Genomic DNA, 72089 nt, shown 5'->3' with positions numbered 1-72089 from the left:
TCTGGATCTTATCTCCGCCGAGAAACCAATTACACCAGAGGTCAAGGGCCTCTGCCCGCGCACACATGTGTGTTTGCCATGTTTGGGGTTACACAGGCGCAGATGCTGCGACTGTGAGTCTGCGTGAGCGTCATCCGAGGCCGCTGGTGCAAATCATGACATAAGAAACACACTAAATAACACACCGCCGCCCACAAAGCGCAGGTTTGAGGAGGAATGAGTCACCCAGAGAGCGGCAGGAGAGCTGTTTACATAAGTCTATCAAATGGCAGCCTCCACTGGAGTCTGCTATTACATAATGCTGAACACAGGAGCAGCGGCTTCAAACTGTAAATAACAGCTAAGCATGATGCACGGAGACAACAGGGGAGACAAACTGAGGGTTGGCAGCAGCTGAATGTTCATATTTTCCAGTTTCAGGAAACATCCATGTGGTCACGGCCCAAAGTCATCTACCAAAGCTGGTTAACACAGAGGATCATCTATCTGCCGAGGAGGCGGATATTTCCCTCAGGAGACGGAAGAGCTCATTTTTAAAAGGTGATAATATGCCAGTGTTTTGTTCACACCGTCAGAAACAATACAGTCCCTGATGGGTGTCACATGCTTCTCAGCCACGAACGCACCCGACACCTGAATCCCCTCCGGGGGGCTTTAATGCCGCAGCGTTAGCACATGAAAAAGCCCCCCAGAGAGGGTGCGTCTCCCCTCTTTTTGTCCCCCCTCAGACACTTTACCTTGAGGTACCAAGGTGCTCATCAGCTTTTGTTAATGTGAGTCACAAAGCCCTGCTGCCTCCCCCCCTTCTGGGAACGGGCGTGTGAAGGAGTGAGTAAACATTTCCATACACACATCATTTTAAAAAAAGAACTCCATTTCCTACTTTTTATGTATATATATATTTTTTTGGGGCGGTTTGTAGTCTTTCTTTTGCTTGTTTTAAACATCTGTTTACCACCAATATGAGTTCATTTCACACTTACAAATGTTGAAACACAGTCCTGAACTGTGGTCGCTGGTTCACCTGTGACTCCACCAGTGTCCCCTCCACCTCTTAATGAAAGTCTTGTCGTAGATACGTAACGTAAACGTGATACGACTTATTTTGTAGAAATGTCAGTATGGTATACAGCCAACGACACGTGGCTATATGAGTGGACGTACACGAGGCCAGCGTTTCATCGTGGGGGCTGGGCCGCGACAGGAGATTAACTTTGATGTTCTCATTTTCGAAGCGCCTTAAGAATGAAATTGTGTCTACTGGCGGAAAAAAGCTGAGGGTCAGAGGTCCGTCACAACCAGATCAGTTGAGGGAAAAAAACCATCCCTGTGAGGTTCTTTCTGTAGCTCCATTTTTCTTTATTGTGCTTGTTGTTTGAAGGAGGTCTGGTGTAACCGGGGGGAAGAAGCTGATTCGACACCTGCAGTTTAACCCCACAGGACATGTTTGCCTGCAGTTCCAGTAGATTACATACCGACGCTTGCACTTCTCCCCCTTTTTTTTTTTTTTTCTCATTTAACGTGCCAGCCAGAGTGTACTCGGCTGCCTGCTCGCATTAGGCCCAACATGCTCGGAGATTTATGAGGCAGATAACTGTAACCGCTGAGTAATTACAGAGGGACAGAATAATTCAGGGACGCACTCATCATCAATCACATGTGCCATTTAGATAAAACGCTAAGTTGCGGCGTGTGGTGGGATGTCCTATATGTGCAGGAGGAGGAGGAGGAGGGTGCTCATGAAAGATTTATGTCTCTATAGGCGGCGAAGGCTATATGGTGTGGATACAGATGTGCCAGCGGATAGACAAGGTCACAAGACAAACACCTGCTCGATGCTACCTGTAAGCTCAAAAATCAAAATCGCTGCCCTCGGCAACATCCATTATTGAGGGGATACACCGAAATCGCTGCATGTTTATGATATTCCATCATTTTCCTTCTCTGCTTACGTCCCGCAGGAGTTTTGTTTTTTGCGCCCGCTTGCCGCAGCATTGTCGGCGCGTGAAAAGAAAAACAAACGGCGAGGGAGCGCGCACGCTTCAATCTGCTCTCTGATTATGTACAGAGGGCGTTCATATTCCATCTCTCGTTTTATTCGTGAACCTCAGCAGTTTTTCAGCAGTCAGAGGAATTTGAGCTATATGGAAAATGGGTCCGAAAATAGATAAGGGGGGCGGGGGGTTGAACGATAAAGACATCAGCATACAAATAATGCACAAGCAGCATCACATTCTCACATGCGCTTGTCTGTGGAAAACAACTCTCTGCCGTGAAGCTTTCAGTCCTGTAGAATTATGTCTGTCCCGAAAGACACAAGTTCAGAAATACTAATGGGGGAGGAAACACTGAGCCGCTCGGGCCGAGCCGTCTGAGGGATTTGGAGACAAAAGAGGAGCTCGCTTAGTAACATCATCCAGTCCAAAACATTACTTATGTTAAACCAATCAGGTTGAAGGATTAAGGCGGTCAGTCTCCAAACACATACAACACGCTGCAAATAAATCATAATCGCTTAATCTCATATTCAATCTTAAAAGCTTATAGATTGTCTGAAAGCAGCAGAACAATTCAGCCGGCATAGTTTGGTTTGGTAGTCGGCGACTTGAAATCTCGAAACTGGAGGAAGGATCGCACGAGAAGCCTTTACTCATGCACGAGTTATTATATTTGTTTTAGGGAATCAGCTTATGTGTTGGAGGAGAACTTTAATAATCAAAATCTAACAAAAGAGCAAAGATAAAGTGAGCGTGAGCTGATTTTCTGTTTCAGGGAAGCTGGAGAACACTGGAGGGAGGGAGAAGGCTGATGAGGGAGACGCAGCGCAGGTGTGGAGGAGGAACTCAGGTAACACAGCCGGGCTGATGGTGTGATTGAACACAGGTGTGGAGGGAAAAATCAGGCTGGTGAGGAGCACAAGACAACAGAAGGGACAACACTGGAAAACTGCAAAAGACGACACAAAACTAACCAGAACAACGCATAACACACACACACAGTGGACCAAAATAACAGGACTATGAATGGGAAACGATGGGAGCCATTGTCACTGGCTTACTAGCCTGGCTAGCCAGCTAGTAAGCTAATGGCTAGCTCCACAGGTACAGCAGTTCACCAATTAGCCCTGCGAGTATTCAGTACATCAGGACCACTTATATCACATAACCTAAAAGAGTGAATGGCACTTTGTTTTGTGAGCCTTATTTTTCCTCTAGAATTTGAAAATATTCCCAACTACTGAAGAACTTGAGAATATTGTCAGCACTTCAGTCTTATTTGTGGCCGATTAAATAAGCCGAACACATCATCCTCTAACTGATATTGCTAACAATGGCTAACCTAACTGGAACAAGGTTTCTGACTTACAGGCTACTAGAAGGCAGGTATCATTATTCACCACATTCACAATCTTGGTTTAACATATTAGCATGCTAACATTTGCGACTTAGGGCTGAACACAACGTTTAACTGAAGCTGATGGGAGTTTGGAGCACTGGGTAATGAACATTTTGATGTGATGCTGACGTTAGTTGGAAGGTTAAAGGATTACAAAAGTTGTAACAATTCACCCTGAAGGACACATGAATATCTGGAGCAAATGTGACAGCAAACGATCCAAAAAATGTTGATAGATTTCACTGGAAAAAAATGTGTATTTGTCAGCTTGTATTCCTTCTTCTGTTGAAGCTTTGGTTAAAGATATCTTCCCATCTCACCACCATGCAATCTCTACACCAATAACAAGTATTTTCTTCTATCTCGGTGACAATTTTGGCACCGTGATGGTTCAATCCCTCAGTCAGGGGTTAAAACCTTCCATAATGGGGCCATCCATCCTCGTGCTGTTACTTCAGGGGTAAAAACTTCCGTCTCACACACACACACACACGCTCTTCACACCTGAGCCAGAATAAATGAGCAGCCCCCCTCCTCTCCGTCTCTCACTAATATGGATGAAGGAGCTACTTGGCGACTTGACGACCCTCATTTCCACACCAATGGAGAGCGTCCGATACAGCTGTAGCTGATGAAACACATTACCGGGAGACGCAACTCTGCCTCCACAGATGATACCACCCGCACAACAAAGGCTGTCAGCGATGAAAGGACAATGGAGGGAACACCTGTTTCAGCTGGATTGTGCATACAGATAACGACGCTCACACGTTGGATATTGTTCAGTCTGTAATACAACTCTGAGTCGTCTTCGGGAAGTTCAGGAATTATTGCATCTTAAATTTTCCCTATGCAGGCTGTTGGGAATTATAATTACAGCCCAGGTAAATAATCTACTGGGCGTCTATCAATGGCACCGCTGTAACGTTTCTATTTACATGTATTAATCACTTCTTTAGTGGCGGTGTGTCAGCAGATTGCGACGTGATGTGACTAATGAGACCCTCAACTACAATTTGTTTTACTTGTTAAACTCTGCTGGATGGTGGATTTCTTTGTGAAGGACCCCAGTTAGATTTTCCAGGACAGTTGTTAACGTAAGTTTAGCCATGGAGTTTGCTAACAACCCACTTTCCACTGGTTTTGGTCAGAAACCCCACTCAAACCCCCCACTAAGATCAGCCTTTTGTGTGCAATGGGAAGGCGTCAACCCGGCATTTACACCTTGGTCATTTGATTCTGCAGTACACTCTGGTTTTTATCACCTCAGCTGAGCTTTGATCTAAATGTAAGACCCAGGTCAACACGCTAAATTCTGACGCAGGAAGTGATGACACGCTATCAGCATCCGGTGGTGCCTCATAAATATGATAAGAATTTGGGGTGCAATCTATTTATGACATTTCATTACTAGACACAGTGTTGGAGGCGGAGCTCCGTTTATTCCTATGAAAGCTGCTCAGTGATGTTTTAAAGCCAAAACAGCTCAACTACCCAAATGGTGTTTTCCAGATGCTTCTTTCACAAAAGGGTGTGCTGTTGTTTTTTCTGTTCCGACTGTGTCTGGCGCATTTGTGACGTAAAACGTGACATCAGATAGAACAGCTTCAGATGGCTGCCCTCCCTGCGGAAAGTGGGAATGATGTCCATAAGTGTTTTTTAGTGGGTTGAACCTGCACCTAATTTAGGTGGAAAAGCGATAAAAAAATCAGTGAGACAAATACTGTTATTATCCTGTAAAAGCAATGCATTAAAACTGAATTTAAAAGTATGACACTACATTACTATTTTAACTTGTGTAACTTATGGGCCCAAGAGGTTGCAGATGTTACATGAGTGCACACTTTACGGAACGTAAATCCCCCTCATCGTCACACATGTGTTCGCAGGTACGTACAGTGTATGTTGTGTGAGTATCGCGCCAAGTCGCTCCACCGATGTGTCGAGCCCATATGGCGGGCAGGTTGGATCGCCCCGGAACAGTCCATTATGTGGTGATTTGGCAGCGCACACACCGTTACCTCCGCTACACCTTTCGCTCCCTTCACACTCCGGCACGGATGATGTGGCACCACGCGCTCGGTGCTGCTCCAGTGTTTGCTCATGAGCGTTTTTTTTCCCGACTGCAGTTTGCTCTCGTGTGTGTGTGTGTGTGTGTGTGTGTGTGTGTATGTATGATAGAGTGAGGTAACGAAGCGTCCAGTGTGTGGGAGTTTATCCTGCCAGGAGAGTGTGTGTCCTCGGAGCAGGCATATGGACACAGAGACGGCCGTCAGCCAGCCTGGCTCAGGTTGCTGCTACCTCTCCGTCACCTCCTGGACCAGAGCAGATGCCACGCCGGGCATGGATGGAGAGAAAGATAACACACACACATACACACACAAATACAGCAACACACACAGAAACAGGCGTGTACGCAGGAGACAAGACAGTGGCGAGAGTCAAACACACTTTTCATTTACGCACATTTACTGCTTTCTACTTGTTCTGTTTGGCAGAAACGTACGACTTTATGACCTCCTTTCTACTGCTGCATGCAATCAAGCCACAAGAAAAAGGTCAAATAGGTCGAGCAGATTTTGCGAGATAACTTTAAACCACAGCGTAGCACGAGACAACCTAAGCGCTACAGAGGAAAACAACATGAACACGAAAACCAGGTGGTTTTTGCTGTGGTGACGATTCTGTTTTCCTCAGAAATGAAACTCCTAAGAAGAGAGCACGAGTGAGTTCAGAGATGGTTCAGAGATAAACGTATTCTTACTTGGAATAACATACAATTAAAGGCGCAATATGAAAAAAAAACCTGTCAAGTTTGTCCTAGAAAAACTGCTAACTGCTGCTAATCGTAGCTGCTGGTAGCTTGTCAAGCTAAGTTAACCGTGAAGCTACCAGGCGTATCAGCTGATCTTGCCTGAACTGGGTGCTCAGAGCATCAGGGAAGTTTTTCTTTTTTTTTTTACTATCGAATTACCACCTGATACAGTGCAACGTTGCTAGCTGGTTAGCATGCTAAGCTCAATAGATGTCCAAGCAACATTAGATGTCTTCTACACAGATTCCTTCACATTTTGTTGATTATTTTAGTTGATTTTTGAAGGTTTTAAACTAAAATATGTACACATAGCACCTTTATTTAACTTAATTACTTTTATGTGTGGCGAACCCTGCCGCCTTTCTAGGTTGAAACAGTGTTCTGGGGACCTTATTTTTCCTCTGAGAACAGCTGCTTGTTTATTCAGTTCTGTAAAAGAGTTTGTATTAGTACCTCATTAATATTGTAAATGCTGAAATTCTGAGATTGAATTTCTTCTTGTTCCTCATTTTCGACTAGAATTCAGACAAATATCCTTAGTAAGACTTAAAATTTTCTTTTTTATGTTTAAGATAAACAAACTTTTTCAGGTGGGGATATTTGCATTTTTACAGCAGCAAAGTAGAGATAAAAACAATAAAAAAACAAGAGAAAAATAAAAGAATATTGCACACTGGATTTGCACAGCCGATTATATTAAACTTGAGCCAAATAGTGACATTAAACTTTACTGTAAAAATGTTCTTATGCTAGTGAAAGTAGGCAGCATTATTGTGTGTGAGGTCATTTAACACTAACGTTTGGATAATTCGACGTTTATTCGTTCTTACTGGCTTAACAGCCTTTTTAGGGTATGATATCGACGGATGCGGAGGTTCGCTTGTGTTTGCTGTCCACAAATCCTCGAATTTGCTCGTGCTCACGTACAGTAAGAGCTACAGAAGTGCAGCCCGGTTCTGCGGAGGTGAGGACAGGATCCTGCCGAGCAGGAACACACAAACACAAACACGCCGAAAAACACATTTCTGTCGAGCTCGCGCTACGAGACAGACGCACAGACCGAGCAGTGGAAGTGGGTCATCTCTCTGTGGGGCAGGAGAATAACAACAGGAATATATAAATATAACTCAGTCCTATCAGAACCACCCCACTGTCTGTCTGCCTGCCTGTCTGTCTGTCTGTAGTTACACAGCGAGGGGCTGGAAAACACATCGCTGTTTTTCAGGCCATGAACATCATGAAGTGGGTGAACTAGGGAAGCGCTGGCAAGTAAACATTTTGCCCTGTGTGTGTGTGTGTGTGTGTATGGATGGAGGGGTGGGGGAAGTGAAGAGGTCGAGCTGCTGTCTCGTCTTTTGTCCTTCTGGCTACGCCCGCTCGCATCACATCGCAGACCAAACACGCAGCCGCACACATGCGGCCGTATCCTCCCCCCCGCTTCTCGACCTAGCCGCCGGCCATCAACTGTCTGCATGCATTGCGCGCGCGGCCGTGACCTCATGCAGTCAATTCAAAACAGAAAAAAAAGAGGGTTAAAGACGGCGGCCACGTAGTAAACAAGCGGATCTGCATCACAAGCCTCACTTGTGCAGTTATTACGCCGAGCCCCCTCGTATATCGAATTGCATCCAATAAACTCCGAGATGCCTGATTGGTCCGCGGCCTGTTAATGGGATTCAGCTGACGATCAATCACGTGCGCACACAAACATCTCCTCTCTCTCTCTCCCCCTGCGGTCTGTCTTCCTCCACGCCGGTGTCCTCTTTGTGACGCAGCCCTTCCCTTTGTTGTTTGTACCGAGTGGATCTACATGCTGGGCGTCCTCCGGGGCCTTCAGAGGAGCACAGAGGTGTCCAGCGAGGCGCCTGGCTGCCCTTTAACGCCCTCGCAGGGCCGGACGCGGCTTGAAAGGCACCGAAGCGGGGCTGAGATGAAGCTGCTGCAGGGAGCGTCGACTCAGCGGGGATCTGTGGAGAGCGTTTTTTTTGTTTTATAAGCGAGTAATGTGCAGAGCTCTAAGAAACAGATTCACATTTAGAAACCTGAATGCACCCATGCATGTTTATACCATGAAATTTAAGTGTAGAGCTACAGGAGGTGCTTGAAAATGTCTATTTCTGTTGTGATAAATCAGACAATAAACCATTTTTTTCTCTCGTCAGTATCTGTGCTTCATTTATTGGCATTTTCTTCTTTTATATAGTCGTGACATAGTTGAGAGATTCCTCTTTCAAGACGGAGAAACTTGCAGCAGCAGTGTGACTACGACACAGACGGGGGAAGATTACAGGATACGTATGAGATTTGAAAGAGCAGATAGAGAAACGATAAAGTGATCAAGTGTCCTACTTTTTTGTGAAGTCGCTTCAAATATGTAAATTAGCTCCACGGTAGAGCTACTCAGTATTATGAGTGATGTGATGGAGCATTTTTTTTTCGACTGTGGAACTGCTGCTTTTACTCTAACTCTGCACTGTAAAACATACAGATCAATAAAACCATCAGCGTTTGATTCGGTTCCCTATAAAACTTTACTTTCACTACACCGGGCACGAAATCGTCCAGGAACAGGAAGGTTTACTGGCGATCCGGTCTGGTTTGCAGCCCGGCACTGTTTCCATCTGCCTTTACATTTCTATTAAAGATGAAATGATTGAATAAAACTCACATGTTATTTTGTGTTGTTGTTATTTGCGACTCCGGGGGGAAAACAGAAACGGTCCAGTTGACTTTGCAACAGCGGCGCCGACATTAATGCCACTATGAAACGCTCGGGGGAGGAGGAAAGTTGTCTGTTGAGCACTTTAAGCAAATGGTTTGAATACTTCTTCTGCCCACCGCTGTCGCTGCATGATTTTTTCCCATTAAAGTCTACTTATGTGAGCGGCCCTGAGGAACAACTGTAGAGAAAACAGTGGCTTCGACTGTGCAGACGCCGCTGTGGTCGTTACGAATCCGCTCCGATCCTTCATTTGTTTTTCTCAGATGAATTTAAATATTCCCCTCGCACAAGGAGGCCAGTCGGACCCACACACACACACGTTACAATCAATCAACACTGGCCAAAAAAAGTGTGTACCGCTGGAATGAATTGATCTCTTCAGCATTTTGGGTCCCCCCCCTCCACCCGTGGTAATTAAAAGGCTGTTTACTAGAGCCGCAGACAGAAGGGGCTGGCTGCTATGGTCGAGTGGACGTGCAAAGAGAGAAGAGGTGAGGAGCCGTCCAAAGCGCTGCCGGGGCCAAAAACACTCTGGACGGGCCGCCGTTAGCCCGGCAACCGCACTCGGCGGCGGTGCCAGCGCCACACACACACAAACAGACTCGCTCGCTCGCACACTCTCGCAGACACAGAGCTCGGCCTGGACCAGGCGGTGCCAGAATCACCCCCGGGGCGGAGGGTACATTAACTAATTGCTCAGCCCGGCTTACAGAGCACAACAGCATGAACGGAGGGAAGGAGCGGGGGACATAAAGATGGAGGAGGAGGACGAGACGGAGCGCGGCGTAATGAAGTGAAGAGAGTGATCACCGTGACGTGGAAAGAGAGGCAGAAAGACGGACAGACAGACAGACAGGAGCTTGTTTACATGGGCACGAGTCCAATTCAGCATTAGGACGAAGGCCAGCAGCGGCAGGACAATGAGGCAGGCTGCAAGGCTGTGTGTGTGTGTGTATGTATGTGTGTGTGTTATTCAGTTTTCCTGGCGTCTGGGACAATGGGCCTGTGGGGTATTGAAGGATATGTGGGGGGAGATTATAGGTCAGGCCAAAAAGAAGAAAGACACGGGATCATAGTAAGATGGGAGGAAAAAGAAAAAAAAAGAACAAGGAGCCAAATAAAAAGCAGCAGATGAGGGAGGCTGCGATTATCAACCCAAACAAACGCCAACACAGGTACACACACACACACACACACCAGAGAGACACACATCCAGACTCACAACACACACACACATAAAAACTACACTGGCTGTTGCTCGAGGCTTCTCCCTGGCTCGGCTTCAGACGTGCCCCTCTGTCTTTTTTGCCCACGCTGCCCCCCGAGAAAGTGTCCAAAACCGGCATTGGAAAACACCCCCGCCTCCCTCCTCCCCCCTCCTCCTCCCCCCTCTTCATCCTAACACACAAAGGGGACCCACAAAAACCAATCGGCCAAACAAGTGTATGTATTGTTGCCGGCGGTTAGGCAGAATGGCGAGGATTTGGCTACTTTGTGGGTTGCGAGGGCCCTTTGGAGAACTTCTGCCGGGTATCTATGGTGATGAGAAGGGAAAGAACACAACACTTTTTCTTTACGGGAGTGTGTGTTCGTGTGTGTGTGTGTGTGTGTGTAGGAGGGGAGGGTACTTTCCAAAGGCCCAGAAACGCAGGTGTTGGTATCCTCCCTCACAGTATTTCTTCGCTTTCTCTTTTGCTGCTGTTGTTGTTCTGCCGCTCTTTGTTCGCGTTCCCTCCCGACAGCCTGAACAACAAAAAAATAAAAAAGGCCCTTTGGTCAGGAGCCAAACGTTTGGGGGGGAAAAAAAACATCTCTCGCATCAACACGCGACTCGTCGGCAACATCCGAGCCCATGTCGGAGTCGGGCCACTGTTAAAACAGTTCGTATTAGTTAGACAGAGGTGAGAGAGTTTAGAAAACCAACAGTGCCTGCAGCACATCGGACAACACCCGGGAGCCAAAACTGTTACAGCGTTATTTATTTACAATTATTAATCAGAGTCCATGATAATAACTCAGGATCAGCAGGTAGAGGTGCATGATAACAGCTGGTTAATGTCTCCTCTTTCTCTGGACTCACACAAAGGGAGGGAGACTGGATCCAGGGCAGAAAAACTGCAAAAAACTACAAGAAGCAGCAGGCTGAGAAACTAAACGTCCCACTGTGGAGAGCGTCGTCCCCCGCGCCCACTCGCTGGTGAGGTTTGCAGTGATGACGTGCCAAAAAATATTTAGACGCTAAAAAGCATAAACCACAAGCCGTTTGTCCTCACGTTTCATGCACGAAGCTCGGAGCTCGCGGATTCAAAACGCCTGCAAGACAGACACACATGTTGGGTTTTGAGGAACTTCAGTGGGAAAATCAAAGAAGGACGGGATTGATCGGTGGTGACGAAACAAGGTGTGGTCCTATCAAACTGCTCCACATCTGGGATATCCGGCACAGATGACGCCTTGGTGGTGACATCCTTCGGGCTAAATGCTAACGCCGCCACACTGACAACGACAACACTGACATGCTGATGTTAGTCTGGTACAACCAGTTTCACATCAACAGCACTGATTAAACATATCAAACTATCTGCATAATGCACTGTAACAAACACAAAAGCACTGACTATAATATAAGCAAGTTAAATCCAGATGTTTCAGTTAACAGCTCTCATGAACAACGGGCAGCACCATCGGGATAATTTCACTTAGAGTCTCTGATCATTTCAGACGTCGACCTCTGAACACAATGAACTCGTCCCAAATTGGTCACTTTCCGACAGAACATCTGCTAGCTCTTCCATTTCAAGCGGTAAATACAGCCGGTAATGTTCCCCTTTGGCGATGGGTGATGCAACCGCCCCTCTCGCAGGTAAGCGGAGTTGCATTTCAGCCTCCGGTGGCGTCATCTCCATCTCCATCTCCATCCGTGCACCGATAATGACCCTTCAGTGCGTCTGGGGAACAGGTCGGTGCGCAGGAGGACAAAAGTGGACGGCGGCGGAGGCTGTTTTTTTTTTTTTTTTTCCTCTGGGCGGTAATTGCGCAGCACTTTTCCCCGAAAGCTCTCCCGCTGCGTGACGGCCCTGAGTGATGGCCTACTTTGGCCGTCTAAAAAGCTGCGTTTCTAACACCGAGTGTGTCCGTGCGTTTGTGTGTGTACGTCCACTTTTTCTGACTGACAAACGAGATGATTCAAGTTGTCACAGGCACGCAGAGCATTGTGAACGGCTTGTGTCTGCCCTGTGTGCGCGCAAGGGAGTGTGTGTGTGTGTGTGTGTGTGTGTGTGTGTGTGTGTGTATAATCCTCCTACACCGTGTCTTTGTGCGTGCATGTGCGTGTCCGTGGGGAGTGTATTGTGTACTTCCTCTGATTCTTTTCAGCCGATCTGTTTTCCTGCCATGGCTGGAGCTCAGGACAAGGTCTCTGACACACACACACACACACACACACACACACACACAAATCTTGCCTCTTAATCCTCTTTCAGCAGGCGAGGCCCACCTGTTCAGTCACATCTGCATTGACACCAATGAATGAGTCAGTGACGCATCAGAGAATCAGTGCGTACGTGTGAACGTGTCTGGCTGGCGCGCCGACTCGCTGATCTCCCGACCTCTTTACCTCTGACCGATCACCTTCATCCCAGCGTCTGATTGGCCCGCAGCACTGTTGTCACCTGGGTGACTCATGTTGGAAAGCAAGACCGAACTTTTCACCCCCCTCCCTCCGTCCTCCTACCTTTTGCTGGATAAACAACAAGAAAGGAACTTTCCATGGGCCTCTTGCTTCTCCTCCTTCTTCATCATCACCGTCCACGCCCCTCTGATGCCGCGTCTGCACTCCTTCTTAGAAAAGTCGGGGCCGTAATGACAGATAATCACCTGCGTGGAAGATAAATGCAGTGGCGGGAGGGAAATGGCAAGCGATGCACAAACGGATCGGTCAGTGATTATAGGTGATCTGTGATTACAAGTAATGGCTTCAGAAGAACACGCAGGTAGCAGGGAAGAGAAGGCTGAAAGAGGCTGCAGAATTATCGGATCAGTCGCTCAGTTTACATCGCACTGTGACGCTGTCAGTAAGTGTTGATTGCGGAGGAAGAATCGGGGGAAACTACGAACGTGAACGTATGCTCGGATGAGGTCACCGCGGCCTCTGTCGCTCTCACGGTGCGGTCGGTCTTCTTTTCTCCTCCTCCTCTGTTGTTATTCACCTTCTTTCATTCCAGGGAGTGCCGCCCGCCCGCCCCGCTGTCACCATTGATTTGTAGCTCTCCTACTGCACTATTAGCTGCAAGAAAAAAAGAAATCACAACCTTCCATAAAGGCTCCGAAACAGGCTCCACAACCTTTTTTCCCTGTGAGTCTCATCTCGCTGGGCTGCAAATTATTGACCCGAGCGCTGAAATAACAATTGATCTTTATTACGGTAATAATGACATTTTGTTTTGTCTTTTTTTCCTCGCACAACCTGCAATAAAGGTCTTCAATATTGGGCCCAGTACCCCGAAGTAAAGACAGATGTGAGGCGGGTGCTTCAGGTGTCAGCTGTATTTTCATTACCTTGTTATCTTGGCGGCCCACAGTATACAGCATGTGTGCTTTTACTTCGTATGTTTGGCTGGACTCATCATACGTGTATAGTTAATTGTCCAAAAATGACTTTTGATGATAAAAATACACGTATAGGCGTCTTTTGAAAGCACTCAACGACTCCTTACAAGAGCAAGTAAAAGGAAATAAAACAAACTAAAGATCTAAATTGTATTCTCCAAAACCACGTAGTGCACCTTTAAGTAAAGTCTGGAATGCAGGGTTACATTTTTCTTCTGCTCCAGTATTTCTACGCCGCACCATTGCTGCTTTTATTAAACCGAAAGATACGAGCGCCACTTGAGTGTGCTCCTGTTTTGGAGTGACATGCCGACAGAGTCTATTTGCAGCCATGACACAGTGACACAATACACCCACGACTGCAATGCTACGCTAACCGTCAGCTGTGTGAGTTAACGGCACTCATTTCTCCATTATGTTGCTGTAAAATCAAATACAACAACAACACAATACACAACAACAAAAAAAATTGATTAAAATGGTTTTGGTTCTATTTAACGTGGGGAACACATAGAATCTGACTATAAATATAGATCTAGTGAGAAATCGGTGATCAAACACCACCCCGAGCGTAGCACCATATATGGTCGCCCTTGTCTCGGCGTTGGCTCTATATCTGTGGCAGTAAACGATGAAAATAGACTAAACAGTAGCACTTGGGCGCACACACACACACACACACACACACACACACTTATACACACATGGGCACGTACGCACTGTCCCAACACCTGTTGCTGTGGGGAGGCCACTTCAGGGCACGCTGGGAAACCTTACTGCCGACCTGAAAAAAAAAAAAAACCCTTTGCCATTACATAAGATGGGACAGGATACAGATGTTGCATCACACCCCGTCAGTTACACACCCCCGAAAATGCCAGACGCACGCACACGCACACACACACACACACACACACACACACACACATAAACTGAGGTCATAGTAAACCAGGTGTTTGTCAGGTCATGTCACAGTGCCCTCATCTGCACACACATTTTCCATTACCAAGCAGCTGGTGTGAATACATTCTTCTTATTCACAGCCTGGAATTAAACATATGACAGTATACACTCTGCCCGCACTGTAACACTGTATGTGTATTTTGCAATATGTTGCGTGGAAGGTCGAGGCCAGTCTATAGGCGTCAGCAGGATATGACTGGACATGAGTCACGACCGACGCAGGGCACTTACACCACGGCAGGAGGTGAGATGGGAGAGCAGTCGCCATGACGATAAAGACAAGGAACAAACAGAGTCTGGATGATGCAGAAGTTACGTGTGTGCATGTAATGCAGTGCATACACAATCATGTTAACTCAGGCTCCACTTCCACTTTTTATGACACTTTCAATCGAATCTCATGACCGTCACAATCACCAGCTGGAGTGTGAGTAAAAGTCTTTCCAGCAGATGAGTTAAAAGCTCTGGAAAAAGCCAAAAAGTGAAGCTTAAATTAGGATTATTTTGCCAGTTGCTATTTCCAGTGTTAGGAGTGTCTCTAAACTAATCCAGAAACTTCTTATTTATTTAAATCATCAAATGTTACCTTTTATATACTTTTTTGACAGCTGATAAATTAATTGAAAAAGAAAGAAAATAAGAGAAAGAAACACAGAGAAAGGTTCAACTTTGGGCAAAAATGAAGCAATGCAGCTGTGGAAAGGGAAGTTTAGTGTTTCCCTGCAGCGGATGAGTGTTGGTGGAGGAGCGGAGGATCTTTTGTTGTACTTTCTGGGATCACTCATCCCGGGATTACAGGATTACACTGCTCACTAACAAAAACAAAGCTCTTCGGCACTCGCTGGTATGTGGACGAACTCATGATTGGCTCCACGTCTGTCGCCATTTTGTTTTGCTAGAGTGACGATATTGTGGCGCTGGGGAGGATACGATGTAGCATACAACCTTCATCATACCCTGCTGTACTCTGAATGGGGATTTAATTTTTAATCTGAGACTTGAAACTAGAGCTTGAGATCATTATCTCTTTAGGAAACTGTTCGCTGAGGTAATAAAACAAGTGAGAAGCGGGGTTGTTTTCTCATACGCTTACATACAATTGGACTTCTTTTTGCAACCAGTGCTGTCAAAGGATCTTTTCTCTGATTAGTCTCTTTATCTCACTCTCTACCCCGCTCATCTTTTTTCCTGAATAGCTGGTTGTTCCAGTGGCGGGTCAGAGGTCACACTCATAGATAAAGGGCCTCATCCTTTTCTCTGCTCCTGGATCAGCGCTCCGTTCATGCGGAATGGCGCAGCGAACACCCGCGGCTTCCTGTCTCGAAACCATCACACTGCGCATCTGACCTTTTCACAAATGTGGCACATATATATAGACATATATGCAAATCTCCCCTCTGGCAGACGTACAGTTCATGCTCGCACAAGTCGCAGAAACAGAAACTCCGTGAGACGAGACGAGTGAGCATTCACAAGCTGCTCTAAATTGTTGTGGGTGTGCTGGGAAGGGCTTTTTTGAAATCATTGCCATTCGCCATTGTCTTTCAGGGTTAGGTGTGCAGTGATTCTTACAAGTGTGTTCATCATTTTAATTGCCAGTCATTTTCACCAAGTCATTACCGATCATTAAGAGAAGTTCACAGCATCACAAACACGTGTACGATGCACTCTCCTGGAGAGTTTTTTTTTTCTGATGCTGGATTTTACTGCATTTTCAAGAACATCTCAAGGGGAAAACAGTCATTTGGCAAAGTGTTGATTATGTAACTCACAACAACATTATTCTTCTGGGTTTTAATAAGAAATGGGTGTGAATTCCTTTGTTTGTTTTTACATAACTAGTTTGTTGGCAACTCCCGTCCACATTTGTGCAGATGTCTAAATGAAAACGGTCTCTGAGAGAGGTGTTCAAAGCTGCCGAGGCCCCAAATGGAGAATAAGCCGGCGAAAGCCGACCTTCTCTTTGTGATCGAGGGGCCGTGAGAGATGGATGAGAGACGGATGGAAGGAGACAGAAGGCTCCGCGGGCCCTCCGACAGCTGAGGCTGTTTGCGGGAAACCCGAGAAACGGGAGATGGGATCGGCTTTCCAAACAAGGGGGTTTCGGCACAACAGGTGACAGCTATGCCCGTCCGTGCTAGCTATGTGATCTCGCTCCCCTCCGCAGCTGCATCGAGCGCTCTTCTTATCAGATGAGGGAACAATAAGGAAACGGAGGAGCAAACAGAAGGAGGAAAGAAACTTTAAGTTGTTTGGAGAACAGAAACAAAAAGTTCCTGCGGCAAAAAAAAAACAAAAACCCGAACATGCATAAATCTCATCGCACAAAAAAAGCCCTGTGCTATTTGAATCGACCCTGAGATGATAAAATGGAGCAAAACGAGCGGAAAGTTGCACAAAAGCAGGAATGTGGAGAAACTCGGGCACATGGGGAGAGATAAAGGGGCAGGCTGAAGTTGTGAGGAGGCCGGGGGGTGTTGTTGACATGCAGGGTGGGTGTCTATGCCTCATTGTCTGCCCCATCTGTCTGGCTTTATCTCTGCTTACCACCCCCTCCTTGCCTCGCCACCTCCTCCACCTCCGCCTCCACCACCTCCTCCTCCTCCTGTGTTTCCCTCCCCCCTCACACCCTCCATTGTACCACGGTCAGTCTCTCCCCCCACCCCGCAGGCTGGCAGATGACCAGGGGGCTTCCACCCTATCAGCAACTGGTGGCATTGTTCACATACGCACATATGCGCACAGTTGCCCGCCCGTCCAGAATACATACACCCGCGCAGACGGCGAGCATCTGCTGGCACGGGACGCATGAACTGTAAACACATTGATACGCATCAGATGGCCGAGATTGGCGTTTCGGGACAAGCGTGTCCTAAATCTGCACCGAAAAAAAATGTTGCGTGATTGATTAGCTGATGGATAGAAAAACAAATTACAGAGGATAATCAAACGACTAAATGTTTGATGGTTCGGGGCTTTTTTAAATTTTTAAGGATTTGAGAATCTGCACCCAATTTAATAAATGTGGAATTAATTTGAAGACGTCCCAGCGGGCTTCAGGGTTCTTTTGATGGTTTTATACTTTTAGATTTTCCATGTTATGGATTAAATTAAGCCTTGTAAGTATCAAGTCAAATGATCGTTCCTCACAGCACAAGGCTTACACAAAGATGAATTGAAAGCAAATGAGCGGAGATAAAATAAATAAATAAATGAATAAATAAGGAATAGCAAGGCAGACAAAGAGCATACAAGAGTAATAAAACAGTTTCTCATTCCAGGGAATGTGCTCATGTGCTCATCCAACAACCATTAAATAAGAAAGTCAATGTGATGTTAATACAAATTAGTACATCATATCGTGTTTGTCAAATCCATGCATACAGATATTGAGGTTTTACCAACATTTATCTTAGCAAACTGTGGTGAGGTTGTTTGTTCCCGTCTGCTCCCAGTTGTTATGCTAGCTAGGATAACTTAAACTGAGCTAAGCTAGTCTCATCTCTTCTCCACATTTGGGAAATATCATTATTTGTTTTTTTCCCCCCATTTGTTAGATAAGAAGATCAATATCACTGCTGTGTCAGCCTGTTAAATGTTAATGCTCAGATTAGCAGTTAGCCTAGCCTAGCATCAAGAAGAATAGGACGGCAGCTTTAAGAAAACTGAAATCATTGTCGTGTCAGTTCTTTAATTATACTGCTTAGCTTAGCAGTTAGCCTAGCCTAGCATAAAAGACTGAAAGTATGTAGGATGACAGCGTTAGCCTGGGTCTCCCTAAAGTTATAAGTCCACCTACTAGAACCTCTAAGGCTAACAGATTAGCATCTTCCATCTCATTTGTTCAATTTGTACATAGATAAAAACCTACCTGTTAGCAGACTGTCCCCAGATTATCTGTTTCCCTGTGCTCCCAGTCTTTATGCTAGCTAAGCTAAGCTAATCATGACACTCCTTGAGTGTCATACTTGTTGCGCTGATATGAAAGTGTATGGATCCTCTCATCTAGGCCTCTCAGCAAGTAAGTAAATGAGTATATTTCCTCAAATGTAAAACTACTAATAGCTACTGAGACATTTCTTTACAGTCGGAACATTTTCAAAGGGACTCAGCCGCAACTCCCCAAACATATCATCATGTAAGATATAAAAAACAATGTATAGCCTGCTTGTTATTGTCTGTCGACTGCCGCCTCCTCCCTTCCCTGTGGCTCACACACACACACCCTCAGTGCAGCATATAGGGATAACTCATAAACAAAGCTGTGGCACACAGAGGGAAGATAAACATTGTTTTGGATGACATCAAAGATGTCCTTGGTGAGGTGCAGGGATGCGGGAGAGGAAGGTTTAGTCTTCCTCTTTGAACAGGTTTTGTTGTTGGCAGGAGCCATGCGGGTCTTCCTTTGTTTGGCTCCCACACTGAATTCTGTGAAGTATAAAGAAGAAGAAAACTTGTAAAAACACCCTCGCTGTGGATACCTCGGCTGCAATCACTTGAGCAGGGCTCGCTCCATGCTGGCAAATTAAAGACGCCCTGGATAAGTGCAGACTGTGGTTCCCGGGAGAAAGTGATGTACGCAAACCAACACCAACACATCCAACGTGACACTTAGCACGTGTGCACAAACACTCTCTCTCTCTCTCTCTCGCTCACACAAGCTTATTGTGAAATATTAAACACTTGCAGACAAACATGCTCTGGGTCACGTCGGTTCCCTTTCCTGACAGACAGGCGCAAATGCTGGCAGATGCATCTGATCTTGTTCCCGAGACAATGAAGGTCATTCATCAGCCAGTTCTTTAGACACATTACTCATTGGGGGGGGGACTTTGACATGTTAAACATAACAATCAGTGTGTTCTCTCTACTTTAGTGTTGGACAAAGCAAATAGATGATTACATTTCAGATTGTAGTCTTTCAAAACAGTCGAAGTTCCCCTGCAAAGTTTCAGGCCTGTAGGAGTGCTGTTGAGCTGTCTTTGTAGGAGAAGGGTCAGCTCTTTGTTTATCCTGCGCGTGATTCGATGGTGTCACACTATTACACTGATCGACAGGTCAAAGTAACGAGGTAACATGCTGCAACGCACCAGCAAAAAGCAGGGAAGAAGAATACATTACATGACATTACTGGTCGAAATGCAAAAGAAAAATCCACAGGGCAGCGTTAAGGTGTCTACAAGAAGAAGACCATAAGTTGGCAAATGTGGATGTAAACAATGCAGGATTTAAAATATTTACAAGATCACATTTGCATTTTCATAAATAATAATGAATGCAAAAAAAGAAGCTTTAAATGTGAGATAAAAATGTGCACCACTGAGTGTGACAGGCAGAGATTTATTCTCCTGCAAAACTGAGATGCAGCAGATCAGCTACACCTCCAAACTGAGCGGTTACTGTGTTTTTCTTTTAAACAAAGTGAACCGTCAGTTAGCCAACTGCCTAATTGCTAAAAAAAAAAAAAAAACAGAAAGAAAGAAAAAACTCCTCTCTTCAGATTTTGACATGCATCATCTTGTCTATGCATTAAATTTGCATATTTTGCCAAGAATGTTGGCAGAACCGGCAGAAATGTGCAAATAAAGGCGCGCGCACATGAATGCAAATATCACAGGACGGCCAAAATCAAACAACAAAGCTGCAGAAGTCCGCAGTCACACTGGCGCTCGCATGTCGCCTGTGGTTTCACTGCCTCGAAGGCATGTCCTAACTCTTTATCTTGATTTCCTTTGTGTTTTTGCTTGAGTTTGTTTACATTGAGCTGTCCGTGGTGTCAAACTGAAACGTCTCTTTATGGTAACAGCCTGTCTTTCATTCACTTTGTCATCAGCCTCTGACCAGCAGCTATTAATAAATCCAGTATATAGACTGAAAGCTCAGATTTGTTTGGTCACGTGCAAAACACATGTAGGTCGTACAGAAGAAACGTGAATGTGTACAAGCACTTTGACCCAGTGTCAGACCGCGGACGATAGGGAATCAAAGACTTATGTTAATCTTAATAAATAGATATTACACTATAGCACACACACACATGCTCCTGTCACCAAGCACACACAAACAGCATCTGCGCGTCTGTTTGCACACACACACACACACACACACACACACACACACACACACACACACACATATATACCGCCTGACATCCAGTCTGCTAATACTTAAAAGACGCCGCAGCCTTTCCTCCCACCCACCCAATAATTTAATGGAATCAAGAAGTAGGCCAAGCGTATGCAGCCACTGTCAAAGGCTGCTTTCATGTTGCTGAATTGCCGCTGCAGTTTACATGGTGGATCTACACAGTGTAACATTTCCATTTTTTATCCTTATAGAGGAATGGAGGACGGAGACGAGCAGGAGGAGAGCAGCGACTGTGAGAGGAGAGTTTATATCGTCGCTCAGAGCGAAGAGGCGGATGATTGTTTTAATTGGATTATTTATAATTTTTTCAAAAATTGTTTAGAAATAGGGAGTCGATAGAAAAGATAAGACATTCATTTATTGAAATTCAATTTAACTGGATGACCTAACTATAAGCTAATTAGCTCCACCAAGGAGTTGGTTGTTGGATAATTGTTTGGTTGGTTGGTTTGTAGTTGTTTCTTTGTTTGGTTTTACATTGTTTGCTTGATTGTTTTCTTTGGTTGGTCGGTTGGTGCAGCTGAGCTGATGGTAATTCAGACACCAATGGTGAATTCAAGACTAGCAGAGGTATGCACTAGTTTTGTGATGAATCTAGCAGCTTGTCGCCTCCGTCGGCCCTCTCAGATGATCACAGCAGGCTGTGTTTGACATTTCCAAGAAGACCAAAACCTGTCGTCTACTTTTTTTCTGGGTCATTTCTGTGGACTTCTGTGTTTTGGCAGAGCGAGCTATGGCAGGACATCCGATGTGAACCGCAGCTGTTTTAGCCCTGCTGTGAATTTCAGTGCCGATACTTCGGTGCAGAAAATAGAAAGGACGGAGCGAAACAAGAACACAGAGGGAGAAACTTGTGCATTTTTGGAGCGGTCAGCACTTCTTTCACAGCGAGCGAAGTGGCTTTTCACAGAGACGCGGCACAGTTTGTTTTTTGGTTGCTGATGCACTCGGCGGTTCAAAAAAAAACAAAAAAAAACAACCCCAGCTGTGGTGGAGAGGCCGTCGAGGAGCCGAGCCGGCAACTTCACAGAGGTGGAGAGACACTGAGGGAGATTAAAAAAGAAGAAGCAAGGAGGACACGGATATGAAGGGTAGCAGATGTTTCCCTTATGAAAGTTATTAAGAGTTGAATCCTTCTACTCACACACTCTCGATCATGGGTGCGCTGTGATATAGGCCAGTGGAGCACACTCTGTACTGTGGTTACTCACATTACGCAAGTGTGCAATGTCTACATGTGTATGAAAACATACACTTTGTCCGTGTGTGCTCTGTGTCCGTGTGTGCTGGCGTGTGTGGAATTTATGCAGAAAGCCTTTATTGACAAGTCTGAGCGAAGAACAGCAAGATGGCCTCTCGCTGGATCGCCCTCCTCTACCATCCTCCTCTCCACCCCCCCGACACAAGTAGGCCAACAGAGAGCAAACGGCGGCGCAGGAATGCGTGGCACGGATCCAACCCATTCCAGCCGAGGCTGCTCTAAATCCTACTAGAACTGATCTGAATGCAGCCGGGGGGGGAGGGCTCGCATCTACCCCCACACCACACCCCAACAGCTGCAACGGGGGTGGCGGAGTATGCATGTATGAGTCCTCCTCAGCCTCAGCAGTAGCCACTGATGTATTGCCCGTAACTCTCTTTTTCAGGGTTGAAAGCTGGAAGAAACATTAGCGACGCAGGAATGTAGGTAACATCACAGAATTCCTCTTAATGTCGAGCCGCAGCTCCATTTATCAGACGTTATGAGTCCTGCTCTAATTCGTCTTCGCTGCTCTCTGCGTCTCCCCCTCTGTGATATAATTTTAATAAGTGAGATCAATAAGGCATAATGGACCCACCTCACTGGAGCACATCAGTAAAAGGAGTGGGTGTCTCCAATATCTCCCACTGTTAAAATGAATAAAGGCAGAAGTCCCCTGCCTGTGGCTCCGCCGCTGTTTCCCTTTATCATATTTTTTCCCCCCACACCGTCTTTCTCTTTGTCTGATTTGCAGCCAGCGTCCTCCAGCTGCTCCGTGTGTTTCCAGGTATGTCTGGAAAGCTCCATAACTTTGAGCGAGCAAACGCTGCAAACAGTTTTACGATCGCCGCTGAAGGTCCAACGCAGCAGGAGGAGATGATAATGATGTACGACTGTATACAGCAACATGAAATACACTTTTTTTTCTTCTATCAGCATCCCTCGACACCTTTAAACCTTCCCTCTATTAACCCACCCTCAGTGCACTTCTCCATGCTGCCACATATATATATATATATATATATATATATATATATATATATATATATATATATATATATATATATATATACATACATAAATTATTATATATATTTTCACACATGCAGGCCACATGGGACTCGGTCCCACCCTTTCTGGCATACACCGCACAATAATTTCCTACATATAGAGTCTATCATCATTCTTTCTGGGACGCTGAAATTGTGCTGCAGTATCATCCGTACATATCCTGAGCTGCATGGGTTGCTACTATGAGCTAGTATGGCTCCTGCACCTTTTCAATCTTCAATTTAAACCATCAACTGCTCTTAAAAGTATCAACAGTTTGTGAAAGGGTGAAAGTGTTGACACCTCTGTCTTGTGTTGAAGAGACATCTTCTGAAGTTAGCATGCTAACCAGCTAGCATGGGGCCTGACAACCTCTTTCTCCCAGCAGTCTGAAGCTTCTGTGCTAGCAGCACAGCTAATTGAGCTAACAAGCTAACAGTAGCTACACTCATGGGATGTATAAACAGAATGGAGTTAGCAGCAGTTAGCATTTACTGTGGTTACATGCTGCCCCTGTTTGTTGGGAGTATGAATTCTTACATATTGCAGCTTTAAATCAGATGTTATTTTTGAAACAGACAACCAAAATAATGTTTTGCTGTAGCATGCTGAAGGAAAACATAAAAGGTGTCCTGTTTCGTCTGTAAGTTGACTTGGCATGCTATTAAACCTGGCTCAGCCGATACAGAACCATCGTTTTTTAAGGATCACCGGTAACACTTGAGCACTCCATCATTTTAGAAAGGATAAAAAAGTGAGTTTCTTTCTGCACCTTTAGTATTTGTCTGTATTAGACTGGTGGAGACAAGATCATACTTGATAAATCCCTCTTGGCGAAGAGTGGAATCCTGGAGCATCCGGGTTGGCTAAAAAAAAAAAAAGTGCACGCACGCTGGAAAAAAGTCTCTGAAGCCCATCGCAGGGCTCAGGATGTACGCTCAGGGACACCATACGTAACCTTTGTTGTTTATCCAGTTCTAGGTTGTGTACCTTTCACGGTGTTATACAGGTAATGAGTAACATATTAGTCCCACAGGGAAATTAGTCTGCCACGGTTACTCATTAAGCCGCCCCATCTCACGTAGGTCACGACTGTTCTCGCATGTAGAAAAAATGTTTTGCTTGCTGCTTTATCGTCCATTTCTCACCACCACGGGAGCCCAAGAGCATCACCAGGAGACACAGACCAGCTCAGTGTGTGGCGGTTAAACTCGGCAATGCTTGGAAAAGAGAAAAGAAAAAAAAACAACAAACAAATTAGTTTGGGATGTTTGGTTGTGACTGTCGTCATTTCTGGAAACTGCTCTTGTTTTTCTGTGGCTGCTGGTAACGCGGTGGCTCGTCATTCAAAACCTCGCAAAGTTAAATAATCGATAACACGCAGCCGGTGTGTGAGTAAGCTCCATCGCTGACTGGAAACGCGAGCTAATAGATACGGCTGTTTTGACTCCTGCATGACCTGTTACTCGACTATCTCTTTGTTGTGCCAGAGCCGCGAGGCCGAAACGTGCGCGCCCTGCCAAAATGAGTGTGTACGTGCTCCTCCGTGCACGTACATGTAGATTTGTGTTCCCATTTTTAATCTGGGCACAGTTTGTTCTGTACATTTCTTCTTCTTTTTTTTTTTCACGCCTGTGTGTTTGTGCTCGCACTCGAGCGCTGCTGACTGTTACGTCTCTGCTGCGGGTGTTTTGAAGCCGCTTGACTGTGTGTGTGTGTGTGTGTGTGTTTTCGCACAGCTGTGTTCATAGCGGTGAAGAAGGGGGAGGCACGGATCTTCCTGTCAGCTGTTTTTCTTTTCGTGCGTTCTCAGTACATCTCCAGTCCGTTCTCAATCGAACTCTTGAATATTTCCTCTCTCTCTCTCTCTCTCTCTCTCTCTCTTCAGCTTTCTCGTATTTTTTTTTTTATCCCCCTTCGGTTTCTCGATCTCCCAATTTATTCCCGCGTCTTATCTCTAATTCGCTCCTAATTCCCGATCTCATCCTCTCCCCCCCAATTCCCTTCTTTTCGCTAAACCGCCCTTTATCTTCTCATTGTATCTCCTCGTCTGCTCGTCGTTGCCTCCTGCTCGTAAATTACATCCCCGCGTCAACACAAACAGGAAACAGCTGAGGTGCTGCGCTCTCTTGTCTTTTTTCCTGTCAGTTTCTCAGAAGACTAAACCCCAAAAAACAAAAACCACCAGCCAACCTCTGCACAGAGCCGCACGGTGGAACGAGTCAGGCATGGCAGGCCTGATCACGTGGCTCGAGGTTAGCAGGCTGCGTCGTGTTTACAAGCAGCGAGGGGCTTTAAATGAACACGTGCTTTCAGGGTGAAACGATGTAAAATTGCTTTTTCTGTCTCTCTTCTGCTGCTGAGCTGTGAAATGATTTTCGAGTGATTAAGCTGAAAACCCCTCATCATCTACATCAGAATAACAAGTGTTCAAAAATAAATCTCTGTAATGCTAACGGCAGCTTAGAGAGGAAGAATCTGAAGGATGTGAAGCTGGTGGGTTGTTTTTTTTTTTTTTTCGTAAAATGGCTGCTGTCCCAAGGCCTCTCGCTGGGGAATTGTCTCCTCGTCAGATGAAATGGCTACTGATGGCTCCGTGTGACTGATTGTGCATCTGTTGTCTCTATATGGGGTGGTGGGGGGGTTTCAAGCTACATGAAATTAGGGCGCATATGTACGCTATGTACACACTCACACCTCTGTGTGTGTGGCCGGACCTCCTGCAGTGGGCCTCTCGATGCACCCCAAGGCCAGGCTATATTTAGCCCGCTGGTTTTTCTCTCTCAGTCTCTCCCTCGGAGTGGTTGAGAGCCTTTGCTCGCCGGTTGGGAGAGGCCGACCGCAGGAATATGTTGCCTCCGTGTCTGACCGCCCCGACTTTCAGATAACCACATATGGGAGGACACAAACGGATGAAGACATCAGCGGTGGTTAGCCTGTTAGCTTATCATTAGGACGCGGGGCTTGTTGGTATCACTGCTGCTACAAACATGATGTGGGACAGACGCTGACGACATAAACATGGTTTTAGTCGGTTTTGAAGTAGGAAGAGCTGCTTGTTCCAGTAGATACTGTTTGTTAAGTTGTTTTTTTAAAGGTGCAATATGTATGTGAAATTTGTTCATCATGACGTCTATGTATTGTGTTGCAGAGATAACTACTAATGTTAGCATGCTGAGAAGCTAGCAAAAAAAATTGTTGTTTTGCATCTTTCAGTTAATTGTTTTGGTTTTAAGGCCCACAGCCTTACTGTTTTGGTCTAGGGCATTCTTGAATTTTGCTTCCAACCTCAGCATCCTTTTTATTTGTGAAAAATAAATCCAGTAAAATCCAGTTTATGCTGCACAGCTAACAGACAGTGTCACTGGCTAGCTAGCATTTAGCAACTAATCTACCCGATATTATTCTGAGAGGTAAATCCACACCAGAGCAGAGCGATTTTTTTTGTCTTGCATTTGTTTGGAAGCCAAAAACATAACTCAGAATGAATGCTTATGTTACTACACGTGTGCCTGATGACTTTAAGGACAACTGTTAGCAACACATTAGCCATAATGACCTAATGAGGTGATTATTTATCTCTACGCTGCGAACTGAATGCAAGAGTCCATTAACGTAAACTAACAACGGATTTCCAGCACAACACTGAAGTTCCATGAAGCCTTTTGAATTTATAATCCCACTACCAACCTAGCTTAGCAAACATGCTAAAGAGTCAGCTAACTGTAGCTAACTTTAGCTAGCTTGTTAGCTTAATCCTCTCTTTTTACTCAATGAAATGGAACAATTGTGACTGATTAGCGCTAGCTGGCTAGTGAGTTAATGTCTAGCTTTCAAGCTACAGAAATGGAGTCTGCTAAACATTAATAAACAGCTGGCCTCAAGCACAACACAGAGCCCTTTTAATAAACCTTGACTGATGCCACGGATTTAAGTTGTAAGTGTAACCTCAGTAATTTCAGCTCCACTTTTTGCAAACTGTTTTTTTTTTTTTTTTTTTTGCCAGTTTGGTGTGACAGATTGCTTTAAACGTGCACTTCACTTGAGCTTCAATGGACGAGAACACAGTCAGAAGTGCAAATCAGAGCTGCAGCAAAAGAAAAAAACAACTTTCTGATGCAATTTACCTCAAAACAGCTTTCCATAATTCTTGAATTCATCCAAAACTGAACAAGAATATGAAAGTGAACTTTCATCCGGTTCTGAACTACTGCCAGTGTGCGGCAAAGTATTAGGTTGGATGAAATGCTCATTGGGAGCTACAGCGACTTCTCTTTTTAGTAAGTTTTTCCGTACACAGATGTGTAGTCTTGAGTTTTAATTAAAGAACCAGATATTCTCAAAGGCATTTTGCTCATGGGTTCTGCTGACGGTTCAACCAAGAGTGGCTCCAACAATTGGTCACACGGAAACAACTCTTTCAGCATTGCACCTACGTAAATCGCTGCTTTTCCTCTCATTTATCTCCACTCTGACGCGCCAACGTTTGAGCCGTGAAAACACCACAGAGCTGTGCATACAAAGGCTCACTCTGTCACATGATTTCCCGCTGAGCCCCTTCACCTTACCCCCCAATAAGGCCTGGTGCCAGACTCTGGAACGAATTCCTCTGCAGTGGGAGTGTGAGCTGACAGGTGACACCGCCGGCCTGGAGAAGGAGGGATAAAGATAGATGGAGGGGCGAGGTGGTGGTGTGAAGGGGGGGTGGGGGTGAAGAAGTGATATGAGAACAATCTGGACAAAAAGAGAAGGCATTACCAGAGAGAGGGAGATAAGGGGGTGAGTAATGAGCTAATCTATTTTTGCATGAAGGAGTACAGGGCTGCTGAAGATAGACCTTGAAGAGATCAGATCACGCGCTGTTCTTTACTTCTTTCTCCCTGTTGCCATAAAAAGACACCTACACCCACATGAGACGGTGGATCCACCCAACTGTTAGCCTACAGAAAGACATACCAGTCCCTTAATAAAGGTCCTATCACACCAGAAATCACAGCGAGAGGCAAAGTAGGGACCACTCGCAGTTAACTGGTGACCTAGCAAATGTACCTGGCGGGCTAACATGCTAGCAAACTGCAAAAACATGCTAGTGCCAGTCAGTCACAGCTGCTCTCCAAGCTTCTGTTTACTTACCTCCCGAGACTGTACATTTAACTTTAAACCTTCCTAAAGGGGGAAAAGAAAGCCCTCTGAGGTAGGATGCAACCTGGCAGTTTGCTAACTGTTAGCAAGCATGTTGACCCTGTTGCTAACAGGCTTAAATTGATTCAGGAATGCCAACAGAGACATTTGTCTAAACCTGGAAGTGAAACGCACACAATGAAATCAAATGGGACTGTTAGCTAGGTAGTTGTTGAATGCTAAAGTTAGCTAATGAGTTACCAGATATGATATTCAACCCAGAGCAGGCAGAAATGCACTGTGAATGGTATAGATTTGGTTTATAGCTATTAGCCTAACACTAAGGCTATGTAGCGTAAAAAGCCCATTTGTTTGTGAGGTCAGTGCTGTCGAGACAAGGCCAAAATTGAACCTGACATTTTTGCTGTTGGTTAGTCTGAATATCAGGCAACCAACTGCCTCCATATAAATTTCATTTTCCACAAGTAGCTTATTGATTTACGCTGGCATTGTGTTTAGGCAGAACGTATGCAGAAAATACCATTTACAGATGCCTTTGATTGGATTACAGGAAGAAAGAAGAGTCACTATTTGACACCAGCACAAAAGCACTGCTTTCCACTGTTAAGCTGTCACACTATACTAACCTCTCCCCGTAAGACCCCCCCCTCATTCTGTCCGCCCAGCTTTAGTAACATTGCCGGCCAAAGCTGGAAGTCTTTGTCCTCACTGTCTCCTGTTTTTCGCTCATTGTCCCCGTATAGATGTTGGTGGGAAGGGCGTGTGCGGCAAGGGGCAAAGCAGATGTCAGTGCCGAGGATGGATAGTGCCCCGAGGGGAAGGGGGGGGCGGGGGTTGCTGGTACAGCCTATATACCCTGGAGACCCACGCAGGCAGGGCAGGGATCTGTTTCAAAGAGGAATCAACTTGTCCTTGGCTTCTGAATGACGCACTCGCTCTCCAAAGGGTGCACAAGGATACTAATCAAGTGGAAAACCAGTGGAAAAACACAGCTGTGGTTTCGCAGTCGCGCAGATCATAAAATATTTGCCCACGGACACACATTTGATAAGTTTGTTCCAGTTTGTCCTCACTCACTCACAGGGAAAGCATTCAGCTGTTGATTTTTCTTCTCTCTCTCTCTCTCTGCATTTGATGATGACAGTAAAGCAGCTAAACCAAAGTTTTATCTGTCCAGGGGACGGCTGGCAACGCTCTTCACCGCCGCAACCTGACTTTGTGAGGTAGTTACACCCTAAAAATACACACAAAGCCCTCAGTGTGAGGCACATTCAATTTTGCAAAAGAAGGGCTGTGTGACTTATGCAGCTGCGCCGTAGCTTTTGTCCTTTAAGCAGGGGAGCATAAACACACTCGCGCTCTGCAGGAGGTCCACGCTGTCATCTCGCTGGCGGTAAAGCGGGTCCCAGATGTCTGCCCCCCCCCCCACGCCCAGCCCAACGTTAGCAGACACACCAGCTCGCACTGTCACTCACCACGGCTTTGTTCTCAGACAGCAATGCATCGCCTGTGCGCGATATTCAGGCTCAGTGTACATTATTGTCGTCGCAGACTCGGGGGGGAAGAGTAAGATGACATGTTTTGCGCTTTGTCAAAACATGTGAGTGTACAACACCTACGGTAGAAATTCAGTCACTTGGTAACGACAGTAAATCGAGGTCAGTAACTTAGCTTTTCCACCGTATGGGTGCGGCTCCACGAAGTGAAGTTACGATGAATCCAAACAGAGCAAAGGACAGTTTGCTCCTTTGTTTGAAAGTCAGTATGGTACCATTTTATGTTTTCCGTCTGAATTCCCCATCTACTTGAGTTGTTGTCCAGAAATAATAATGACTGTTTTTTTTTTGTTTTTTGTGTGAACTTATCCTTTAAAGATGCAGCCTAGAACAAACTAAATCTCCTGTATGTTGTTTGGAAAAAGGAAAGGCCCGGTAGAGTTCAGTCCCTGCAGCAAAGAAGCATGTAGAATCAGGTTGAGCCGGTATCTGCGGGACTCATGACTTACACTGACCTGCCTTTGTTTATCATACCTCAACATTAACTATTACCCAACATAGCAACTATCACAGTATCAGTCTGCAGTCATGTTACTGAGTATTCTCTTATCGTTCAGTGGTAATCTGCCGCACCTTCCAGATTTGGCCACCTAATTGAACCATTGCTACATGTGACCTGTGTTGCTATGTGGGAGCGAGGGGGAGGGCAGAAAATATTACACCGCTGTTTCATCAGTGCTGGGTTGAAACTCCTGTGCAATTCTTGAGGCGACGATTCGATAGTGCTCTGACACTCGCTGCAGCGGAGTCTGAATAAAGGTGAAAAGCTGTTGACGTGCTGACATCTCATATCGAACAATTTACATGCGATTATAATGAAGATCCTGCGTATGTTGAGCCTTATTGTTAATGTGAAAATCACCTCACATCAGAACGTGTCCTCTTGTGCACACACTCTGCAATCTACTTCTTGTTTTGTTTTGTTTTTTTTGGGCAGATGAAAATGCGTGTCAAAACATCTTGCTCAAATGAGTCATTGCGAAACCGCTGTCCAGGGAGGGAGGGATTGCAAAATCCTGTTAAATCTGGATCATTTGTGCCTTGTGTTAGTGTTGGATGGTTTCCGTATTCGCTTCCCCCCCCCAGACCAGATGATATTTTCACTCAAAAGAAAACCACACTGGGCCGCATAGTCGAACACGCCCGGGGAATTTTTGACCTCCTTCCACCGAGATCAAGCAGGAACGGTTAAAGCACAAGAAAATGCCTGCGGTATTCACAGACTACAGTACCCACACTCCCCAGCTGCAGAGGCCTCATCGCAGGCTGTGTTTGGGAGAGGTGAACACCCGACTTGGACGCAGTCACCTTCCCTCTCGGTGCCCTCCTCACCCTCACCCCCCCCTCCACGCCCTCGGCTCCTGCTAAACCAGCTCATCTCGTTCCCTCCTTTGTCCGTGTGTCAAAACGAGCCCAATGTTTTTCTTTTTCCGCCTGCTGCTAAGCAACCCTGGGGGATTCAGAGTGCTGCAAAGGATTGCAGTCTTAATCCAAACTCCGGGTTTTGCAGAGTCAGCTGGTTCCGAGTGCAAGCGGTATTGTGCATATCGGTGCCCTGGCAGAGTTAGCACTTTTTTTTTTTTTTTTTTTTTTAAAGCGAATCCTTGCTAACGGTACCATCTGTCGCATCCTGTCATTAAAGAGGTGGAAGCGCAAGGCAGTTCCATTTGGTCCGAGAGAGCGGAATGCAGGGTTTTATTCCAAATGTCTGAAAACATCATGTGCATTTGGACTGGAAGTGATTGGATTTGCCAATCAGGGCAGTCAGCAGTCCTTTTAAGGAGAGGCTGCAACGGGCTTACGAAATGTTCCACAGTTACTCCCAAAAAAATATGGAGCTACATCAACATTAGTGACAGTCATCCAACACATCAGAGAAGCAGATTTTTATCAAATTATAGAAAACAGAGCTAGAGTCGGCCGTGTGGGGGGATAATGTGCTTATGGAATGTGTGACCTAAAATCTCTTTATGCATCAAGTGCAGTTTACCGTCCTGAGAGAGAGGGACGAATGTAAGCGAGGCAGGAGGATCGCTGACTTGATCTCTTCGCAAGTCCTTTTTGGCACAGATGGTTCTCGAAAAGGCTCGGAGGTCAAATTCCAGTCAGGGCCCCAGCGGAGCCACAGCAGAGTGTATATACAGCCTCCATGTTAAAAATACAGTGTCGGATCATCCGGCAGGTAAAACTACAAGTCAGAGGTCAAGATCGGAACGGGCTGTTTTTGATGACTGAACCTCTTTGTTTTCACGACCTAAATTAAATAAACACGATTTTACACTGTTTATACTTGGCGGACCCTGCCACCTTTCTCTCATCAAATAGTGTTCTGTGGATCTTATATTCCTTTAAGAACAGCTTGTTTATTCAGTTGAGGAAATAAATATTTGAGTCTGTATTATTACCCCATACTGACTTTCTTCTAAAAAAAAAACAAAACAACTACACAGTGCACCTTTAATCCGTGCCTTTGATGTAGCATCATGATAGCTGACACCAGAGTAAATAATGACACAGCTCGCCATGGATATGATGCCAAGATAGGAAATCTTTTATTACAGAGAAAAAAAACTTTTCTTCCAAAATATAGAAATCTGTACAACTTCCGCACAATCAATTTACATGAACTGTACAAATTTACAGCAGTTCATCACAACATACCCAAGGAAAAGAAACTGAACACGATAAAGATGTACTGACATGAGATCACAAGATAGACAGCTTTTCTTCTTGGGTAAGCTCGGATTTTTTTGTCTATTTTTTTTTTCTGGTTTTGTAGGTAAATAGAAAAAAAAGGAAAAAAATAACAGAAAAAAGTAAAAGAAAGAAAAAAACAAAAGGATACGTCTACACTTACAGATCATGGAAACTAAGTTTTTTTTTTTTTACCAAAACAACTTTGGTCCTTGCCAACACTCCCATCACAAATGGCTTCACTTACGAAAAAGCGTTATCCATGTTAAAAGATGAAATACAAAAAGGAATACATCTAAAAACACCTCTGGATAGCAATTATTGGCACTTCCCATGTGTAATGTTATGTACTCTACCATTTGTTGTACAGTTACAATACATTCTACAATATGTAAAAACACCTCAAATGTGAAAGTGGCAATAATTCAACTAATCAATGACAACTTTTGACGACAACAACAACAACAAAACTGCTGTTCCCTTCCTGCTTCATGTCTTAACATGCACAACTTTTCCACAAGGGTATTTATTGAATGTCCGAGGCCTGAGTTTGGCAATACATTCCAGGAGAGACTCCTCGCGTCTCAAAAACAAAATGTCACGACTTCAACTTGACATATTTAGTGCATTTTAATGTGCTATTTTACCTCCGACTTACTCAAAAGCACTCTCAATTCTGTAACCTATGTGCGCACAAGCTGAATGGATGCCATTTAAATAATCGACATTACTGAGAAACCATTTTGCGGGTGGTGGTAGTTCAGTTGAGAAGGTGTCGAAGAGGGATTTGGACTTTACTTTTTAAAATTTTTTGGGGAGCTCTAAAAACAAGGTCTGTTAAAAGTGGGTTAGATCACCAGACTAAAAAAAAAATCCTCTTAAAAAGAGGACGAAGAGGAGCAAAATGGGGATGGCAGAGTGGAAATATGAGAAAATCTACCAGTGTGACCATAAAATACATCGAGAGAAGAGTGAGACGAGACGATCCGCTCGTGACCGAAATATAGACCAATCTCGTGAAATCTCATGACATAAAAAAAAAAAAAGAAATGCTATAATGGAGCAGCGAGATTTTAAAACTGGTGTCCACCATGGAAACCAAAGCTCTGGGCTCCCGTCCCAGCGAGCTCCTCTCCATCTGGCCAACATGGAATCACTGCTTTTCACAGATTGCTGAAGGGAGTATCAGCAGAGAGCAGGGAAGGGGGGTTAGGGGGTTGCAGTGCGTCAAAGGCTATAGCTCTATTACCCATGATCCTCTCAGGCTTAGGGGAGCTTAAACACCCATAGGTCTGGTAGATGAGCAGTGAACCAGCCTGCCGTGACAGATTTGGCCAGCGGCTAAGGCCCGAGCGACGCCCAGAGCCGCCCCGGCATCTGCTCCCGGCTCGCCGCTCACTGCTCAGCCACAGCACCTGGAGTGGAGCTGGGGGTACGTCAGACAGCCATCACATCCTTTCATATGCATGTAAACAAAGTCGCCACTCAAACTCAGTAATCAGGTGCAGCGCGATCCAGTGAGATGAAAACAGAAAACAATGGCCTCGTACCCTCAATTCTTCATCTGTGATCCATGTTTCCACGTCTCTCACTAGCCCCCCCCTCCCCCAGTGCAGCTTGAGCACGCCAAGCGCGTGTGCTGGTTTTGTTTTTATTTTAAATCCATCACTGCTGAGGGAGCGTCCAGGGCTTCTGGTCAGGGATGGGGGATGTTGAATAAGTCCAGAGGTGGGGGGGCTGGAGGGATTTTAGCTGCCCTGGACAAAAAGAGTCCGGCCCTGGCCCCCCTCCTCTCTCACACCAGCTCCCCCCCAGTCCCTGCCTTCCTTACCCAGCTCCCCACGGTGATGGATGATGATATGTGTCACATTAAGTCTACCTGCATCAACAGGGGGTCAGCTAGCAGCATGCTGGCTTGGCTGAACAGGAGGTCTGAGCTGAGGGGTGATATGTGGCACTTGAGGCACTCTAACCCCCCCGAACCCCCGCAGAGGTAATGGGGGGAGGATTTGAAGCTGCCAGGCTGGAAAGGAGGACGCCTCCAGTGAGGGTCTGGGCAGCAGGTTTAACCAGGCAGGCTCACGCAAGCCTGATATTACATTTAAAATCACAAATGGCTCATAATTCATGACAAATGAGGTCTTCCGTAAGGCAATGCACCTCCAATGCACACATGAGGAGAAGTCTCTCCCTTCTGCAAGACCTCGGAAACAGCTAAATGAAAATAGAAAGGCTGACAAGGCCTGGTGTTGTTTGTGAATTCAAGTTAAAATTGATCTCTGAACAGTCAGCGCTCCAGACCTCCCTCTGGCCAAAGCCTCACACAGTCATCACTTAGTCCAGACCTTTCAGGCTAACTTTCCTCGATCAGCAACACAAATCACCGTCTGTGTGTCTGAGGGGGGAAACAGCTTAGCTCTGCATCCTGCCAGAGCGAAACAGTGCCAAATGAACGGATGACAGAACGTCTAACATACCACCAAGAAAATACTCTCCACCTAAAAATCAAAACAGCTCTGAAATGTTCAAATACAGTGTAAAAATAAGGGTTTTTGAAATCCAGAGTTGCACGCTCCTGATTCAATAGACGTTCAGTCTACCTCAACGTGGGAGCTACAGTATGAACAAAACGGCCAAAAATGAGGAGGGCAATAAAAACGGTGTGAAAAGGTGACATTCGAATGGATGGAATGCAGGCGATTTTCTCTACAAAACAAAAAAAAGAAAAGTACACATCCCACACAATCTAACGTCAAAGTGCATTCAATGTCAATTCTAACAGGGCCACATGACCAAAAAGTGGGTTACAGAGGCCCCCCCTTTATGCTACACTTTGAATTTTGGTGATGCAGGAGATGACGCAGTGGTGGAAGGGAAAGGGGGCAAAAAAACAAACAAAAAAAAACATGGGAACTTGATTGTGAATTTCAACATTCATTGACTGAGGGAAAGGTGAGAGGAGACAGGTCCCCAGCTTCCCTCCACCCCCGGAAAGCTACACATACATGGGTGATGGGAGGGCGACAGTGCAACAGGACACACTGGTATCCATAGGTAACAGGTGTCACAACACATTCCACTTGCACTTACATACAGGCCGAGAGCAGGTCGAGATGAGGGTTTTCTGAAGCTCGGTGCTGATGGTAGACGAGGGGGGAGCAGAAGTTAAGACTCAAAGCTCTTTTATTTTCCAGCTACAAGATAAAGAAAATTCCCTGTGGTCCAAAAAGGTGTTTTTTTTTTTTATAGAAAATAGAGATGCTGTCATTGGGCGTTTCTTTACCTCGAGCTCAGACTGCGAAAATGCTCGGTCTATACTTCAACTCCCCCATCAAAACCCAGGAAACAAAAACATATGAAAAGCTGAATAACCTCTGGATTTTGAAATTCGAGGGGTAGTTCCTGGTAAAAATTCCTTACAATTTAGGTGTTTTTGCGGTGTTGAACATGTACCCATAGTAACCACAAGTAAGAAAAGTGCAAAGTCCATGAGAGCCCCCTCAGAGATGGAGCTGATCACCATGTTGTTTACAGTCGAGGGGGGGAGGGGGTGGAGCCAGTCTCCACAGCGGTTCCTGGTTGGTTGGTTTAGCTGCCCCAACAGTTCCATTTCCACAAAGCCTCTCCTCGAAAATGGAGTGCCCAGCTCATCCAATGACACAACAGAACAGATGATAATGGGGAGAGAGGGTAAAAAATATCAAACCTACAAGGTTTCCATCACCTGGACGATAGGCCACATCCTCTGCTTTTTTTCTCTTTTGCTTTTTTCTTCTTTCACTATTTCATTTCATAACCTTAGCTTTAAAAAGGCTCACCCTGACCTGGTCACATGATCTGACCAGCCATGGCGTGACCCTGAACAAAAAAAAAGTAGGCCGGGGGTGACGGTGTGCCTTTTTAACTGGACACAGTCATCATATTGTAGGCTTTGGAGGGACTGGTTCTGCCCAGCACCATCAGTTCCTCCTTGCAGCTGATGTGACTGTCCACCATGGGGCTCATTGGCCCGCTGTTTCCTGAGGGGGAGCCGGCCATGGCGCCGGCCGGCGTTCCTGGGGGGCAGGGCTGCGACTCATACAGGACGCAGATGGAGCCGTCCTCGCCGATGCGGTAGGACACCTCAAAGGGGTCCACCCACAGCGTGAGCTCGCTGGGCAGCAGCAGGTAGAGTTGCTGGATGGTCAGGCCGATGCGCTGGCCCGCCTGCCCCACCAGTGGGTCCATCTTGTGGTTGATGCGGATGCAGCGGTATCCTGAACCCTTGCAGGGTCTGTCTGGGAACCAGTGGTGCTTATATTGCTCTGCATAGACAAAAAGGAGGGGGTGGAGGGAGAGTTTAGCTTTGGAGTGATGTGGGCAAAAATCATATCATGAGACAAACAGAAAGACATCACTGAGAGCTGAGTAACACTGGACTACAGATGTTTGAACGAAGGTTGAACCCGACCCTTAGATGTGTCCACGTGACTTCATAAACAAACTGTTAAATGTCAAGATGGGATCATCATAAAAAGTAATAAAAACCCATGGTGTTTATTAAAGGTTTAATATGCCAGATCCTTGTTTACTGTATTGTCTTTTAATAAAATCGATCTGCAGGCGAAGATTAATCTAATCTAATCTACACTTGGTTTGTCTCGTAAAGTTAAGGGTAAATCATTAATCATTAAGGTAATCATTAAGAGGACGAGATCTTAATCGCATGTGCTGCTTTTTTGTCATGAGGATACTTAAAAGGTGCACTGTGTAGTTTTGGACAAGATGAGATATTCATTGGCTGTTTTCTTTTAATGCCTACATTAAATATACAAGTTCTGTTTTCATCACTGAATAAACAAAACAAATTCAAACGTTGCATTTTGGCGGACCCAGCCAAATTCTAGGGACTTTTTTTCACCTGAAAACACCTACTTCATTCAGTAAGAAATTATTATTTCTGAGATTATTTCTTAAGTGGTAATAAAACGAGATGGGTTTTGACAAAGAACAAATAATGACAAAAACATGCTTTAGACGAAACACTGTATGAGCCTTTTATGTATTTTTTTTATTGACAGTCTGTTCTTGTGGAAGTCTTACAATAGCTAAATAAGCCTGTACCTTTAAAAAAAAAAATCACTATTGTACCTTTTTGGTGTAAAGTACAGGGCGTAGTTGTGTGCAGAGGGAATAAGAAAGGAAAGAAAAACATCACCACCTGTTACAGCCCTGATAAGCGGCCATAAACAGGCGGCCAGCGGCACCCTGGGCTTACGTGACAAAAAGAGGCCCATTGAATTGCACAATCCCTCCCCTCGACGCCGTCAGTGTCACAAAGTCTCCCATGACTGGCTGGACAAAAACACACAGAAAGTGTCGAAGTCCCAGCCAGCCATCTGGGACACCGGGCTCCGCCTCCTCTTAAAGGGAGAGGATCCTATTTTTCTCGTCCGTGTCGAAGTTACTAAAACGCAGTGAAACTGGTGATTCAGAGTGACGCTACTCGCTCAACGCTTCAGGCATTTTTCGCGGTTGAGATGAGAGGAAAATTGACTCCTGGCTGCCCGATGTTTTTTGGGTGTATGAGGAAGTAAAATGTGGTTCATTCTTTCCAGGATAATTCACTCCTGGAATAGTAAAAGGCCTTTTACTTTTACATTCAAAATCTGTTTGGCTCTGTTCATTTGCTCTGACATGGTTCATCCATATTGAATTACCATTCATGCTAATTTAATTGTGGCCAGTGAAAAACAGGGTAAGTGAAGTGGGCCAGCATTCAGGCTGGGGCCCGGAGGCCACCTGTATGCATCCACAGGATAATAACCCCCCCCCACCCCATATCTTATCACTAATGGAGGGGCTGGCAGTCGCGCAAGAACACAAGGGGCTGGATGATCTTTCAGCCTCGGACGGAGCCACAAAGGCAACCACCAACAAACCCTGGAGCAGCTGGGAAAGGATCAGCTCAGCATGGCCTATTCTTAAAAACGAGGGCGCACGGGAGGAAGAAGAGGGGGGAGGAAATGGCAAACGGAAAAGTAAAGCAGACGAGTGTGTGCTTAGCCTTAAGAGTTTAACGAAACTGGGTTGTTGTTCAGTGCAGTTGACCTTTAACACCACGGTTACATGGGTGTTTTTCCACTACACGCCATTTTCTGCAGCAGTAAATCTGCTGCTCCGGAAGAATCTAAGACCCCGTTCAGTACAACTACACAACTATCGCGACTGTCAATCAGATCGCCCTCCACTTCCCTCGCTCTCGGCACAAACAAGAGGAGTGGGGCTTTTCAGGAGGCAGACACAATAGTGAGCGACTGTGGCGTTTCCAGGCACAAACGAGCTCTGGGTTGGCCTGGATGAGAGCAGGAAGCCCCCACTGGGTACCCACCTTCATCTCCACACAAAAATTAAACAACATTTTGCTTTTGAAACTATATCAGAATTAACTATAGATTTGTTGACGACAGCAACTCCATAAACCAAGTCTTGCATATGGCCGATTGGCCCTCATAATTTGCATTAAATTTGATTTCATGTTTATGTTCTCTAAATACACGGTGGGTTAGGCTTTGTTTGACTGGACTTCCCCTTCGTTTCCTCCCCAGCTACCCTGCGCTGCCTCCTACGCCTTTAATGTCTTCCTATAGGCGCCCACCAAAACATCCCCTCCCCCACACACACACAGGCCTCGCAGCCATTCAGCTCCAACTTTTGTCTGTTTACAAACATGGCCTCGATGGTTTTTGGGGACCGTTGGTGTGAAGATTTTTCTCTTGGGGAATCTTTTTCAGCGTGCTAATGCTGGTTAGCTGCTTTGTTCTGCTGGACATTCAACATGTTACCTAAATGATCTGCTAAACTAAAGACACGCTTTTACATGAGTGAGCTCCTTATGTTGGAAATCTAGGTCATCTGCTGCCCAGGCGATGGAGGGAGGCAGATGTATGGCAGCTTTAGAGGCCTGAGATTGGAATGTGTTTACAGCAGAGAGCGAGACACAATCCCCCGGGCACAGCAAAAAACACTGTATGTTTTAAATAAGTAATATGTGGAAATTCATGACTTCAACATTAATGAGACAGACGTGTTTACTGTCGCCATAACTGGAAAAACAAGCTCTCTCGGAGAAAAGGTGGCAGGGTCCGCCACATATAAACAAAAGACAGAAATTGTGTTGTCCTCTACGTTAGGTCATTTCCTTAATCATGATGGAACAAAGGCTTGTGTTTATTCAGTTTGTTTAGGTGGCTGTAAAAATTAAAAATCAATTATCTTTCTCATTTGATTAATATTCTGTCCCCTAAACTACACAGCAAAATGAATCTAATAGAGCAAATCTGTTTCGCATGACCCATTTAAAATCTGTGGGAAATGTGGCAAAATATGCGTTTACCTTCTTAGCTACATGTAACAAGCTCAATAATTTGGCACATTCAATCGAACATTTTCAAATAGAAAAAACACATTTGTTACATTTGTGGCGCAAGTGCTTAAGGTTGCTCTAAAACTCGCACATCTCTTCATTATCGGCCCGTTCGGCCGTGATGCATTACGTAATTGAGCTCACTGGGGGCTGTTTTGCTCACTTCTCCGAGAGCTTCATCGACCGAGGGCGCACTTCCTTGTTCGAGCCAAGCGTCCCTCTCCACCCCCTCCCCCCTTCCTCGTCCTCAACTAAACAAAAGTAGCTCACCTAGCCGTCTAATTCGCCCCTTTTCGCCGAAATATATCGAATTTTATCACTTTAATCGACCGCGGATCGCCTTTTCTAACCGCTCGTCGTGTTTATACGTTGACGTTTTCTCCCCCTCCTCCCTCGCGGAGGTGCGCGAACAGTGGTGCGCGTCGGTATCGCTGATAGTGATAGTTGGGAGAACAAAGAAAGGCTTCTTCTGACCCGTTCAAAGGCCGATTAAAACCCGAATTTCGACATTTTGCGCCGAAATAAACACCAAACCCAAAACACGCGCGTGTTGTTTGTGGTGTGAGTGTTGTGGGTAGATGGATTGGTGGGTTTTCTTACCTGCCAAAATGTCCTGTAAGCTTTGGCTGAATGTTTGGACCTGTCGATCGTTTACGTGTCCTTTTACCCTCAGAAATCTCGACAGAAATCCGACGGCGGCGGTGATCTCTGGTTTCATCGTTCCCCGGGCACAAAGGGTATGCATTGAGAAAGGCAACGGCGACGATCCGCGCTCGTTTGTTGCTTTTTTTTTTTTTCTTGTTCTTCGTGTCTTTACGTCCGACCGTTCGTCTCCGCTTCTGGCCGATCCGTATCTGTTGGCGCTTGTGTTGGTGTTTCTCTTGGCATTTATTAGACGAGGTAGAGGGAAGTTGTTGTTTTAGTCAGAGTCCGTGTGCCAGGACGGTTCAGTGCTGGGAAACAGACGCCTGTTACTAGTAAATACAGGGGGTTGGAGGGGGGGTCCTTTGGTGCCACGTTGACCGACCCGCCCTGTTCACTTTCCTCCTCCAGAGTGAGGCTGTCGGAGTCGTGGAGAGGGCTTTTATAGCGCCCCCTCCCCCCTCCCCTCAGCCTCGAGACGAGCTGCTACAGCAACAACAGCTGGCCAATCAGGCGCCGGCGTCCGTCTGACGAGCCACATATAGGAGGAGTGCGGCGTTCACGTCACCGCTCTGAAAATAAACAGAGGTACACAGCATGAAACCTCGCTGTGTACTTCAGGGCCCATCGGAAATGTGGGGGGCAGGGAGAGAGAGAGAGAGAGAGAGAGAGAGAGAGAGAGAGAGAGAGAGAGAGAGAGAAAAAAGGAATGGAAACAAAGCCAAACGTCAACAAAGAAAAAAACTCGCGTCGTCGAGGTTGAAAAAGTTGAAGCAGCAACTAGTTGTAGAAATACACCAAAGCTGTGCAACTTCAGAACATAACATTACGAGGAAACATATTACTCTGCGCTTATGAGTCATATTTTGTTTAATTATCAAAAAAAAAAAAATCAAATCACTCAATGGTTTTTGGAACAACCAGCAGTGATTCCAGGGTGCAAACTAATCACACAGAAGCAGCATTTACATCCCAGAGCTGTAATAAATCCACCGTTTGACTGCCGTTAAAGGGTCGCTATGGAGATTTTGTAGTAGTAATACAAACTCTAATTTACTAACGCAGACATTTTTCCATAGCTGAATAAACAAACTGCTCTCAGAGGACAATAAGGTCCCCAAGAACAATGTTCAAAGCCAGAAGGGTGGCAGGGTCCGCCACATATTTTAGATTTATTTTAATTTTATTACATACTACACACCCTAGAGCTGTAATAAAGCCCCCCCTGTCTCCCTCACACCATCTTATCTCAGCTCTACTGTCTCCTACTGGATCTACATGATAAAGGCAACAGGCCCCAAAACACATTAAAACAGAATCACATCACACAGTCTAGCTAATGCAATGCCTCAGCAGTCTGAGTTGTCCTCCTCCAGGGGGTTAAAAATCAAAGTAGACTTCAATAATTTATAACCCCACAGTAGCCTACCTTTGTGTTGGTGTCCCGTGCATATTACAAATTCAAGATTCAAGATGTGTATTTTTACTCCAATTGTACAAGTACACTGCTGTGAAACTCCATCGCGGTGACCAGTAATTAGTGAACAACATGTATGTAAGAAATGGTAATAATGGAATAAATGAAATCAAGAAAGACAAAACACAGGACGAAGAATAAATTAAAGTTTATTTGGGGTTTGATTAACAAAGAAAGAAGTTGAGACTTCACAATATTTATAATAATAATTTTCCAATTCTTCACAGGGATTCATAATCAGAATATGCTGAGAGCAAATTGAAGCAAGGTAAAAGAAGGCCTAAGTGTAGTTTTCTGTTTAAAGTAGCACACATTTCACAGCTCTTTCTGTGCTGAAAGATCTCACTTGGAACTAAAACGTTCCTTTTTGTAAACAAGGTTTGTTCCCCAAACGCAGCTGGATTGTTTATGGTACGGTGCATTCAAAGTTGGGACTTTATTGCTGCTTATGTTCAGGTTAGGTCAGGCCAGAGAACAGGTGTGTGTGTGTGTGTGTGTGTGTGTGTGTGTGTGTGTGTGTGTGTGTGTGTGAGAGACAGAGACAGAGACAGGAAGAGAACGCCATGCTGTTTACACTGCCGTCACTCAGTGTGTCACCTCAGCACCTTGCTCCTCTCCGGCACTTTTGCTTTTTCTCTCTCACGGTGTTTTGTGTGATCTGTGATTGTTTCTTCACATATAAAAACAGGAAGAACTCTCGAATCTCTCCGCCGACCCGTCGTTTCACAACCGAGGAGGCGGTGCGGTGCCAGGAAGCAGTGAAATCTGCTGTCTTTCTTTTCCCTACGTGCTCGTTAAAATCAGTGGAAAAGTACAGGCCGCTGTTGCTTTGTTTGTCGGAGACACGCGGCCAGCGACGACCTGCTGAGCGCTCCAATCATGATGCAATCAGACAGACCTGGACCACACTGATTGGCTCAACCGCTGACCTTAAAGGTGTAAAGGAAACACACGCAAAATTAAGATACGCACACAATAACCAGTGATTGGTGGTTTAATCACACAGCCATCTTGAAGACTCTCCACTACTGACCACTCGGCTGTCTTGAATGTTTCGAATTCAAACATCTTCGGTCTTTTTTTCATCGTTATCGTTCAGTTTTTGTTTCATTTTTTACAACTAAAATGACAATACGTTTCTTTGGAATATGATTTTCTAAAGTTTTGTAAAACAGTGATGATGTTTGTCCTTTTAACTGCCAAAAAAAAAAAACAGACTCACTTCCCTCTCTTGTCAAATAAAGGTCCTCTCTCTTTCATACAGGCATGTCCACACAAGTCCTCACATGTGTAAAACAACCCCCCCCCCGCGCCTCTCCATGCATTCACAGTTTCGCCCACAGTTACACACCGTCGTGCTATTTAATGAAACAGCGGTGAGTTTCGGTGTCGTCACGCTGAGTGGGGCCCCGGCCATCAGCATCCACTGCCCATGTGTGACATTTGCTCACGCTGCGGTTTAGCACAGCTGATCATTTTGTTTTTCTTTTCACAAATCACATCTGTTTGACTTCATCCAGAGCGTCTTCGCATCGGCGCAAGCTGTGACTTTTCACGTAACTCTGATGAGCTAAATATCCTCGGGGGGTGGAGAAGTATCACTGACCCAGTAATGTTCAGCTGCCATACCAGGCGTCAGGTCGTGTTTTGAAAATGTGTTTTTCCTTGAAGCTTTGTTTTTTTTCCTGCTGTTTGTCTCTTGTCTTTTCTTACTGGTTTCTCTCATGCATCGCCCAGGAGACCGCCGTACATATCCTGTGCATGTGAAACCCCAAAATCAACGTTGGCTTGTTTTAAGTTATAAAGTCATTAAATCAACTTAGAAATTCCCTGATTTGTCCCGCAAACAGGGAAATTTGTGCATCACGGCAGCCAAAGGACAGTTCACTTTAACAGTAAACAATAATTGTGCAAAATAAACAATACAATAAAAAGGTAAGAGGAGGAGCTACAGCAGAAATAGAAATAGGATTGCATATACATAATATGTACAAATATAAACAGCGTAATTATCAACCTACGTACCGTACTCGATGTAACGTCACATATGTCTTACATGTCACATATGTAACCAAAATAAATGGTGTCATGCACATTATGTATGTGACTCAAGGTAGCATGCTAATATAAACCCGAACCACAATGTTTACCTAAACTTAACCAAGTAGTTTAAAGTGCCTAAACATGGTCAGAAATAATAACTGCAACAGAAATAATGTGAAACCTTCTTGATTTCTGTCAGGATCATCATGCGGTTTGGTTTGAGTGTCTGAGCTGGACGCTTTGATTGGCTATTTTTCTTACGCTTTTATTTTTCCTTAAAAAGAGGAAGGTGATTTGTGTATATCTGGCTCCAATCCAAAGACAATAAAGTCACTAAAAGTTTGTTAATTTCAGTGTTAAAGCCACTAAGTCGGCATTCAACGTGAAAGACTGCACCAAAGTTGGACTTTCCTTCAGAAGACGAGCTGATCTACAGATGCTATATTTTCTTTGTCTTTTATTTTAATGTTTAGGCGTAAACCAAATCGTAAAAAAGAAACAACTCCACAGTGGAAAAAGCCTTGAAATCTTCTCCATCACTCTTTCTCAACATTGATTTTTTTTTTTTTTTTTTTGCCAAAGTTTGGCCGCGGCGACGGCACGATAATTTGGATCATTATCCTCACCCGCAAATTTGTGAAGCTCATTAGTAGTTAGCTTGTATTGTTTATAGAAGAAATAACTGTTTTTAGTGAGGCACCCGAGAGCCAATCAGCAGCTCAGATGGCAAATTAAAGAGCCGGGAGCACTCACCAAACGAGAGAGGGTTTATGGCCGGTGGAAAAGCATTTTGTTTTGTTTCGTTTGGGGATAAAAACTAAATACTTTGGACAGGGAGGCACCGTGGATACGTTTATCATGCTGCAGAGGTGGTTTTCGGGAAGCTAATGTGCAAGTTTCGATCTTTGCTCCTTCTGCTCGATCCACCACAGATTCTGAGCGCAATATCACTTTTACGGTTGTATGTCCAGGTGACATAATTTGGCACCCGTGTATGTGGCTATAATTTCTATACACCACACAGTTGTAGCTGCTGGAGGAAGTCGGCCACCGTCCCAATTTCCCCCCCGGCAGGATTTCTTCTTTCCTCCTCCTGGGTGTACAGCAGCAGCAGCAGAGCGAGCAGGAGGTTTCACATCTGTACCACACACACACACACATACACAACTGTGGGACAGGCAAATACCTCATTACTGACAGTGTGTGTGTGTGTGTGTGTGTGTGTGGGAGTGTGTGTGTGTGTGTGTGGTTATGATCTGGCTGCAGTGGAGATAAAAGTCAAATAGGATAAAAGAGAAAGAGAAAGAAAAGTACTCGCAGCAACAAAGCTGGCCTGTGACTTGTAATCAAACTTGGAAAACCCCGAACCTCCCTGCTACCTTTTTTTTTATTATTATATACTCGAAGTACGAGAAATCCTGCGGACACCTGAAGCAGACCCACACAGAGAGCAAGAAAAACGTCCTGTAATACTGGTTGTTTTCAGTGTAGCACCGGGGGTAAAATATGGTCCTGGTTGTTGCCAGACAAGGGTGGGGTATCCTGTCGTTTCGGGCCCTCGGTTAGACTAATGAATGGAGGCTTTTATCTCCAAAACCGCACGTGAACTGCAGGAAAGAATGTCAGGTCGGGCCACGACGAGAGAGAGAGAGAGAGACTTTGGCTGCTGAGCTGGCGTGGGCAGAGTTTTTCCAAACACGTCCTTATTTTCACGGCGGTGAACACACACGCTGTACACACACGCTGTACATGTTACATACTTGGGCCCACACAAGGGTACAAAGGGACACCAACATCTGCGGGTCATACAAAAGCTAAACCAACACGGGCTGCGTTCGTCCAGACGCGAGACAAAAACAACGCCCCTGAGGTTCCCGGCGAACACACACCAACACACACACACAGGTCCGACTAGCACTCCCAAACACTCACAGATAATTATCTGTGTCTCTGGCCGGGATCCGGCTTATCACACCAGCGCAGATACATCGTCACCAAAGCGTGTCTCTTTTGTACAGTACAACAATTGGGATTTCTCAATAACAGACCCACTGTGCTAAAAAACCTGAGACCTGATTGTACCTCAGCTATCAGTTCTGCCATGCGAATGGAGGAAACTAAGAGTGTTTACACAAGTAGATAAGTGCAGTTTTTCAGGTGTTATGAGGCATTTTTACAGGTGAAACTACCCAACATTGTACTTATACAGTAGTTAAATTAGCTCCACCTGACCAGATACAACAGTAGATGCTGTTTTAAAGTTATGCATCATTTCTTTTGACTGGATACTTGAAGAAACTTGCCAGACTTTAGTTAACCAAGTTAGCCAAGTTTTGGTATGTGGTAGTGGAAATGGCAGGACTGAATCGTGACCTTATGGGAGCTAAAGTTAGCTACTTTTAGAAAACTAGATGTTGTAGGATAGGCTAACATCAAGACCTTATGGTGGCTAATGCTAGATAATGTTGCAGATGTTGCATAATGTTGCAGATATGTTGCAGTATAACACCATTATATTAGTTAGTTATTTTGGCTAATGTTAGCAAAACTTCAGGTAGATGTTGTAGTGTAATTATGCTACTTGATCAGAATTTTACAGTGGCTTATGTTAGCTAATGTTAACAAACATCGGTGATGTTATACTATCATTACTGAATCAGGACTTCATGGTGCCTAATATTCGCCAACGTTAGCAAACCTTACGTAGATGTTGTATTATTAGGCTAATAAATCAGGACGTTACGGTGGCTAATTTTAGCTAATATTTGCAAAAGTGGTCAACGTGTCATTTCTGAGTCAGGACCTTATGGTGGCTAAGAATTAATGTTTTTAACTTTAGCTAGATGTTGTAGTATGATTAACCTCCTAAATCCAGGACTTAAGGTTGCTAATGTTTGCTTATATTTGCAAACTTGGTCAATTTTGTACCATTTCTGCCTCTGGATCTTAGGAATGTTTGCTAACTTTATTCAACTTCAGGGTAGATTTTATATTTATGCTACTTTAGCTTTTAACTTTAGGATAGATGTAGTACATTAGGCTACTAAATCAGTATTTTACAATGTTATCTAATGTTAGCAACTATTTGCAGAACTGCACAGTGTTGTCATAGCCTATCAATACTTAAAAACCTTAAAGGACCTTATGGTGGCTAATCTTAGCTAACATTAGCAAACTTTAGTTATGTTTATGTGTAACTGACACTTTTGGGTCAGGACTTTATGACCCCATTTGGTCTGACCAATGGTTTGTGGGGGCTAATTTTAGCAAACAGAAGCAAACAGACTCTTCTCCACTTGTGCTCCCGTTAAAACAATGTTTCAGCATTTACTGTTATTGTGTAACTGTCATATGACGACAGTAGCTGCTGATCCACAAGAGTTAACGAGTCACACTTTAACTAAATCCCCCTGACAATCCTTTCCAGTGTTTTAAATGCAGGACTTTAAATAAATTGAGTATTTCAGTGGTTTTCTATTGCTGCCTTTGCTGAAGTAAGCAATGCAAACTCTTTCTTCTACACTGCGACACAAAAGACCATCTTTAAGTGGCAGATAAGCTCAATACCAAACATGATTACTGTATGTTGTCTCTGGAGCAGCCTAGTCTTGTTTGTTTGGAGGGGGCGCAGCTGTCTTATAATGTGCTTCTGAACAAACACAACATAGAGCAAATACAAGTTGTGGATTGTCACTCCAAGAATGTCAGAATGCCTTGAAGCCTCAAATGAAAACGTGACGAGTGACATCACCATGAGTGTGCGCGGGTGTGGCCCAGACGCAGTAATCACCTTTTTTCGGAAAAAAACAAGTCGAGTAAGGGAGGGAAGAAAAACTCTTGACGCCCTTCCCACTTCGATCCTCGGTCACCGGGAAGAGACTCATCAGAGAAAAACCACAAACTTTCCATGATGCGCTCTCTCTCGCTCGCTCACTCTCTCTGTGCTGATGTTAAATCAAGCAGGAAGCTGCCGCAGCCTCCCTCACCGCTGGACTCTCGCCTCCGTGCTCTGCGGCTTGGCCTTGACTTGTTCTCAAAAAAAAAATAAAAATGGAGCGACGTGCACGCCGAGCGGCCTCAGGAAACCATCTTTTTATTTTTTCTTTATAGTTGCCTTCCTTTCCCTGCTTCTCATTCAGCTTAACTCTCCCTGTGTTTACTTAATTCATTTTCCGGCTTAAAAACCAGATGGATCCTCCAAGCAAGGCCCGGCCTGAGAATAAGCACTATGTGGCTTCTTTCCCATCGCCGCGGTATATTCCATTATTCCCTTTCTTTTTTTTCTCTCTCCAGACACATCTTGAGTTATTCATGTTCTGTGCTTGGCGAGGCAAAATACGCAAGCTTTAAGTCGGGAGGCTTAAACTAGTCCGCAGCTGTACATATTGATGTGCAAATGATTCAGTTCCCCCACTTTTTTTTTTTTTTTTCCCACTCGCACATGAAGCTCTCCACGCCAGGTGACCAAGTTCCTCAGTAATCACAGAGAGAGAAGGGATCTTACATCAGTCGTCTCTCCATGACTTTTAACAATATAAACCCTGCATAGCGTGTGCTGATGCGTCTGTGTGTATTTATAGTGGTGACATTTGAGATAGCGAGGGGGAGCCTGCCAAGACCAGTCAAGTCCATTTTTGAAAGGTGATTCCCGAACGTTCCCTTCAACACCTTCCTGTTTTTGTGAATCGCAGGTGAACTGAGCAGCTCAACGGATTCATTTGCACTTTTCGAAACTCTCGACCTTTAATAATGAGCCACAAAGTATACGTGAGCGCGTCGCGGTGGGAAGGTTTTCACATGCACTGTAACGGGTATCCCACTGGGAGCCACCGTATGCTCAAACCTTTGCCGTATTGCAGTCGTCTGGGCTCCAGACGGCAAGATCATGATGTAAGATACACCTGCTTGGCTTCATGTAACTTATTTGCTGAGGACCCGTGTCTCCTTTTAAGGGCGTTCAGCTTGCGCCATTGCGTAATAGAAAAGGCCCTTTTTTTTTTTCCTCCAGTCAGCCCGACCGCCGAGACAAAATATTTGTATCGTACATTTCTGCATACAAAAGATACGTCCGATTTTTTGATTTCACATGTGTCATATCAACAGTTAAACAACACATGTAATATAATGTTCAGGTTACATATGAGCTGACTGTCACATTATCTTCTCCGTCATGCCAACCAGGAGAGTCCACCGTGCAACACCAGCGTTTCAACCTGTTGAATGATTTTCCAGCTGTCTTTGCAGCGACAATCCACCTATTATAAGGTGAAGTTAGGACATTTACCATGTTTGTGGCAACAAAAGCAGATATTTTTTAGAGAGGCGTCGGGACGTTTTCCAGCTGTCTTTGCAGTGACAAAACCAGCACTTTTAAGAAGACAACGAGATGTTTTCCAGTCGTGTTTGTGCCAACTGTGGGTATTTTTAAAAAGATGTTGGGACGTGTTCCCGCTGTCTTTGCACATTGGACATTCCTAAGTGGACATTTGAAAGGTGATGTTGGGACACTTTCCGGCTGTCATCTTCCGGCTGTCTTTGCAGCGACAGAACTGGATATCTGAAGAAGACGTCAGAATACTTTCAGGCCGTGTTCGTGGCAACAAAAGCAGATATTTCAAGCCGAAACACAATCTTTTCCTAACCCTTACCCAGTGGTTTTTGTGCCTAAACCCTAACTGGACCTTACTCAAATGCATTCCAAACACAGAACATTGAAAACTGTTGAAAACCAGCTTAGAATATAACAAACTTTACCTATACCTGCTACTTGACACATTAGCATGCTGACTTGTAGCATCACAGTGCCTGCATTAAGCCTCGTAGCGGGGCGGACAGATTTTTTTGGATGTAGCATTCCTGTCAGATTGATCATTTCCATTTCTTCCTGGCAGGATGAGTCAGATTTCTTTCGCACCCCATTTGTTCGACTTCATCAGTCTTCTACCCAATTGTCCCCCTCCTTTAAACAGATGTAACCCAATTTTCAAAGTTCTGCGGGTTGTGTATGCCATGTGTGGATCAGTGCAGAGAGAGAAGACGCACGCCGGCTGGCTTGGTGAGTATGTGGCATATTGCATGTGGCACGTTGCTGGTCTCGTGCCGCGACTCTCTGACTTTCCCTTGTGGAATGGCAAAGTTTCAATAATACACACACACACACACACACACACACACACACACACACACACACAGACAGCCTGAGCGCAGCGTCTGACTGCAGCACATTTGTGTGCATTATAAATATGTAACATTTCGATGAATATTACATACATGTTCTTCTCACTCTATCTGGGACAGAGTCTTCACACATACTGAATGTAACTCCGCCGTGTGAGGAATCAGACTGTGGCATCCTGCGAGCTGCGGCTCAGCCTAGATTAATGCCATGTTCTGTTATTCCCCCAGTGAATATCTCATCCTGATTAGCTGAGGGCGAGCTGTTATTTTTTATTTTGATTATTTTTATTAGAGGGAAAGTGACTGCCAGGGAGAAAACACTTGAGCAGTCAGTATTCAAGGAATTTGTTCTCTTTAAGCTCAGATCAAGGCTACAGGAATCAGGGATTCAAGACCTTTCAATAGGAGCTAAATGGTGCGATGTGATGAGGAAATAGTTTGACATCTTTGGAAACACACTCATGAGTCACACTGTTAGAAATACTGTCATATGACAGAACACATGTCTCGTGTTTATGAGTACACAAGGCAGTGAAAAATTCATATAGAGGTCCTGAATTAGCCTGAGAATCACAATGTGTAGTTTTAGCAACACATTTTTTGTGCAGATTCATCAAACTGCATTCATGCTACAACACAGCTGCTCTTTAAATCATCTGCCCCCTCAAGCAGATGCTAGGTTGGGCTAATGTTGCTTACGTTCGTTTGCTAACATTAACATTGCTGACGCTACCTAACGTTTATGTTTCTAACGCCAGCAAACATTGACAGTGCTCATACTGATTAGCTAATGTTAACATTGCTCACAGTAGCTAATGTTTACGTCGCTAATGATAGCTCAAGTTGGTGTTCTTAACGCTAGCAAACATGATACTTGTGCTGTTATAATATGTATACTATTGGCTCGCAAACCTTGTCTGCGCTGTAACCAACTGTCAGCGTTGTTACATAGTTAGGTTATTAGCCTAATTCACAATCATGATAATGTTTTTAAGGAAAAGTGATACTGTAGATATTTGTTTTTTAAATGTCCACTTAAAAATGGTATCAATATGATCTTTAAGCAGTGAGATGTAGAAGTGCAGGAAGGCTGATTTTGTTACCTTTGGACAAAGTCGGACGAGTTGTTTCCCTGCATGTACAGCATTTATGCTAAGCTAACCTAACTGGCTGCATCCTTGCGTTTAACTCTGGGCTCTTTAACGTTTAAATCCGTTTACATGCACGAGAAAATACATATAAAACACTGAAGACAAGGCAAAGAAAATACAAGATGTCTCCTTTAAATCTCGTCTTTTGGCTTATTTCTCAGGAATATTACTTCTTTTTGCCCGAATAATCTCATTTACGAGAGGGCAGAAAAACAAAATCAACTTAAGTCACGGTCACCATGTTCACATTTCCCTCCCTTGGGTACCAACGAAGCCTATCTGTCTGCCATATAACCGGATTGCACACAGTGTAACTTCAAACACTGATAGAAAGTGTATGATTACCTTATCACTCAGGTAGATAAGAGTGAACACACACACACACACACACACACACACACACACACACATCACTGAGTCTTGTCATATTACCGTGTCTGAACTTGAAGGGAGTACTGCCAACCTGGACCCGCCCTCCCTCTTTAAATGAAACAGACAGACACAGAGAGCGAGGGGGAGAAAGCAGGAGTGTACATGTGTCAGCGAGAGTCAGTGACTGTGCTTCTTAAAGCCCTCGACGTGACTCACGCTTTTTAAAGAGCCTCAAACAGCTCGGGATCAAATCCAGTCTGGGCCCGCGCAGGCTGTCATTTTTTCACCACGAGCCGCTATCCATGACCCAAGTCACAGTTTCACAGTTCCGGACCGCAAGTGTAGACGTGCTGAAGTATACAGCTCCGTCCTCTGAGATTCATACAGATAGAAGCACGGCAAACATGAATTAGGGGATGGGCGGCCAGAAGCTGAGATACCTCCATGTGACTCATGGGTTTGTCAGATTTTTCCACACTGTATCTGTGCTGCTACCGTCACGGAAGTTGATTGTAAGATAAAGAGCTGCAGTGCACGCAGAAGACTTTCCCATGAAAACACGATTAATGTGGGTTTATAATAATTTCAGTGCATCAAATATCTGTTGCTTTGTTTTATTTTTACAGCATCTCCATTCACTACGTTCCACCCACGACACTATCCGCATTACGGATGTTACTGATTGTTCACATCTGGTGGATTTGTTTTGCTTTTTTTGACCTACATCGCTCTCCCTCTTCTGCCAAAACCCATCAGAAATGTTGGAAAAGTCAAATAAATATTGTATTCATACGTGGGAATGTCTTTAATTACATACGTTAAACACCAAGTGTGTCATTTCTGTCCGTTAGGGGTCTATCAATCAGAACAAAATTAAAGACGGAACGAGCGGGGGCTGATGGGAGTTGATGTCTTCATTGTTAAACGACTGCCGCTGCTAATGAAAGTCTAGATCTGTGAGACTCAAGTTGAAATGTATATGAATAACATTTAATTCATGTAATGTTCAGTCACGTCTCCCCGGAAGTCACAGCGACAGACCTCAAAATAAAACGCACCTTAAATAAAAATAAATGTGAAGTAAACCTGAATCTTGTTTGATGGTACACACTCCCTCCTTCCCTCTGTGTCGTTCTACAGACTCTCCTCCCTCAGGTGTTCACTCATCGGGCAATTAGGCCGTCACACATCAACAAGAAGACATTCCTGACTTATCTTGAGAGATCTTTAGTGTTTTTCTTTTGTTTTTGTTTTTTGTCTTTTGAGGATGGAATTCTGCTAGTCCTGTTTTCCCAGTTTTTGATGTTAGTTTAGTTCATGAGGACTATTTTAGTTTAAGGAGGGAAAATTCTCGGTGCTACAGCCGACAGTGTGACTTTCCCAGACTTCGCCCGCCCCCCCATCCCTTTTGTTCCTTCTGGCCCAGCCTCCACACACACTCATAGATTTGGTATCATCTGTAAATAAAGATAATTCCCTTTTGCAAACTTGTGCTCTGTTGTGGTGTCCTCTTTTTTTGTCATCTTGATGAAAATTATGTTCGGTGAACAAATACGTCACCCTCTACACCGTTAAGTACCAAGGAGTCCTATCGTGCACCTAAACACAATCCTCAGTGAGTAGTTTAGCCGTCCTCACTCACAATTAGTGACAGCATATCATTAAAACTGCACTGATTTACTCTCACACAACCTTTCGGCCTCTTCGGCAGGCTGATAAGTCAGCGGCCGCCTGTCGCAAGATTTCTGAGCAGCACTTGGCAAAAACCCAGGAAATACCAGTTATTGATTGCGGTATTTCCCTCAGGCCTTTGCCAGCAAGCTGAAAAGGCTAAACATTAGCTCAGATCAAGGAAGTGAAAGTAACAGACATCAGCATCGGGCACACGATAAGACGTGTGTGATGTGGTATAGAGATTTGGGGGAGGGGCTCCTGCAGAGTAAGCATGTTGCTGAAGCTGTGCTGTGATGCAGGAGGGTTACAGTGCTGCGGGCCGAGCCACGTGATCGCAATGGTCTGTCAGAGCTTTTGACCTTTTTGTCAGGAGAGGATAAACAGGAATGAGTCACTGTTTCTGTCACTTCTCCGGTTTCAACCATGTAACCACTGCTTACTTAGACACGAGTAGATCCTCAAAACTACTATTACCTCTGTAGTTGATATCTTATTAATCTGTGCCTTGCAGACACTGTTGTCAAAAACATATTAAAATCACGTCAGTTCATCACACTTCTGCACTGTATTTTATTTCTGAGTTGGTGCCATGTCCACTCTCTTTCTTCTGTAAGAGACTAGTGCACCAAATGTGTATCGATCCGCCGCTGAAAATAGTTCTCAGTGAACACACCATTTATTCCTGTTTGAGTAACGTTTTCCTAAAACCTACAGAGTCCTGCTGATTTAGGATGGAACCATGGACTAACAACAACTATCAACTATCTTTCTGGTGCATTTATGAATAGCTCGGACAGATCCTTCCGATTCTACCTTTAACTTTAAAGGTGCACTATGTCGTTGTGGGGAGAAGAAATTTTAATCGGAAGAGAAAATAACTTAAATGACTGATGTTTTATGTTTATCTTTTATTCCTAAACAAACAGAATTAACAGCTGACCTTAAAGGACAACACAATCTCATACTGTTTTACTTTGTTTACATGTGGCGGACCCTGCCACCTCTCCCAGCTTCAAAAAGTGTTCTGGGAACCTTCCTTTCCTCTGAGAACAGCTTGTTTATTCAGTTCTAGAAAAAAATAATTATTTCTCTGTTTGTATTTTTGCCTCATTAAAATTGTAAATATCAACATTCTGAAACAAAACACCGCCCTGCCCCTTTAAAGATCTTTTAGTCTTCAGTGTGGACCAGTGGACTCCGGGGGTGAATGTCATAAGAAAGGTCAGAAAAGTATTACGAGGCACTGTTTTCTGTCTTTTCCTGAGCCGGCTTTATCTTTGTAAACTAAAAATAATTTGAAGTATCAACAAAACAAGCTGACTGTGCTCCACCACCACCATACATGGGGGGGGGGTTCCCTGCCAAGTGAAAACATGCCCTCTGGCAAAAAAAAAACACTTCATAATATACTTTACCAGATGAAAGTTAGGTCTATTTCTGGTCGACTCGGTGTCAGGAGACCTGCCGGGGCATGTTGAGGTTAGTCTGTGAGATGGCTGGGGTTGAAGTGGGCGGTGAACAAGGATAAAAGCCAGTCAGCTCCAGTTTCACATTCGTCCTCGGTAGCTGCGACCGCACTGTGATCACTGGCTCTAATAAGCGAGATTAGGAGGATTCTGGAGGACGGGAAAATGTAATGTGCATAGATTGGTTTTCCGTGTGTGTGTGTGTGTGTGTGTGTGTGTCCTCTCCCACATAAGTTCAGGCTGTGCTCCGGCTGGTTTACGGGACGGTATGTCGGTGATTTATGTCCGGACACGTTGAGTTGAATCTGGGACTCGGCCCAACAAGGGTTCTCTGAGGTGTGCTTATGTGTGTGTGTCGCGGTGGTGACAGTGTCTGCAGAGGAGGCGTTAATGGCTCTTAAGTTCCTTCAATCTGTCCAAACTTTGCGCAGCGGCAGCATGCATTAAACATGACAGACACGACACCGAGAGAGACTCGACAGGCTGGATCCCGGCCCTGACATGTTTAAGGAAAACAGGCCACTCTGATGTCAGACTGAAGTCTGAAGGTTAACAAAAAAAAAAAAGTGGGGGTGAAAAAAAAGGCAAGGACCTGTCGTTTCACTGTCAAACCACTGCTCGACATCAACCAGCTCCAAAACTTTGTGTTTTATGTTTTATATAAAAGAAAGAGGAAACTAACAGTTCTTAGTTGCCATGGTGAAGTCCTGCTTCCATCCCCTTCGCTGTGTGTTTGATTCAGACGTCACAAAACTACACAAGAAGGTCCCGGAGAGCGTTCCTGTGGGAGGACAAATTAAGAGCACGCAGAGGGAATGGAAGCGATCGCGTACAGACTCAACAAAACTCAATTAGGATTCGGTGCCGTTACCACGAATGTCATGTGACCCCCCCCGAGACAGAAAAAGTTGATTGGAACATCTTAAAAAGCCAAACAATGTTTTCCTAACAACCCCCTCTCTCTCTCTGTAGAGGGCTTTTCTTCTTATCTTCAATTTATTCCGAATCAGTGGTTCATTGTCCTTTGCAGGGAAAAAGGAGGTCTTCTCTGTGGGGGTCCCGAGCGGAAATTATGAGCAAGGCTTCATGATACTTACCTGGTCTTGGCCATGGTGACAGGCAAACACTTTTACCTTTTTAAACCTTTACCTTGCAGCATAAACTGCACACCACTGGATAAATCAACTATTCTTCCAATTAAATTTGCTTTTAAATTAGTTAAATCAGAGAGCCACTTGGATCCAGAGCTCATCATTTACCTGCACATGTTGATGCTAACGGCTGGCACATGATGCCAAGAATCCCACTGAGACACGTTTCACTTCCTCTTTGACTCCATTTTTAGTCCCAGTAGGTGTCCACGAAAAAAGGTTCAGATGTGTGTGTGTGTGTGTGTGTGTGTGTGTGTGTGTCTGTGTGTGTGTGTGTGTGTGTGTGCTGAAAGAAAGACAGAAGAAAATCAAAGCTGTTCATCCAGTATTCTGGCCATATGGCTAGCGAGCCTCTCAGGACTGCAACAAAGAAAGCTAATCTGTGGTTGTCAGCTGAGGCTCGTATAGAAGCTATAGAATATGACAGGTACCAACCCCCCCCCACCGCCACCGCCATCCCCTAGGACAGCAGTAGAGGGACCACACTGATCCAGGCTTAAGCTGTGACAGGCCCTGCCTCCCACCTCTGTCTCTGCAGTAATTAAATGAGTGCCAGCAGTGAGCAGCACTCAGGAAATTGGCCCTGCGCAGCTCCTGTCGCTGCTGTCAGGGTTTTCCAGGAGGCGGGTTACAGGTGCTGGAGGCGCAGAGGACGACGTCTGCGAAGGTAGAAAAAATAGAGAAGTGACAGAGTGTAAACAAGGCGTAGGCGGCGGGGGAAAAAAAGTGACAAATCGAGAGACAATCCAGATCGAGAGACAAAAGACCACACGTGAAACGTCCGTCTGGATTTGAGGGGAGAACGAGCGTGGCTGTCACGCCGCTCTCCATCCCCACATGTGAAGTCACGAAAATATCAGAGTGAGTTTTGCTGGGTGAAGAGAAGATTGTGTAATGTGAGAAGGACTCCGGTGTCACTGCAGAATTACTGAAGACAGCTGCAGAGGAGAGAGGGACTTTGTGTCGGGGTGACAGTTAGCGAGGCCTTCGGACTTCGGGAGCAGACAGATGCTACTTAGCTGCAGTAAAAACACGCAGTAAAAATTAAAGGCCTCAAGCTTCACACGCTGCCGATGCATCACTGTCTGATCACCTCTGCTCCTGCAGTAAAGGATGTCTGTAAAGGTTGCAGCAGCACATTCTGAGAGCTGGTTTGTTTGCTGCAAGTGAGATCGATGTCCAAGGTGAAAAGTGAGTTTTCTGGCATTTGGCTTCAATCTCATGCATGAAGAATTATGTGCTGCAACAACAACAATCATCAAAGTAACTTGTTGCTAAAGTTAGTTGATCTCATGTCATTCCAATTTCCATAAGCTTCACTCTGTGTTCAGTGCTAATTAGTGACTGTGGCTAACAGTGTCACCTGAACGTGGTAGACGTTAGGCTACAGTTCCTAAACATCAGCATGTTAGCATTGTCATTGTGATTGTATTAGCAAACTAATGTTAGCTTTTAGCTCCAAGCACCAGTTAGCCTAATTATAACCTATAATAACCTCTCAGAGGCATATCTGTAGACTTATGTTACTTTTCTGTTTTTTTTTATATGAATAATAAAAACATGTAGCTTAGTGTATTAATTAGTGAGCTTAGCAATTAATAGGTAAATGTTTTAACTCTGGACAGAGAAAGGCTGGCTATTTTTTTCCGCTCCCAATCTTTATGTTAAGCTATGCTAATCATCATTCGGCTCTAGCTTCCTATTTAACGCACAGACATGAAAGTGGTGCCAATTTTAAAAGCACATTTCACAACATGTGAACAAACTTAAAAACAAGACAGTGTTGTTATGGGAGCAGGTATTTATGCCTGCTAGCTAGCAAGTAAGACAGGTGTTGTAAGAGGGTGTTGCTTTTTAGGCTGCAGGTTTAAGTTAGCTAAGCTAAACACCTCATGGACCAACATCTGTACAGGATGTGTGTCTTCCAAAAATGTCCAACTGTTGCTTTAAAACTACAGTACCTGCTCCCCTGTGACTGCTGCTGTCCAGCCTTCACAGCTTCGATGGGCCAAACTCAACACTGAGCAGCAAGTGCAAGTCATCATGTTTCTCCAGATTGGATTTTTTGCTGTTCTAGAGGGCCCGAGGTGTGTGTTCATCTGAAATGAGATTCCTGGCTGCAATTTGTACACCCTTCAGCGATGCGTCCACTTAGCTCGAAGGTGACAGAGGAAGTTAATTGGCTTCTTTACTTGCAGCGGCAAGGCTGTTGATCAAGCGCTGGTATGCCGCACGCCCTGGGAGGCGAGACATATTCGCACTTTGTGAGGATTTGCTGATGCTATCCGAACAGGCCGCCCTCTGCTATTGTTATTGGTGGCCGATCATCAGATAAGATGCGGCGTGTCTACTTAATGTATTCCTCTTTAACAGGATGCATCTGAGAGGAGGTTGGTGGGCCGTGGACAAAAGGGAATGATTAAATGTCAAGGTTGGTGACAAGATGCAGAGGACATGAGATTTGGAAGGTGATACGCACTACAGTGGCGTAAACAAGTGGCCTCTAGAATAAATTTTAGTGGAGGAGCTTAAAAAAGGACAATGGTGAAGTCGCTGAAGCTAACTGTAGCAGTGTGATGAAGGCAGAAAATACAGATAAGATAAAAGCCTGGTGTTTAAGAGCCAAAACGCACAAAACACAATCGAAAGAATCAATGTTGGCAAAGAACATTTCATCACTTGTTTCTCCAAAACTTGGCACAAAATGGCTGACTTCCTGCCAAATGCATCTGTTTTTGGTCGCCACAAACACGACTGGAAATTGTCGCGAGGTGTCGAGCGGTGTCAAAATGTTAAACCCTGTGGTCCCTCGTCAAAACCATCCAGTGGTTTCACAAATGTTGGAGCGCAGTCTTGAACAGCAGTCACTGGCTTGGCAGCATTATGGCCTGTAACACCTGATGTGTAATTCAGGTCATGAACATGCACTATGAATGTGTATACGACACTTTTACACACATTTAAACATGGAACCTGGAAAATAACAGGGTACGCACGGGTCAGGGACTGGCGGCCGGTGTCGTGCCCCCTCTGCTCTTGTTACGGCAGCTGTCCGACCTGCACTCGTTCATATGTCTGTCCAGCTCGGGCTGCACACGCTGTCATTTGAATTAGCTGATGATCACTAAGCCTGTAGGAGAACATTCCAGCGCTGACCTAATGCACTGTCGGCATGTGCAGGCCGCTGCTTTTGCACGTTTGTTGACTGAGGTTTTATTTGTAAGTGTAAATGAAAGCATGTGTGTTTTTTGTTTGGACGTGTAATGTGGGATTATATCTACTTTATGTGCACGTGCAGTGTGTTTATGAAGGTTTTAAATGTGTCAGTGTTCGCCTGCCCTGAAAGTCAACAGAAGAGGGGTTGAAGGTTTCTTTGCTTTGTGGATGTGTCACTCTCTCTCCAAGCGAGGCCCGGATAAAAAGGTTTTAAAATCAGGGCAGCTTTTATCGACACACAAATACAGTCAGTGGCAGACTCGGGATGTTTGAGGGGCGGGGGCAGGAAAAAAGAGGGGCACCAGCAGCAAGTTACTTTATCAAGTATTTTCACTGGAAAGGCATCCTAGAGGCACTTTATCATGTTTTCTCCAATTGAAGGGATCCTAGAGGGTGCTTCATCATGTTTTCTCCACCAAAGGGCATCCTAGAGGGCCATTTTACTAGTTTTCTCCATTGGAAAGGCACCCTAGGTGGTGCTTTATCATGTTTTCTCCACCAAAAGGGCACCCTAGAAGGCACCATACCATGTTTTCTCGACTGGAAGGGCACCAAAACTGGCACTCTGTCATGTTTAATGTACAATATGGCCAACCAAGACCGAGTCCAAACACTCGAGTCCACCAGCGAATACAACACTAACCATATAACACGTGATCACAAATTGTTCAAATCTTAAAATGACCCCTTCCTCACCCTCACCCGTGACACCCACCGCAAATGTACATTTGTAGGAAGATGACACCTCAAAAACTAATCCTAACGACCTGAAAAACAATGATCTAACAGCCAGATTCTCTTCAGAACCACAAAGTTACTGTGTTTCTGTGTTGAAGCACTGTAATACACCTGTGAGTGTCCAGCCACAGATTATCATGTGGTTTCTTTCTGGTTGTTGGTTGGTTTTTTTAGTGGGTCCAAAAACTGCCAGTGAAAAGGCAGGACTGGTTAATCTTGGTCCGAAATCTCACTTTGGCACGCGCATTTCACATTTACAGCATGCGCGCCATAAACACACCTGCCCGAGCGGCCAGACACAACCTCCGTCTAGACTAAATCTGTCATCGCCGCACAAGAACAGGGTTCCTTGTTCCCTGCGTCCAGCCGGAGTTGAGCCCTCTGTATTTTACGAGGGTATTTCCTACCACGCGGTATTAGGTTAAGGCAGGAACAGGTTAGTGGAGCGTAAAATGCCCCCTTCGTGTACGACGGAGCTGTTCTTTGAAGATTAGCATACTGTTTGTTGCTGAACCTGGATTCAGATTCAGTAAGCACAACTGAAATGATCAAAATTGTATATTTCATAGCCAGGAGCGCGTGTTTGTGTCACTGCGAAGGTGAACATGTGTCTGGTTTAGCACACGTGTCGGATGATTAAAGCGGAGGAAAAAAAGAGCGGCGGCTGATTGTAATTGGCCGAGGCAGCGGCATTCCACTGGCCTCGGCTCAAGAAGCTCTTTGATTGTGGGAAATCAAGTGTGTTTAAATATTTCCACTCAGGCAAACACACACTCTCACTTTCACCGGAGAGACAGTATCCAATAAGGCTGTGCTCCCCCACAAGGCGAAGTTAAACTGCAACCTGCATGAAGAATCCCTTAAGGCTTATAAAAGTAATGTCTTAACATCGACAGCTAATCAACCGAGAGCAGATCTGCCGCCGACCACACAGGAGAGAAAAAGGAAGAATTAGTGTTTGGCTGTAGGACATTGTATAATACATAAGAACATATTAAATAATCGTTCTCATCAAATTCTCTGAGGCTGTGTTGGCAAGGCAGCTCCATCTTTTGACACTCCTAAATTCATTATGCAGGTCTGCAGATTTCATGGTAAGCAGGTAGTAAATTATGTGAAATTAATGATATTTACCTAAATAAATGTATTGAAAATTACCCCTGTTAGTTAGTTGGTTGAACAATTTTTGACTTTGTATCATGTAAACCATTGAAACTTGCTTGTTACCCACAGATACAACTTCATAATCGATAATTCAGTCACTAATTTCCAGTTTTACCTGGGCAGTGTGTACAAAGTTTGGTTTAAAACATTAAAAATGTAAAATTTAAAGTAACAAGACAGTGCCAAGAAATAATAGTTTTGACATTATTCCACATGAACGCAACTAGCTTCCCCAACTAGCTTGCACACCTGTCAGTTTGTATCCCCGATAATCAACAACTTCCCATAAAATCCACCTCTCTTGCGGACATTTGTATCATACATGCCTTTATTTGAAGAACAGGAACTGATACTCCCAGCAAACAGGGGTCACCAGTGTAACTGCTAACTGCTGCTAACTGTGTTCTGTTTATATATCTATGATTGTAGCTACTTTTAGCTTGTTAGCTCAGTTAGCTGTGCAGTTAGCTGGACTACTTGGGGTGGTGTTGGTGTTTACACTCCAAGAGCAGGAGCTTTATACCACTTGGAGAAATAGGTTTTCAGGCCAGGGACTAGCTGGTTAGCATGCTAAAATCAGCAGATATCCCTTCAACACATTGCATGGATGTCAAAACTGTTGTTTCTTCTCATTCTGTTTATAATTGTGGTTCATTTTTTAAAATCTTTTAAACTAAAATTCCGACATATTGCAACTGTAAGCATTTAAAAATGATTTAGTGTCACTAGAAGGAGCAGAAAAACACAACTAAGCATGAGTTTATGCTCACGGTATCATTTTACAGCATGTACGAGGTGCTACATAAGACAGACTCCTCAAATTGCAGAATGAAATTACAGGCGCAGTGCAGTCTGGGAGAGATACCTGCTCTTTTACGGATCATATAATAAAAGGAGCATGATGCTACCTGTGCACACACACAATGCGACACAACCCGTCATTAGAAGCAGTCGGTTCACCCGTCTGGCCGAAGAAACGTAACCATATATGGGACAACAGGCGAGAGAGAGAAACGACGGCATGTGTTTGCAGAAGATAAAGCTTATAGTTTGGGAGCGCTGCTGCTGCCTTCAGGGAACACGCTGCGATTGGTGCCCACCATCAAAGAGAGGGCTGTCAGGAAAAAAAAAAAGTCAGATTAACAATGGAGCAAATGCATTTTTAATTCTTTGCGGATGTTTGAACGCTGCTGTGTGTCTGTTTCTAGCTGTGAGTTGAATATTTCCTCGAGCGTCGGATCACTTCTGCCTCGATCAGTTGTTTTGTTTTTTTTTAACCTGCAAAGGTCGACACCATCTCTGAGGCTCTGAGGCGTTCCCGTGATCAAGACGGAGGCTCGACATGCACACGGGGGGTCTGTCTGGCCCGAACATATTTCCATAGCGACGGGTCCTTTGAAGAGCGTCCCCGCGTCACCTTCAAGTGACTGCATTTTTGCTTTTTTTGTTCTTGTTAATTAAAATGGATTATCAGGTCCCCCATCCACCCCAACCCCCCATAACATTTCTCCACATACATTGTCCTTCTCCGGTGTTTACGGAGGGCTTTGGTTGAAACAACTGAAGCAGCGGTGAAAGAGACAGACAGACAATAGCAGGCTAATTGATTACCAAAAAGGGGGGGAGTCATCTGCATAATCCCCCTTAACCTTAAAGTATAAGTACAGGCTTTGTGGATACAGAGGACACCAAAACGGTCAACGCATATCTCGTGTGAAGCAGGCTTAAAGGAGTAGTTTGATACCACAAAATAGCTACAGTTAGCTTAGCTTAGCTTAGCTTAGCTTAGCACTAGCCTGGCTGTCCTCATGCTGTCTCCCAGTGATGACCTCAGAAACTGACTGTGGAAATAAACAACGCGACGTGCAATAATAAGATGGCAAGGTTCAACAGATACACGATACAAAGTCCAAATCATTTTATCAGTTTAGCTCTCTTAGACAGACAACAAAATCAAACTGGCCCTATTTCTGATGGTCAGATTTAGTGTTTTCATCCGACTGCTGATGAATTAAGTCAATTTAAAAATGTGCTACTTTGCCTGTGATGCAGCGTGCAAGAGACTAAAGCTACGAAATGAACGCAGCGGAGTGAAAGTACAATATTTGCCTCCAAAGTGTTGGAGAGTGGAAGTGTAAAGTATCAGAAAATGGGAATAAGTTGTGGGACTCTTCTGATCTTGCACACTATAGAGCCGTACTTAGGATTACAAGAATCATGTCCCCCGACTGAATGAACTTTCAATCATTCAATCACTTTCAATCATCGGTCCTTCAGAGCCCCCCAGTTAAACACGAAACATTAGCAAAGCTGTCTGAACTGCTGTGTGGGAGCTGTCACAGAGATGTAGGCTGGGGGTCGACCTTCATGTTGAATTTCAGCAGCTCTTGGAAAAAAAGGAGGGCAGTGACAATGATGGATAGCCCACGGAGAGGAGAAAAAGACGGACAGAGGGGAAGAAAGAGGGGGAAGGATTGAGGCAGATATGAAAAAAAAGCAAAAGCGAAGATCAAGAGGAGGACCGAGGAGAAAAAAAAAAGCCACAAAGGGGAATAAAAAGAAATTAGCTTAAAGCGCAGTAAGTAGAATCAAAGCGCCGGAGTCTCAATCTCCAGCCTCTCCTCTTTTCTTTTTCTTTCTCTGGATGGGGATTACATGGAGAACAGTGCCAGGGAGACAGAGAGAGGTAGAGAGAGAATGGCGGCAATGGAAGGAGAGAGAGGGGGCGCTGACCTACTTCGAATGGGAAATTCTAATTCGGCATCTGAATCAGTGAAAGGGGGGGTAGAGAGAGAAAAGAGGAAATGAAAGAGAAGAGCGAGATGATAGAAACAGCTTCTCGCAAAAAAAAAAAAAAAAAAAAAACAGACCCTCCCTCCCGGCAGATTTTTAAATTCAGCCGTGGAGGACTTGTTGTCCCACGCGGGGCCTTTATGTCTCGCGGCGACCCCCTTTTTGAGGGAAATCATCGGGGCTCCGTTGAATTTCCTGAGGCCGCACTGATCAATCTCTCCTCATAATTCACCCGCATTAGGCGTTTTAATGGAAACAACCTATACTACAAGGCCCATTCGTCTTGTGTCACGTCGGACGGTTCCCTCCGTCGTCCGAACCCTGAATTCTTAATCCATTTGTAATTAGACGTCAGGCTTTGTAAAGGACGGGGAGATTAATAAACGTAAAGGTGAGAAATGGCGTGCAGAGAAAACAAATATTGACCACAAGGAACGCAAGCGGACATGTGGGAGCGCCTCTGGGATTGAGGAGGAGGAGGGGGGTGTTGTTCGTGTCTTTGTTGGATTTGATAGATATGACAAGGAGACGGATGGTCAGAGCGCTTTAATCTAACGGTTCAGCACGAGTCGAAACACACACACAGACACACACAGACAGACAGACCTTTTCCAACACCAAATCACTGCTGTGCACACAGATCGCAAATGTTTTTTGGCGCATGATGTTTCTCCTTTTGCGTCACGCTCGTCTTCTGAGTGGCATTTGAGCTGAAAACGGCACTAAAGAAACACACAAGCAGCCGCTCAGGTGTTCCTGTGTGGCTGCAAGTACCAACAAGAAGAGTCTCCGCCAGGTGTGTCAGGCTGAAACAAAGGAGGGTGAAAAAGGTTGGTGATGCCACTACAACGGCCTGATGCAACCAGTTTTACTTTACAAGTCCAGTAAAGCGTAGTCACAAGTTGTATACAACAGGATCAGACCACAACTCAAAATACTTACATTTCTTCATTACAAAAGCTCAGCAACAGAGGTGAGAAGTTGAACGGCCATGACTTTCAGAATCTCTTTGATGACAGCATGCACTCGAGCTCGTATGGACTCCACAAGTTTATTCAAAGCTTCTCGTGACCTCACGGTCCGTCTTCATGAATGTTGGGCGGGGTTGATGTCAGGTGTCTGTGGAGGACAACCTTCGGTCTTCTTTGGTCTTCCAGTAGTGCTCGCAAAGCTTTTTAGGTGTGTGTTGGGGTACCGGCGATGTTCTTTATAAAGTGTTTCTGTGCAGTATATGCATAGAATAGTCTAAAGGTATTGTAACCAGGTGTCAGAGGATCGCCTCGTTGTATTAAAGTGATAGTTGGGGTATTTTAATGTGGGGATGTATGAGGTATTTATCCAGAGTCAGTAGACGACTGTCAGCTCTGTGCCTGTGTGGAGAAACAGGGCGTAGCACTGAAAGGGAAGCAGAGCATTGTTCTGCTAAACTGGGCCGGCAGCAGGAAGCGTTTTAGGCAACAAAACACAAATATATCCGTTTTGAACATTATTGGTGAGCCTTTTGGATCTACAGAGGGAGGAGGACCTCTTCCTTGGAGGCCGCCATGTTGCACCGCCGTGTTCCTACTAATCTGCCTTATTGCAGAGAGTTGCTTGATGGATACCACTCTCATATTTGTCTCATAATGCTCCAGTCAGCTGCTGATTAGCTTAGCATAAAGACTGGAAACAGGTGGAAACTGCTAGCCTGAGTCTCTCCACGGGCACCGCTAGTTCCAATGCTAATGTTGTTGCTTGTTCTTCAGATTGTGAGTGTGTAGAGATAAAAACAACCCAGATATATCATGTTAATCAGAGCACCTGGAGCCCCGCTGTGCCGACAGTTGAAATGAATGAGGAGGCGGTTTGTCTTTGATGCTAATGTCAGTCTAAACACAGCCTGAGGGTGCGTTTTCGTGCCCCTGTTAACAGGTAGGTCAGAGGTCGGGATCATCCCAGCATCACTCCTTTAATGCCAACGTTTTAAAGGTTTCCACACATTAAAGCACGCTGTGATGATGTGACGTCCAGCCAATCAGAATGCAGCTCCGCGCTGGTGTTTACACACACACACACACACACACACACACCTCTAAACGACAAACCCCGGGGTGGTGTGTGAGCGGGTTATGTGGAATCGAGGCCTTTGATGAGTATCTGCGAGTTGCAGGTGGTCGAGTCCGCTCTGCCCCCCCGGGCAACGGAGAAGTGGATGAGCCCGGAATTGATGGGAACAGAACAGGGCGTCCTCACCCTGGATGAGTCACCCATCGCTCTGAACACACACACACACACACACCAGACACAAACACAGAGGGGGAGAACAGAGAATACAGCGGTAACACAATCTGTAAAAATCACAGGCTGGAAAATTCTGACTTGCGTACAAACACTCTCTTTATTCAGCTTGTGTCTTGTATTACGTAAGTGTAAGTCTTTCTGTCTAACAGTAGCCCGACATATGATTCAATATTTCATGGCCGCTTCTCTTCATTCTCCATTCACTTTAACCACCACAGCCTGTATGAAACATGGACTTGGACTCCGTGACGTCAATGCAATAGATTTTAAATAGAGCTAGAAAGTGAAGCTCATCAAGTCCAATGAGAATTGCTTGGCCTGGCACACACATGCCAAAAAATAGTTTTGTCTGGCTTCTGGGTTTACTTTACGTGGTTGTGCAGAAAAGAACAAAAACAAGAAGAGGGTCATGGTGTTGCCGAGTATCACTTTGGGGGCGGACTGTGGTGCCAGCTGGGTCGAAATCAATGGGAGACCCAACATATCAACGTTGTACGACTTCTGGTGAAGAAATACCTCGAGAAAATGAAAGAACACACTTCAGAGAGCAGGTTAACCACAGATACTCCCAAATGCCTGACTGGGCTAATCATGATAGTGATCAAATGAGGCAGGTCCGACTGATTTACGCTGACAAGGCCGCACTTAGACCCTGAAAGGCAGCGCAAACAGAATTCCTTTTCCAACATGAAGCTGAGGAAAAGAACAACGTCTTGTGTGTTCTTTCTGTTTCTCTCCCATTGACCTTGATACAACCCGCACCGCAGTGGTGACCTTCCCTTCCTTTTTTTATGTTCCTTGGTTATGCACAGTGGAGCTCTTTAGCTATTAAACCACTTTTCTCGGCTCAAGCGAAGATGAACGAATATCAAAAATCTCCCTGGATCAAAAGTTCCTAACAGAAGGAGTCATAATCGACCTTGTCTGCAGTTCCATGAGTGGCCACTGGGCAACATAAGAGGCAGTAGATGTAGCCCAGCCCTCAGTACAGTCAGGCTTTGGCCATCTTGTCACTGATAAAATGGGCGAATTTGGGAGTGTGGACGAGCTGAGGCAGCGTTCAGGGCCTGCTCGTGGGCAACTAGCTAAACAGCTAACGGCCATCTCTCACTCGAGGTTTACACGTTTACACCTTTCTAGCTTCAGACGTTTTTCCGCGGACCTTATTTTCCTCTGAGAACAGCTCGTTTATTCAGTTCTGGATTGAAAAACGAATCAAGTAAACTTTGAGTTTGACTTTCCTTTCCGAGACGACACAGGAAAGCATCAATGGCGTCTTACGTCCTACACCCAATAATGACACAATGAAAATATTTCATGCCTCCAAGCGGCTGGAGAGCCCCCACACACACACACACACACACACACACCCTTCTTTTCATTAGCGCTCCAAACCAATTAGCTCTAAAGGTCCATATGTTTCCAAGCTTCATATGGAACAAGAACATTTACAAGGCTGAAAATAAGCACAGCTGCACAGTCGCTCACCCTCCGGTACGTCGCCAACCTCTTCCCAACACACACCCCGCCGGCTCATATTCATTAGCTCACCCTAAGTGTGTGAGAGGCTTTTCCACGCAGCTCTCTCTGCGCTCTAATGTAATTGTCTCATAGATTGTCTTCCCTGTCTCTTGCAGGCTAATATGGAAACTTCGATGCCGGGTGCTTAAATCGGCCTGTTAGCACGGCTGCTCGCGTTGCATGATGGGAGGGAAAAAACGAACACAGGTGAAAATGAGCATTGACCAACACTCCTTCCCCCCCTTTGAAAGAGGATCTCTCCGGATTAAAGATCCTCTCCTCTGCTGAGGGGGGAGTAAAAAGCCTCAGAGGAAGAAGGGGGGATGATGTCATCCTCACAATCGATGGTGCAGCGAGCCGACTTGATGTGATTTCGGCTAAATTTATTAGCATCATACGCCACAGGAGCCTCAGGGGTGAAACCGAATGGCGGCAGCAGGGCCGAGGGGGGGGGGGGGTTAGCATGACCGAATCCCTTACCCACACACACACACACACACACACACACACACACGCTGCACATCAGCCAAAAGCCAATACACTGATGGATTGTCGTATTGAGGGAATCACGTAAGCCAATCACTTATTGTAGCAGCGAAAAGGTCATCAGAATAAAAATGCAAAACACAGGAAAGTAAAGGATGCTGCATCACATTGCCCCACTCAGCTGGGGGGGGGGGGTTAAGGGGGTCAGTGAGCGTCTGACTGGTGCCGACCTCCAAAGTCTTATAAATAAGAGATAAACCTCAGCAGATACTTCAGAGTCGGGCAGGAGGTGGGGCAGCTTTCATCAGCCCGGGGACCAGAGGGAGGGATAGGATCCATGTGAGCTCATTGTTTGCCTCCCTCTCGCCTTTCTACCCCATGCCAGAAAAAGACTGAATGAATCGAAGGCGTGTAAAGCTCTGCGAACATATGGCCACGTGTCGGCGTGAGACCCTGCACGTGTTGAGTTTTTGGGTTATCGTCATCGCTGTGCGTTGCAGGGAACGGCGTGTTGACGAGTGTGGGCGTTCGATCTAGACCGCGTCACTATTTATCCTTGTGTCGAACATATTTTCCGTCCCGTTGTGTTTCCTGTGCTTTTGACTTTAACACACTCATTTGTGTCCTTGGATCACCATTCGCCCGCCCGCCAGCTCGATGACTCTTCCGTGCCTCCAACTCTGCCTTCATGGCTGGACTCCCCCATCTCATCACCTCCAGTATCAGTTTTGGAACGTTGGTCATCAGTTTTTGTTTTTTCTTTCATTTGTGTTCATGTTTTGTTTTCAGTTCAGTTTGCTTTCACTTAGTTTTCAGAGTGACCTTGCTTGTGTACTTTTTGTTGTTTAAAGTGATTAGTTTTGGTTTTTTTTCAGTGGAGTGTTTGTCAAGGGCAAGATTTACTGAGAATAGGTCCAGTGTCACACGATTATTGAGGCAAAACTAATTCACAATTCGATGTTAAATCTATAGAACATTTAGAAAAAAAAGTCCCATCAGTGCCATTTGTCTTTAACCTCAGAAGAATCAGTTACAAACATTTGAAAACCAGAAGAGGAAGATCTTCTTTGACTGATTTGTTTTTATGGTTAAACAATCTGAATAAACAAACTCTTTTGGTTTTCATGACTGAACAAACAAACTCCATTTCATACTAGTTTACTTTGTTTACATGTGGCGGACCCTGCCACCTCTTTATTGCTCAGTGTTCTAGGGACCTTATTGTCCTATGAGAACAGCTTGTTTATTCACTTATGGTAACAATAAATATTTCTGAGTTTGTGTTGTCACCTCATTAGTAATGTAAATATAAAAATGCTGAGTTTGGATTTCTTCGCCAAACCTACATATTGCCCCTTTAATGAGTAGTGAAAAGGCAACCAGATGAACCGATGAACAAAAGATCAACAAAAGGCCCAACACATTCAGCGAAGTGAAGCTGGAAGTGTTTCTGTGCCAGCTGATTCCAGCCTGTGACTTTGTAAAAAGATGTCATAAAAACTAAGTGAAGTTGAAAGGACACCTGTGAGGGCGTCACGCGGGCATCAATCATGAACCTTAAAATTTGGCCGCCGTTTGAACGTCTTTCAGATGTCTTGTGCTCAGTGGAAATGCTCTCATGAAAAACACAACGTAAAGAGCTCATAAATAAGCGGAGAAAAGTGTGCATGCGGCCGTTACGTTGAATATTTGATGGGCTGGCCTGAAAAATAAAAAGAGAGAGAGAGAGAGAGAGGAGAGTCAGTGGGAGGAATGTTATGATCATCAAATTGCCTCATAAAATGACCCAGCCACAAAAACTGGAAGAGAAGAAGTATCCATTAAGAAGTGCGCGTTGAGGTCGTCAGAGTTTCGCCTCACGACAGCCCGCACGTGCAGCTCATGTTAAACGTGCGGCGGTGGACGTGGGAGAGGATAAACCAGAACTAAAGGGGGGGATTGATGATTAAGTCATGGGGGGTAAGGATGCCCAGAGATTACCGGGATCCCGCTGCATCCCTGTGTCTCTCAGCCACAGGGGCAGCAGGGGGTCCGGTTCAGGGAACGTAGGATTTACACCGACGGAACAGAGAAGCCGAGGCTGCGACCTGCCGCGAAGGACCAGCTGAGGATTTTTCCCCTGCATGTTTTAACGCCCCGTGTACATGTGTATCCCCCTCTGCGCGCCGTTATTCCCTGATTGCAGAGGTCATCGAGGTTCTCTACTTTACCTCGGCGCGCGTGACCTTTCACGGCATCGTGCAGAATGTGTCACGCTTCATCAGGCCTAATTTCACGCGGGAGAGCAGTTTAGAAGCAAAAACGACCTTCACAGTCGGTAACAAGTCCCGGTCTCCTTGACCACGTCCCCGCGCAACGCCTCCACGCGCATGGAGCAGCATACATAAACACACATACCTGATATATGCTCGCCGTTGTGTGCGCACAAGTGGCCACTATGCTACAGTCCATAAATCAGTTTAGGGCTATGCACAACGTCTTGATGGTAAAAGATTAGCTTTCGGTGTGTTAGTAGAGGGTTGTCGGGGGCAAACGGCCCCCCAGGCTTCACCCCGGGCTGCTCTCATTCCACTGTGTGCTGAAAGTATCACAGGATGAACATGCTGGCAGCCGACGGCTGTGAAATGAAGTCAGGTCAGGTTGTTTTGTGTTTGCGAAAGGGGTTGAACAACCTTTTCTGGGCTGGGCGTCACTGCAGTTCATTTTAAAGTTAAATTTTACAGCAGCTTCATGTAGATGTTATCTTATTTCACTCTATTTCACTGTTTCAATGAATTGCTAAATGTTTTAAACTCACTTTATTAAAGTTGTGAAAAGATACATTCTCAGTTCATTCATGTATTTGCCAACAACCCAGATCTAATATGAGACATTAATGTGTAAAAAGTTATGAATGCTTCAGTAGAACATTGCTTAAATAATAACAATATTGATTTTAACCTTGTTGATGCTTTACAGCATACTGTTAGGAGGCCTATAGCATACATTAATGATTATTGACTTACTTTGACAAGATTAAAATAAGCGTATTAGCAAGAAAATCAACAGGTAGTAAACTTGTAGCAAAGCTAACAATTTGCATGTTGGGGTTATGTACAAATTAGAATTAAAGTAAAAGTGAACAACAGAATGGGAAGAACGAATATACAGCGTCTATGGTAGGACCACTAGCTGCATGGCTAACTGAGCTAACTGGCTAACTACTGCCCCAATATATCTTGAGTATGAAATTAACAGATGACCACTTGTTACATATTTTAACATGCTTAAAATGAGCCCGCAGCACTTTAGATCCTTATATTTGCTTACCAATCTCTTTATTTACTGCAACAATAAATGGTAACTAGATGTAATACATTCTTATTTCTGACTTCCACTCAAGGACATCAGGTTAATAATACAGTGGGGGTCACCAAACCCGGTGATAAATCTGACTGGCATCAATAAGATTAAAGGGATATAAAAGGAAAATAATGTAAAACAGCTGTTACAGCTTTTTAGCTCATGAGACTTAATTGTAACTTTCCTCAATATTTCTGAGGGAGTCTGTTTCCTGACCTTTTTAAAGTAAAGTCAACAATTTCATGGTCGAGTTTTAGGGAAAAACAATCTTGTTTCTCTTCCCTCTCATTTCAAAATGTGTCCCTAAATGACACTTTCAGCAGGATCACTGGTAAACTAACTAAACGCCAGATTTAACTCATATTATAACTCACATGGGGACAAAATGTCAGAATATGAAGTATAATCAGTTCTGAGCAACTAGTTCCTCCTCTGAGGTACCAGCAGCTGATTTACGCTGTTGACACACTGTACCGATTGCCCTACCAGCCCATTAAGGGATCATATTCCTTTAAGGTTAATTCGCCATTGTCTGCTGCTATAAAGAGATAAGTACAGCTTGTAGTGTATCTTAATCCTGGGTGGTGACCAGCGTGGTCAATAACAGTGTAGTGTAGCCACAGGGCGGGACAATGAACACAGCCTTTCTTTTCAGCCT

At 44.9% G+C, this 72089-nt stretch overlaps 1 protein-coding gene and 1 long non-coding RNA gene across 2 annotated transcripts; one reads left to right on the top strand and one right to left on the bottom strand.

Moving 5' to 3' along the window:
• Positions 1–32167: 32167 nt before the first annotated feature.
• Positions 32168–40811, bottom strand: btg1 (B-cell translocation gene 1, anti-proliferative). The gene is made up of 2 exons (XM_037121279.1): positions 40339–40811; positions 32168–36637 (listed from the first exon to the last, which is right to left on the bottom strand). Exons 1-2 carry the CDS (start codon positions 40481–40483, stop codon positions 36234–36236), a joined length of 549 nt encoding a protein of 182 aa, XP_036977174.1. The 5' UTR covers positions 40484–40811; the 3' UTR covers positions 32168–36233.
• Positions 40812–49795: 8984 nt separating this feature from the next.
• Positions 49796–53091, top strand: LOC119032685. Its single transcript, XR_005079003.1, has 2 exons — positions 49796–49955; positions 52741–53091. It is a non-coding gene; the product is annotated as an uncharacterized LOC119032685 (long non-coding RNA).
• The last annotated feature ends 18998 nt before the right edge of the window (positions 53092–72089 follow it).

Source organism: Acanthopagrus latus, chromosome 14 (assembly GCF_904848185.1).
Source record: "Acanthopagrus latus isolate v.2019 chromosome 14, fAcaLat1.1, whole genome shotgun sequence".
NCBI lineage: Eukaryota > Metazoa > Chordata > Actinopteri > Spariformes > Sparidae > Acanthopagrus > Acanthopagrus latus.
The sequence above is the reverse complement of the archived record's forward strand: the minus strand, read 5'-3'. Positions and strand labels throughout refer to the sequence as shown.

Coding starts and splice junctions, on each gene's coding strand:
- btg1 (XM_037121279.1), bottom strand. CDS start 40,483: ATGCATACCCTTTGTGCCCGGGGAACGATGAAACCAGAGATCACCGCC. Junction 36,638..40,338: donor CTTACAGGACATTTTGGCAG/GTAAGAAAACCC, acceptor TTGTCTATGCAG/AGCAATATAAGCACCACTGG.